This window comes from Oncorhynchus clarkii, chromosome 22 (genome assembly GCF_045791955.1).
Source record: "Oncorhynchus clarkii lewisi isolate Uvic-CL-2024 chromosome 22, UVic_Ocla_1.0, whole genome shotgun sequence".
Lineage (NCBI taxonomy): Eukaryota > Metazoa > Chordata > Actinopteri > Salmoniformes > Salmonidae > Oncorhynchus > Oncorhynchus clarkii.
The window spans coordinates 32,424,496-32,496,584 of NC_092168.1; the positions used below are offsets into that span (position 1 = coordinate 32,424,496).

Consider the following 72,089-nt stretch of genomic DNA (forward strand, 5'->3'; position numbering starts at 1 on the left):
AACACTGGAACATGAGATGTAATCTACACCTCCATTAGGAACACTGGAACATGGTGTAATCTACACCTCCATTAGGAACACTGGAACATGATGTAATCTACACCTCCATTAGGAACATGATGTAATCTACACCTCCATTAGGAACACTGGAACATGATGTAATCTACACCTCCATTAGGAACACTGGAACATGATGTAATCTACACCTCCATTAGGAACATGATGTAATCTACACCTCCATTAGGAACACTGGAACATGATGTAATCTACACCTCCATTAGGAAAACTGGAACATGAGATGTAATCTACACCTCCATTAGGAACACAGGAACATGATGTAATCTACACCTCCATTAGGAACACAGGAACATGATGTAATCTATACCTCCATTGGGAACACAGGAACATGATGTAATCTACACCTCCATTAGGAACACTGGAACATGATGTAATCTACACCTCCATTAGAAACACTGGAAAATGAGATGTAATCTACACCTCCATTAGGAAAACTGGAACATGAGATGTAATCTATACCTCCATTGGGAACACAGGAACATGATGTAATCTACACCTCCATTAGGAACACTGGAACATGATGTAATCTACACCTCCATTGGGAACACTGGAACATGAGATGTAATCTACAACTCCATTAGGAACACAGGAACATGATGTAATCTACACCTCCATTAGGAACACAGGAACATGAGATGTAATCTACAACTCCATTAGGAACACTGGAACATGATGTAATCTATACCTCCATTAGGAACACTGGAACATGATGTAATCTACAACTCCATTAGGAACACTGGAACATGATGTAATCTACACCTCCATTAGGAACACTGGAACATGATGTAATCTACACCTCCATTAGGAACACTGGAACATGATGTAATCTACACCTCCATTAGGAACACTGGAACATGAGATGTAATCTACACCTCCATTAGGAACACTGGAACATGAGATGTAATCTACACCTGCATTAGGAACACTGGAACATGAGATGTAATCTACACCTCCATTAGGAACACTGGAACATGATGTAATCTACACCTCCATTAGGAACACAGGAACATGATGTAATCTACACCTCCATTAGGAACACTGGAAAATTAGATGTAATCTACACCTCCATTAGGAACACTGGAACATGAGATGTAATCTACAACTCCATTAGGAACACTGGAACATGATATGTAATCTACAACTCCATTAGGAACACAGGAGCATGATGTAATCTACACCTCCATTAGGAACACTGGAACATTAGATGTAATCTATACCTCCATTAGGGTCACTGGAACATGAGATGTAATCTACACCTCCATTAGGAACACTGGAACATGATGTAATCTACATCTCCATTAGGAACACTGGAACATGATGTAATCTACATCTCCATTAGGAACACTGGAACATGATGTAATCTACACCTCCATTAGGAACACTGGAACATGAGATATAATCTAAACCTCCGTTAGGATGATAGAAACCCTCATTATTTCCTTTAATGATTTTCTATTATGTAATTCTTTCTATACAGCCTATACTTTCTCCTTCTGAACTTTTAATGCAAGTGTGGCGGGTGTGGCTTTCTGACAATGATCAAGAGCAGCTGCTCACCGATTTGACAGCGCCAGCGCAGTTACACCTCCAACGCCGCCAAAACATCAGCTATGCGGGTGTCGGCTATCGCCACGCAACGCTTGATTTGATTGAATCTAGGCTTTAATCTGTGTCCAGACCACCGGCCCCTTATGTTAAAATTATACAGTTGGCTAGACACATCTTGGTCAACTTGTCATAGTTCAAAACAGTCATTTAAAGAGGTTCTCTATCACATTTATCAAGGGACAATTCAGTCAGTGGGAAATAACCCAGAGAGTATAGGTAGACTGCGTTGGTATGCCATACACACAATTCAATTCATTCAAAAAGGTTACCAAGGTTGGGAAATTGTCAGATCTCATGCTTCTCAAACAAAGCTTTCTCAGATGCAAATCACTGAGCAGCTCCAGTATGACCAGCTCTGAATATGCGATCAGATCCACTGCCTCTCTTCATTGGACTTCTACTACACGCACACATAAACACACACACACACACACACACACACACACACACACACACACACACACACACACACACACACACACACACACACACACACACACACACACACACACACACACACACACACACACACTCTCACAATTTTCAGAGGTCACAGTTAGCACCTTCTCTTCATGCATTCAGTTTAAATTGAAATGCTTCTCTTTCATACAGTAAACAGCAGAGCAGAAACACCTCTCCCTCCAATAGATCTCCAAGCCCCTGAGGAATAGTCTGCCCTGATAGAACCAACAGTCATATTCTGTATTACACCATTGATTTACTTTGCAGGGCTCAACTCTTGTATGCCTGTAGTCTATTGCTCTGTGACACATACACACACTCACTCACACACACAAGCATTTAAAATCAAATCAAATGTTATTTGTCACATACACGTGTTTAGAAGATGTTATTACGGGTGTAGCGAAATGCTAGGCACACTCAGGCACACTCACACACACACATACACACACAGCTGTGTATCGAAGCTGACCAGGTATAAGGCCCATGCTAGGACCAATAATAACACAGCTTTCCCCTCTCGCTAAAATGCCCTGCCTCTGGTCCCCAGATTAGCATGGTGAATTCTCTCTGCAAGAATTGGAACTTGTCCCAAATGGCACCCTATTCCCTATTTAGTGTGAACCAAAATCAGATTTTTTAATTGAGGAAGGGGGATGGAATGAAGTGCATCTTTAAATTACAGTACTTCTATGAATTAACCATTAGAGCAGAGCACTGTGCCGTCTGTTGGAGCTGGGCTATTCATCACCTCCACGAGGAGATCTGAACAGGCAATAGAGACCATGCTGAATAGCCCTATCATGTCTCTTGTTCTATCATGGGGTGGGAAATATGAAGAGATAAAAAAAACACAGTTTTACCTTCACTCTTCATATTCAAATGTTCAACAAATCAATCAAATGTTCAGCACTACACTTTTGGCATTCTGGGAGACATACTGTATGAACATATGAGAGTAAGAGCAAGGAAGGATGGACGGATAGACAGAGACACAGTGCTTGAACATAGTATGATTACTAGCCAGGTCCTCTAATGCTCCCATACACACTCAGCTAAATCAATTGGCTGGAACGGTGTTATTCATTAGTTCCATGACCTTTCAGCCTCTGTCCCCTCAACCAGAGACCAAGGAGGAACTGTCCTGCTGGTGCTTTTGTTTGTGTGTTTGTGTGTGTGTGTGTGTGTGTGTGTGTGTGTGTGTGTGTGTGTGTGTGTGTGTGTGTGTGTGTGTGTGTGTGTGTGTGTGTGTGTGTGTGTGTGTGTGTGTGTGGACATGTTTAACTATACTTATGGGGACCAGAAGTCTTCAGAAGGATAAAGAACAAGGACAATTTGAACAAGTAGGGACATTTTGCCGTTCCCTACAATGAATATTGCTATTTTAGGCTTAGGGGTTAGGTTTAGGTTTATGGTTACAATTAGGGCTAAGGTTAGAATTAAGGTTAGGATTCATGGTTAGTTTTAGGGGTTTGGGGTTGTGTGTGTGTGGGTGTGTGTGGGTGTGTGGTGTGTGTGTGTGTGTGTGTGTGTGTGTGTGTGTGTGTGTGTGTGTGTGTGTGTGTGTGTGTGTGTGTGTGTGTGTGTGTGTGTGTGTGTGTGTGTGTGTGTGTGTGTGTGTGTCTATATATAGCCTGATCCCCACATGATCATGAGCCAGAGGTTTATTTGGGTATTTACACTCAAGTGCACTGCATGCCTCACTGAAGCCTACCGGTCGACAGAACACTTCACATGCAAATGCCTTGTTAGTCACTATATTTGCATCAGGAAATTATCTTTCCTTTAGACTAGGGGTGTCAAACTCATTCCACAAAGGGCCGAGTGTCTGCGGGTTTTCGTTTTTTCCTTTCAGTTAAGACCCAGACAACAAGGTGAAGGCAGTTCCTTACTTATAAGTGACCTTAATTCATCAATCAAGTACAAGGGTGGAGCGAGAACCCGCAGACACTCGGCCCTCCATGGATTGAGTTTGACACATTTGCTTTAGATTAATAAAGTAAAGATAGAGACATGCTAGATAATTTGCTGAGCATACCTCGATCGACAGTAGTACACTATAGATGAGTCTCTTTTATGATCGATACTAGTATGTTATCCATTGGCTGCTGGTCTCTTCATTACTCCCAGTCACAGAACATTGATTTTTCCTTTTCTCCACTGTGTATCATCATGGTAAATATTGACACAGAAGTGGATTATTAAATACACTGTAATGAAGCCATCAGATCCAGACTTTAAACACACAGTATGTTTGTCTGAATAAGATCAAATCCGACATATGATGTCACCACTAAGTAATGTAGAATGAACCTGACAGCTATGAAATTTCAAATGACTGAGGACGTTTAGTCTTGATTTATGGCACAGAGATAATGTCAGCGTTTCCCTTTGACCAGTAGATGGCAGTGTTGTATCATCAATGCTTCATGCTTACAGCTCAATGACTAGAATTTTGGACAGGCTTAGTAAAGTGTAGTGCATTGTGTATTACTGTGTATTACATTTTGTAAATCTAATTGCAAAAATATACTTAAGTATCAAAAGTAAAAGTATAAATCATTTGAAATGGCTTATAATAAGAAAACCAGATGGCACAATTTTCTTGTTTTTTTTATTTACAGTTAGCCAGGGGCACACTACAACACGCAGACATTATTTAGAAACAAAGCATTTGTGTTCAGTCAGTCCACCAGATCAGAGGCAGTAAGGATGACCAGTGGGGATGTTCTCTTGATAAGTGAGGGAATTGGAATGTAAGTGAAGTAAAAGTAGTCAAAAATATAAATAGTAAAGTACAGATACCTAAATGTACTTTTTTACTTTCTACTTAAGTAGTACATTCAACTATTTTTATTTAAGTACTTTACACCACTGTCTAATCGGGAGTAGGGCCTATTGCCTACAATAGAACATCATGCATTCAAGTGTTTGAACTTCTAATGCGGCTGCATGGGATTTGTCATATATAAAGTTGCTTGGTTTCATTGCACCCAATGGCAGTGTAGGGCGATAAGGTAGCACAAGGAGCCGCTTGTGGATTTCACAGCTCTTAACGCAGCTCCACTGCCATAACAACCTCTATGCAGGTGTCGGCCAAAGCTCATCTGATTTAACCGAGCCCTAGAACTTTCAGATGGAATTTTTTCCTCTGTTTGCATGGATGTTGTCATATGTTTGGATCCTGTTGTGTCATTCCCTCAGAATCAGTCAGTTGCCATACCCACTCATTACCGTGGGACCCTAGAAGCTGTATGTGTGCGTGTAACATTTCACGTTTGTCATTAACAAACATGTTTCTATATTTCAACCAATTCTTTGAATTACTTTTGAAAATATGTGGCTCTCAGAGTATGTCAATATAATTATATTAGGTAATATGCAGTCCACAAGAAACAGATAACTGATCATTTAGAACAACACTTCTATATGTTATGATTATGCTACCATAATTGTTCCATTTCCTCAAGTGATCTTAAAGTCACCAATGTGAAAAGTAACACTTTTGGAGACCATAGTGGTTGTTTAGAAATTGTATTTCTGGCCGAGTGTCCGAGGCCGCTCTTCCCCACAGATAAAAAACAACAACATTTGCATTGTTTTTCAGCTTATCATAAAAAAGTATAATTAATAAACACTTGTATAATGAAGAACCCTACATTTTTCCCTTTTTCTTATTTTCACAATTTTTTTCCAAAATGTGTTCTAATTTTTCTTCTCCCCCTTTCTTCAACTTATTTCCCCCTTATTCCCCACTTAACATACTAGGGGCCTGATAAAAACAAATGCCTTATACTATAGAGTTACTTATGGCCCTGTATAGGGACTACTGCACTTGCACTACTTATGGGTCCTGGTCAAAAGTTTGCAAGCAGACTGACGGTAAAAAGGACAAGAGGAGGGTAGGGTATAGTAGCTCATTGATGAGGCTCCCGAGTGGTCTCAGCAGTATAAGGCACTACATCTCAGTGTTATAGGCATCACTACAAACCCTGGTTTGATTCCAGGCTATATCACAACCGGCTGTGATTGGGAGTCCTATAGGGCGGTGCACAACTAGCCCAGCGCCGGGGTTAGGGTTTGGCCGGGGTAGGCTGTCATTGTAAATAAGAATTTGTTCATAACTGGCTTGCCTAGCTAAATAAATGTTACATTTTAAAAAATGATATACACTACACCTGTTCATTGAACATCTCATTCCAAAATCATTGGCATTAATATGGAGTTGGTCCCCCCTTTTTTTACTCAATGTAGCATTGGGCTCATACCATCATATCATTGCCTTGGTTCCAAGATACTGTATCTGCGTATTCAAACACCTCTGTGTAAGGGAAGACTGACGCCACAAACGTGTTGTCACTGAAAAATACTGTCGGCTGCAACTTTGTTAAAACTTGTTAAAACAGTCTAAGTGTATATTTAGCATTTGTGAAAATATTTTGATGTGATATGAAAGTAGAGGGCTTTACGTTTCTAAAACCATACCGCAATTGAAAATCGACTTACGTTTAGATTGGCTGTACTTGGCTGTTTTGGCTGCCAGAGCCAATTTACCTCTAAACAGAACATGTAAGGTCCTTGGAATATAAGGAGTAACGTTAGGCTCTTTTAGTCCATTATTGGGCTAGAGTAGGGGTTAAGGTTAGGGCTGAAGGTAGGGACGTCTCAATGATCTCTGATAGCACTAACCGTTTGACCACACATCCCCAAACAATTTGCAAGACAGCATGTTTCTCAAATGGCTCTGAAAAAAATGACCTTCGCAGCAGCAACACAGCACAGCCTGTACACATACACACTTTCATGTACAAAACTTTGTTTTAATCTAAAGAAGAATAAGGGGGTGGTTTTATGTTAATACCATAGAGAATGATATAAGCCTCTAGTGGCCAAAATACCATTTATCCGATCAAATAACATTTTATTTCACACATGCCCTGAATACAACAGGTGTAGACCATACCGTAAAATGCTTACTTTCAACCCTTAACCAGTTTTAAGAAAATAGGGTTAAGAAAATATTTTCTAAATAAACTAAAGTAAAAAATAAAATAAAATAATTTAAGCATGAGCCATTGAGGGCTTCCACCACGCTTTTGCCATTTTAAATTAGTCAAAGTAGTCAACTAAGTGGGGATTCCTATGGATTGTAGCCTCAATGGCATTGCCCATGCGGTCGCAGACGCTATAATGGCACAGATATACATATGAGTCCTATTTCTATCTCTATGGTTTATACCTTTTACATCACCACTAATTAGGCTGCCCTGGGAAACATGGACAGAAACTATGGTTTCTACTCTGTCACCTGCAGAATGTATCCAATTAAGATCCAGTAATAACGTTTAGTATCTTCAAGAATCGTCATATCTAAGCTAATCATGCAGGGCACGCGTTACATTGTAGTATGCGATGTACATACCGCAAAATACTTTACTGTTTGATTTGTTGTCTTCCAAATAGCACCACACCAGTGAGTCTCTGTGATTTAGCGTCTACGTGTATGTCCGCTCTTTTTGGGTCTTACTGGTATCCGTAGCAATACTTGCGGAAGAGGATAAGGGAGAAAATGGCTACAGAGACAATCGACAACGATGTAGCAGTGGAGCTAAGCCCTAATTCTAGAGAAGAGGTAGCTAAGAAGTTTGTACCCATATATAATAACTCGAACAAAAAAAATCCCATAAAGGAATACAACAGTATTAGTTATTAAGTTAGTTCTAAGTTTAAAAAATATTTGAAATGCTACTTACAGCGGGCCTTTTCTACTGCCGGCTAGACAGGCTAGTAAAGTTAGCTAGCTTGCTGCACTTCTCACATGGAAGAAAGCGGCACATGTAGGAGAGCGCCTTTGCAGCTAACGCTATAGAGTAGAAACGAAGTGTTCACTGCCGTTTCGATGTATCTAGGTACTAGCTAGATAACTTCACTGGCAAACGAACTTTGATGTGTGAATGTCGGATCAAATAAAATCGCTAGCATCAGCTATTTGGATAGCTAAAGTCACGTATCAACGTTAGCTGACCAAGTTAGCTAGCTACGCCACATCAAACATGATAACCGAAATTTGGGACGCTGGATTGCAACAGGCTAGCTAACAATATCTATTTAGTCAATATCTTGCTAAACGTGGTCAGTGTTGATAGACAATGTGGCGCTCGCAAATGTGTATTCTGTACACATTGGCAGAGAAACATGGCAGTGTCTACCTCAAATCAAATTGTATTTGTCACATGCGCCGACTACACAGGTGTAGACTTTACAGTGAAATGCTTACTTACAAGCCCTTAACCAACAATGCAGTTGTAAGAAAATACAAAAAAAAGAGAAGATGAACAAATAATTAAAGAGCAGCAGTAAATACAGCCTATCTGCTGACTGGCGTCTCCATGTAAAACGTTCATAGTCAGATTCCCAGCAGCTTGCTGAAGATGTTTAACCTTAGATCAAAGTTTGTCCTGGAATCTTGGAGAATAAACAAAACGTGTAATTTCATGAAGCATTTAATTTCTGCAGAGGAAGGCATACAGCAGCTAAGTGTAGCCTCGGGTTGTGGCTTTTAGAGCTACCATTTTCTTAACCTCCCTACTGTATCCAGCACCCATGACCTCATAACTAACAACTGCAGCATAATTTGGCTTCCTTCAGGTTTGTTATAACCTGTGCATGTGTTAATAGAACCTCTCCACTTCAGCCTCTGATTTCAGTTTCCTTCCAACAGTGGTAGCCAGTGCCCAGTGGCCTATGACATGATCTCAGTAATCATATTGTTGCCTGCTCCTGTGTATTTCATGTCTCTGCCCTAGGATGTGTTTGTTGTTCACGGAGCAGCTTGCATTATTTGTTTCCATGCCCTTTGCTTTCATACACCATAACATCAAGCTTCAGTTCAGATAGCCATCCTTCCAAGTAGGCTAAACCAGCTATGTTTTTCCTAGCCACCGTGCTTCTACACCTGCATTGCTTGCTGTTTGGGGTTTTAGGCTGGGTTTCTGTACAGCACTTTGAGATATCAGCTGATATACGAAGGGCTATATAAATACATTTGATTTGATTTGTCCTTTGTTCCTCCTCCAGCCTCCCAGGACCAGTGGCATGGATCAGCCCCGGAGGAGCAGGAGTAGGAGTGGCAGCAGGAGCCTGTCCGAGGAAGGAGGGAGAGAGAACAATGTCGCACAGCAGAAGAGCAATGGTGAGTGGAAATGACTATTTCCTCAGAAAAAGGCTTTGCCTGCTGAAGATAATTTGCCCTGCTAGATCCACATCTGTAATGGACCTAGATGTTTAGAAAGTTACATTTATTCTAAAATGTACACTACCGTTAAAAAGTTTGGGGTCACTTGTGAAGACTTGAGGCATCTGGTTCTCAAACTAGACACTCTAATGTACTTGTCCTCTTGCTCAGTTGTGCACCGGGTCCTCCCACTCCTCTTTCTATTCTGGTTAGAGACAGTTTGTGCTGTTCTGTGAAGGGAGTAGTACACAATGTTGAATGAGATCTTCAGTTTCTTGGTAATTTCAATCATGGAATCGCCTTAAATTCTCAGAACAAGTTTCAGAAGAAAGTCCTTTGTTTCTGACCATTTTGAGCCAGTAATCGAACCCACAAATCCTGATGCTCCAGATACTCAACTAGTATAAAGAAGGCCAGTTTGATTGCTTCTTTAATCAGAACAACAGTTTTCAGCTGTGCTAACATAATTGCAAAAAAGGTTTTCTAATGCTCAATTAGCCTTCTTAAATGATAAACTTGGATTAGCTAACACAACGTGCCATTGGAACACAGGAGTGATGATTGCTGATAATGGGCCTCTGTACGCCTATGTAGATACCCCATTAAAATTCAGCCGTTTCCATCTACAATAGTCATTTACAACATTAACAATGTCTACACTGTATTTCTGATCAATTTGATGTTATTTTAATGGACAAAAAGGTGCTTTTCTTTCAAAAACAAGGACATTTCAAAGTGACCCCACATTTTTTAACGGTAGTGTATGTAATTATGTAGTAACCAAAAAAAAGTGTTAAACAAATCAACATAGATTTTATATTCTTCAAAGTAGCCACCCTTTGCCTTGATGACAGCTTTGAATACTCTTGGCATTCTTTCAACCAGCTTCACCTGGAATGCTTTTCCAACAGTCTTGAAGGAGTTCTCACATAAGCTGAGCACTTGTTGGCTGCTTTTCCTTCACTCTGTGGTTCAGCTCATCCCAAACCATCTCAATTGGGTTGAGGTTGGGTGATTGTGGAGGCCAGGTCATCTGATGCAGCACTCCATCACTCTCCTTCTTGGTCAAATAGCCCTTACACAGCCTGGAGGTGTGTTGGGTCTTATTGTCCTGTTGAAAAGCAAATGATAGTCCCACTAAGCGCAAACCCCATGGGATGGCGTATTGCTGCAGAATGCTGTCGTAGCCATGCTGGTTAAGTGTGCCTTGAATTCTAAATAAATCAGTGTTACCAGCAAAGCACCATCACACCACCACCTCCATGCTTCACGATGGGAACCACACAGTGGTTGGGGCGGCATTGTAGCCTAGTGGTTGGACTAGTAACCGGAAGGTTGCAAGTTCAAATCCCCGAGCTGACAAGGTGCAAATCTGTCGTTCTGCTCCTGAACAGGCAGTTAACCCACTGTTCCTAGGCCGTCATTGAAAATAAGAATTTGTTCTTAACTGACTTGCCTAGTTAAATAAAGGTAAAATAAAATAAGAAACACATGCAGAGTTCATCCATTAACCTACTCTGCGTCTCACAAAGCCACGGTGGGTTAGTACCAAAAATCTCACATTTGGATTCATCAGAACAAAGGACAGATTTCTACTGGTCTAATGCTTGTGTTTCTTGGCCCAAGCAAGTCTCTTCTTGTTATTTGTGTCCTTTAGTAGTGGTTTCTTTGCAGCAATTCGACCATGAAGGCCTGATTCACGCAGTCTGCTCTGAACAGTTGATGTTGAGATGTCTGTTTCTTGAACTCTGTGAAGCATTTATTTGGGCTGCAATTTCTGAGGCTTGTAACTCTTATGGCCTTGTCCTCTGCAGCAGAGGTAACTCTGGGTCTTCCTTTCCTGTGGCGGTCCTCATCAGAGACAGTTTCATAGCGCTTGATGGTTTTTGCGACTGCACTTGAAGAAACTTTAAAAGTTCTTGAAATGTTATGCATTGACTGACCTTCATGTCTTAAAGTAAGTATGGATTGTTGTTTCTATTTGCTTATTTGATTTGTTCTTGCCGTAATATGGACTTGGTATTTTACCAAATATCTTCTGTATACCACCCCTACCTTGTCACAACACAACTGATTGGCTCAAACTTTAAGAAGGAAATAAATTGTACAAATAAACTTTTAACAAGGCACACCTGTTATTTGAAATGCATTCCAAGTGACTACCTCATGAAGCTGGTTGAGAGAACGCCGAGTGCAAAACTGTCATCAAGGCAAAGTGTGGCTACTTTGAAGAATATAAAATATATTTTGATTTGTTAAACAGTTTTTTATTACTACATGATTCCATATGTGTTATTTAATAGTTTTGATATCTTCACTGTTATTCTACAATGTAGAAAATAGTACAAAATTAAGAGAAACTCTTGAATGAGTAGGTGTGTCCAAACTTTTGACTGGTACTGTATGTATAGAAGAAGTCATATATTTTCCCCAAGCCTTGTTGGAACTTGGATTTGTCCCAATAACCTCCATTACCACTATCTCCCTTCCGTTGTTTACCTGGTTTCTCATCCTCATCACTGACAGACGGACAGTTCCAGCCTAGCAGCTCTCTGAGTCTGTGTTATTGTCCAGATAATGCTTTCAATCATCCCTTCTGCTGAGCTGTTGCAAATCCTTCCTCCGCTCCGAAAGAGAGGAAGAAAGACGGAGAGAAAGAGGATAGAGCGCAAGAGGATAGAGATGGAGAGTGGGGGAATGGGAATAGGAGGCAGAGAAAAAGGGAGACAGACGGAGAGGGCAACACAAGCCTCCCGACATACACCCAAGGGTATTTGAAAAGTGCCAGAGCGCAGAATGTGCTGCCTGCTGCTGATAGTCCTTTAAGTAGATCCCCTGTAACACCCAGGGTCTTACTCTGGCTGCCTTGAGTTAGACTGTGTGCCAAATCGCACCCTATTCCATATGTAGTGCATTACTTATGAACAGGTTACATAAGGCTCTGGTCAAAAGTGGTGTGCCAAATAGGTGAAGAGGGTGCCATTTGGGGCAGAACCTTAGAGCTGTTGCATTTCCCCCACAGCAGTCTAGGGAGGGAATTATGATGCTGTTGTTGTTATTGCACTATGTAGACCGGATGTTCTCACTGTCTTGGTTGCAAATAGTGTCAGTGAATGTTGTTTACTGTTTATTTCTCAGTATCAACATAAGAACATTTGAATTGGTATTACACAAATCAGAAGTTGCGAAAGCCAATTTTCAACAATGCATCATATCAGTGAGGGGTGGTGAGGCGGTGCTGTTATCTATAAGTGGATATTGCTGTCAGAGACCTTTTGACTCAGTTTTAGCACTGATTGCGGTTGCCTGAAAGGCACACCTCACTGCTTTGGGATTGCAGCTCCTGTATGGATTTAATGGATGCTTCTCAGTGTTTCCCTCAAGCTACTTTGTAGGCTAATTGTTTCACTATAGGTAGTGTGTCCAATCAAAATGTATCTTTTGACCAATGGGTAAAATAATATGTTAATTATGTCGATAATACTCGATCAAAAGTTTCAAACCTCATGTCTCTATCATAATCCGTTCAAAAGTGATTGGAGTTTTTACCCTTGTAGGATGGCCAGAATTGGGTGACTAAATCAATGGAGGCTGGAAAATGACATTGTCAGCTAGGCTGCATTCTGTGCAAGAATTAAGGCTACTGACTACCTGACAGGCTCACTTTCCTGTTGAACTCGTCATCTTCTCAAATCCACAGGAAATAAAAAAATATATATATGTAGAGGTCAGATGGGCTCCTGAGTGGCGCAGTGGTCTAAGGCACTGCATCGTAGTGCTAGACGTGTCTCTACAGACCCTGGTTCGATTCCAGGCTGTATCACAACCGGCTGTGATTGGTAGTCCCATAGGGCGGCGCGCAATTGGTCCAGCGTCGTCCGGGGTAGGCCGTCATTGTAAATAAGAATGTGTACTTAATGGACTTGCCTAGTTGAATAAATAAAAAATAAAGATGGATTTTGATTTTGAGACGTAGTATTTTCATATTTTTTGTATAGGCTTCTCATATTAATACAACATTTCTGTTCTTTTAGATCTCTCATAAAAACAAGTGTATGTCTGTGAAATGTCAACGGAGCACAAACTAATGCCAAGCTTTTTATTTGATCAGATCTTGTCATGCTTATTTTGCTTTTTGAGACCAAACAACTTTGATGACGACGATCACAAAATGTAAAATCCTCAACTTGTTACGAGTAACCTGCGCCGCTATGTCAACCGAGCTTGGGACTTATTATCGGATGTATTATGTTAAGAAATCTGACTTTTTGGATATAATCAATGTTAATGATATATTAGAGAAAGACCCACTGAACAATTCAGAACAAGAGTAATCATATTTGTCTTGGTAAAATGTGAAATTTCATCACCAAAGTGCATTTCCACCCCTACTATACGCATTAGACAGAACTTGAAGTAATGTTCGCAGTATTGAAATGTAAATTATTTAATTGTATTACTATTTAATTTCTGCACTATTGTTTCTTGAACAGGTTAACTGTAACAGCTGCATGATAAGTTAATATTGCCACGGTCTACTCAGCAATCTGCTTACAGTCAGAAATACGTGAACTGAGGACGAGTCACTGGTCCAATAAGGCATCCATCTCAGCAGGCTGCTACAGTGCACTTCATCAATTATTCCTGCTCTTAAGCCTTCAGCACAGTCAGGTCCCTCATATAGAGCATTAACTGAATGTCAATTGACATTTTTAAAGTTCACACTCGCACCATTTCATTCTTGCTGATTGCTTGTGGTCTGAATGTAGATGGTCTATATTTTAAGACTCAAGACACATGTCCATAACCCACTTTCATTAACAGCACGTTCACTATTTTCAACAATAGGCAAGCGTGATGAAGCTAAGACCTATGAGTTTGTCTCCAAGGAATACCAATTTAATTTCAGACAAATAGACTGAGACTCATAATCATACAATGTCATGTGGAACTGAAAAGACACTTTTTAACCTAACTGTGTTTTGTCTTCAGTAGAAGCACCAGAGGGGACAGATAGTCCTGCAGCCGGTCCCAGAGACGAAGGCCACGGAGAGGCCAGCCCTGGATCGGAGGCCCCTCTAGGCAGTCCCGGAGTAGCCAGCTCCAAAGCCACCAGGGGCAGTAGGGTCCCTTCCAATGCCAGTGTCAGCCAGGAGGAGGAGTCTAGTGGCTCTGACAATGAGAGCAGTGATGAAGACAGTGATGAGGGAGTGGCCCGCAGGATGAAGAGCAGTGTGGCACAGATCGTGGTGAGTGACTAGTCCAATACTAGGCTTAATTTGTGTCTGAGAAGCCGGCCCTCTTAGCTGATAGGGTTATACAGATACCAAAGTATGCAGTGTTGGAATGTGTTGGCAGACACTGACCAGATAGGGGATTCTGACATGTTGTGTTTTATGTTCCAGCATGGTCCAGATGACCAGAGTGTAAACAAAGGCAGGAGCCCCACCCCAGATGACCAGTGAGTGACTAACTCCATAGAGCTGCAGAAAACGCTATGTCATCCTTCACTCTTCAGGCCTTCCAAATGTTCAACTTTCCCAATTCAAAAGTTCCATGGATTTTTCAAAAATCCCAGTTGGAAGATTCACCCCCTGCTTATTCCCTCCTGATTCTGGTAATCCTCAAACTGGGAAACAAATCAGGAATTTTGCAACCCTAAGTTTGTTTCTCATTGGTCCATCCAGGGATGATGATCGCCGTAGGTCCCGCTCCAGGTCCCGTTCCAGAAGTCAGGAGAGGGATCGGCGCTATGGTAGAGGAGGTTACAGCAGGTAAGGAAACAACATGGCACAGTCTGCTTCCACTTGAGGTTTCTTTCTTCTGGGATAGCATTTCCTTGCCACTTCTGCTTGTTCTTTGGGGTCTAGACCGGGTTACTGTAAATCACTTTATGACAACTGTTCATGTAAAAAAGGCTTTCTAAATCAAATGTGATTCATCTATATTGTGTTTATAACTAATTTAGAGTAGAACACATTCAGACTTGCCCTAGCTTCATTCTTAAAAAGATCACTGCAGTATTGATGTATTGAGATGCCTTTGCATCACCCACAGGTCAAGGGACGATGATCGAGACAGATATTACGACCGCTATGAGCGCCGGTCAAGTCGGGACAGAGAGGCTGAGTTTAGGAGGAGAGGCCGATCGCCCTCCCCAGCCCAGAAGGACCCTGCTGCAGAGGAACCACCAGTGAAGAAGAAGAAGGATGAACTGGACCCTATCCTGACCCGAACTGGTGGAGCCTATATCCCCCCAGCCAAGCTACGTATGATGCAGGCTCAGATCACTGACAAGAGCAGGTGAGTTCAGCTGATGTCTGCTAGACTGGAAATACTTTATAGCCTACTTCATGATGGGATGGTGTAGTTGACACAAGAACCTGAAACGAGAGTGAAACTTGGCCATATTTATTTGAAAGAATGAAATATGACTATTTCAATAAAATGATGAAATGCTACCAGGCTCAAATGTCATATTGTTTGTTCCGAGCTGTCAAGTAAATCAATGGATGACGACACAATAGATGTTTATTTTTGGTCTGGCGGGAGCTAGGTGTCAGACCCAGGCTCTAAAATTAGCAGCTGACTCTGAGAGAGGTGTGGATATCTGCCTGCGTCTGAAATGACTCCCTACCTATTGCTATATAGGGAATCCCTGCAGGGGACTATATAAGGAAAAGGATTCTATTTCGGACAGAGTCACTCAAGGTGTTTTCACACAGTCACCTACCTCTCATCTCCTGGAAAAGCATCTTGGCCCCTTGAGGCCGAGCGCCCCGAGACGAGGCCGAGCGCCCCGAGACGAGGTGGTGCGTCCCAAATGGCTCCCTATGTTGTGCACTTCTTTTGATCAGAGCCCTACAGTCCCCGGTCAAAAGAAGTGCAACATAAAGAGAATAGGGTGACGTTTGGGACACAGCCAAGGAGGTGACATGGATAATGAAGTAGAGATTGGTTCACTAAGATCATCTGGGACAGAGGAGGGCAATGAAGGGGATTGGAAGGATAGATGGGAGGACTGTCCCGTCCTCCCAGAGCCGAGACAGACACACTGAATACACTTACACACACACACGCAACGCCACACACACACACACTGAGTACACTTACGCACACCACACACACACTGAGTACACTTACGCACACCACACACACCCACTGAGTACACTTACGCACTCACTGAGTACACTTACGCACTCACTGAGTACACTTACGCACTCACTGAGTACACTTACGCACACCACACACACACTGAGTACACTTACGCACACTGAGTACACTTACGCACACTGAGTACACTTACGCACACTGAGTACACTTACGCGCACACTGAGTACACTTACGCACTCACTGAGTACACTTACGCACTCACTGAGTACACTTACGCACTCACTGAGTACACTTACGCACTCACTGAGTACACTTACGCACTCACTGAGTACACTTACGCACACCACACACGCACACACTGAGTACACTTACGCACTCACTGAGTACACTTACGCACACCACACACGCACACACTGAGTACACTTACGCACTCACTGAGTACACTTACGCACTCACTGAGTACACTTACGCACTCACTGAGTACACTTACGCACTCACTGAGTACACTTACGCACTCACTGAGTACACTTACGCACTCACTGAGTACACTTACGCGCTCACTGAGTACACTTACGCACTCACTGAGTACACTTACGCACACTGAGTACACTTACGCACACCACACACGCACACACTGAGTACACTTACGCACTCACTGAGTACACTTACGCACACCACACACACACTGAGTACACTTACGCACACCACACACCCTGAGTACACGTACGCACACCACACATGCACACACTGAGTACACTTACGCACACCACACATGCACACACTGAGTACACTTACGCACACAACACATGCACACACTGAGTACACTTACGCACACCACACACACCCACTGAGTACACTTACGCACTCACTGAGTACACTTACGCACTCACTGAGTACACTTACGCACTCACTGAGTACACTTACGCACTCACTGAGTACACTTAAGCACTCACTGAGTACACTTACGCACACCACACACGCACACACTGAGTACACTTACGCACACCACACACGCACACACTGAGTACACTTACGCACACTGAGTACACTTACGCACACTGAGTACACTTACGCTCACTGAGTACACTTACGCTCACTGAGTACACTTACGCTCACTGAGTACACTTACGCTCACTGAGTACACTTACGCTCACTGAGTACACTTACGCACACTGAGTACACTTACGCACACCACACACGCACACACTGAGTACACTTACGCACTCACTGAGTACACTTACGCACACCACACACACACTGAGTACACTTAAGCACACCACACACACACTGAGTACACTTACGCACACCACACACACACTGAGTACACTTACGCACACCACGTACGCACACCACACACGCACACACTGAGTACACTTACGCACACCACACACACACTGAGTACACTTACGCACACCACACACACACTGAGTACACGTACGCACACCACACACGCGCACACTGAGTACACGTACGCACACCACACACGCACACACGCACACACTGAGTACACTTACGCACACCACACACAGTGCCCCACTCTAGGGGCCTTGAATGAAGCAGCACCATATTCACTATATCCCAGACCAGCTGATCTCAGGATGCAGGAGGAGTTTTAGTTATTTCAAGGAACGTTTCCAGTTACTAACCACATTTCCATCCACAGTTTCCATCCAAGTAAAGTCATACTGTATAAAAAATTTTTAAATCATGACAGCTGTGATGGAAAAAGGACGTTTCGGGAACAATTTCATAAATGCCGATAGATAATTTATTTGTTTGAGAAGGTGGGATCTTTTTGCGTCTAAAATGAATTAGACGAGAAATGGCAGTGTAAACGCCTTTAAGCGTAAATATTTATATAATAACTATCATATCATCGTGACTCAAAGTTTACTTCGATATGGTATGTGGTCCTCCCACTACGACTCGGGAAACCATTCAGTTTATTAGGCTACAGATGAAATAAGTCATGATGAACGGTGAGCTTGATGCTGCTTTCCAATAAATGTTTATTTTTGTGACAAAATCAGTAGAGTTGAAAATGCGATGGAAACACATTGAACTTTAGATTTTTATTCGGTGCGTGAAAACATAAGCGAAAAAGTACATTTTGTGTGAACTATGTCGTCACGCACTGATTTCTATCCGCAACAAGTCAGTTTGGTGGAGAAACACAATTTTTAAAAAGGGCAGAGTTGTGAGTGAACGTGTATTTCAATTATTTTTTTTAATCAAAGGATACCCATCACACCTGTTTGTTCAGATACACAAAAAATACAGTAGGTCTTGCCAATTGTTTCAAAAAGCTTACTTATCCCCACCTCTTTCTAGTCTGGCTTACCAGCGTATGAGCTGGGAGGCTCTGAAGAAGTCCATCAATGGTCTGATAAACAAGGTGAACGTATCCAACATCGCCATGATCATCCAGGAACTGCTGCAGGAGAACATTGTCAGGGGCAGGTAATGGACCAAGGTTTTTAATGGATTTATTTAATATTTATTTATGTAGGCTATTCTGATTGAGATCAAATGTCTTCTACAAGAGGGACCTGTCCAAGATGTTGCAGTCGGAAACATTTCAAGTTTCTTAGTGTGCTTTGAGATATAGATTAACTTCATAAAAGTGACGATCACTAATGTCTGTGTGTCTGCTCTCCAGAGGTCTCCTGGCCAGGTCCACCCTGCAGGCCCAGAGTGCCTCGGCCACCTTCACTCACGTCTATGCTGCTGTGGTAGCCATCATCAACTCCAAGTTTCCTCAGATAGGAGAGCTCATCCTCAAGAGACTCATCCTTAACTTCCGCAAGGGCTACCGGAGGAACGACAAGGTGACTAGCTGGTTATGCACTAGATGTTTGAACTAAAACAACTTAAATGTTGATACATATTGTGGAGAATAAGGAGTTGTAATGTATCTAAGTCACTCTTTGTAGTTGTTTAAATGTATAATAATTATAATATTTGCCATTTAGCAGACGCTTTTGTCCAAAGGTACTTTGTCATGTGTGCATATGTTTGATGTATGAGTAGTCTGGGGAATCAACCCCACTACACTGGGCTTACAAGCACCATGCTCTACCAACTGAACTCCAAATGATTTTGTATCCTTGTTTTTCAGGCACAATGTCTCACGGCATCAAAGTTCGTTGCCCACCTGGTCAATCAGAATGTGGTAAGTCCTCTTTTCTATGCTAGATCACACACACGCGCACAGGCACTTAGTGTTGTAACCCTATTTCCCTTGTTCCCCACCCAGGCACATGAGGTGCTGTGTCTGGAGATGTTGACTCTGCTCCTGGAGAGACCTACAGATGACAGCGTGGAGGTGTCCATCAGCTTCCTCAAGGAGTGTGGCCTCAAACTCACTGAAGTCTCCCCTAGAGGCATCAATGGTACATAGGAATACACAACACTTCCGCTTCGCTCTTAGTTTGAACAGGCTTGGGTGATTGAAGCATCAGTTCAATCACAGCTACAGAATACTTTTAGCAGTCTCACTGCTCATTCAGAAAAATCGAGTGATTTCTTTATTCATTTCTCTAGTGATCTTGTTTTTGGTGCTCTAATGTTGCGTTTTTATTGGTATTAAATTCAAACCACAGAAATATAATTCTATGATTAAAATATTGTCTCTGTCTGTTGTCAGCCATCTTCGAGCGGCTGCGTAACATCCTTCACGAGTCGGAGATAGACAAGCGTGTGCAGTACATGATCGAGGTGATGTTCGCCATTAGGAAGGACGGGTTTAAGGACCACCCTATCGTTCCCGAGGGGCTGGACCTAGTGGAGGAGGACGATCAGTTCACACACATGCTGCCCCTAGAGGATGACTACAACCAAGAAGATATACTGAGTAAGATACTATAGAATAATATATACAATAGAATCAGTTCACACATGTTACCCCTAGAGGACTACAATCAAAAAGATATACGAAGTAAGATACTATAGAATAATATATACAATAGAATATAGAATCAGTTCACACATGTCACCCCAAGAAGACTACATCCAAGAAGATATACTGAATACCCCCTAGCTAGCTGGCCTAATCGGTTAAAGATGCAGTCCGGGATCACTTACAAATTCATGGCATATTGTACGAATTTGAATTTTTTTATACATAGTGTATGTGGACACCTCTTCAAATTGGTGTATTCAGCTATTTCAGCCACACCCGTTGCTGACAGGTGAATAAAATCAAGCACACAGCTATGCAATCTCCATAGACAAACATCGGCAGTAGAATGGCCTTACTGAAGAGCTCAGTGACTTTCAACGTGGCACAGTCATAAGATGCCACCTTTCCTACAAGTCAGTTCGTCAAATTTCTGTACTGCTAAAGCTGCCCCTGTGAACTGTAAGCTCTGTTAATGTGAAGTGGAAATGTCTACGAGCAACAACGGCTCAGCTGCGAAGTGGTAGGCCACACAAGCTCACAGAACGGGACCGCTGAGTGCTGAAACACTTAGCTAATGAAAATTGTCTGTACTCGGTTGCAACACTCCCTACCGAGTCAGCACAAGAACTGTTCGTTGGGAGCTTCATGAAATGGGTTTCCATGGCTGAGCAGCTGTACACAAGCCTAAGATAACCATGCGCAATGCCAAGCATCAGCTGGAGTGGTGTATAGCTCGCCACCATTGGCTCTGGAGCAGTGGAAACGCGTTCTCTGGAGTGATGAATCACGCTTCACCATCTTGCAATCTGACGGACCGATCGGGGTTTGGCAGGAGAACACTGCCTGCCCGGATGCATAGTGCCAACTGTAAAATTTGGTGGAGGAATAATTGTCTGGGGCTGTTTTTCATGGTTCGGAGGTGTGGTACAGAATACAATGACATTCTAGACAATACTGTGCTTCCAACTTTGTGGTAACAGTTTTGGGAAAGCCCTTTCCTGTTTCAGCATGACAATGCCCCCATGCACAAAGCGAGGTCCATACTGAAATGGTTTCTCGAGATCGGTGTGGAAGAACTTGACTGGCCTGCGCAGAGCCCTGACCTCAACCCCATCAAACACCTTGAGGATGAATTGGAACACCGACTGCGAGCCAGACCTAATAGCCCAACATCAGTGCAGTGCCCGTCCTCACTCTTGTCGCTGAAAGGAAAGCAAGTCCCCTCTGCAATGTTGCATCATCTAGTGGAAAGCCTTCCCAGAAGAGTGGAGGCTGTTATATCAGCAAAAGGGGGACCAACTCCATATTAATGCCTATGTTTTTGGAATTAGATGTTCGATGAGCAGGTGTCCACATACTTTGGTCATGTAGTGTATCATACAAATTGCACAAGAACAACAAATTCAGGGACCCATTTTGGCTCGTGAGCACTACTTTCAAATCTTCTATCTGAAATTATACAAAACCTTTGGAGCATCACTTGAACATCCTGGCTCTTTCTCCACTGTCTGAAAATCTGTCCTTGCCTCTACTGACCAGATAAAATCCACACTATTGATTAGCATTGACCATGACTTTTCAAATCAGTGCAAATTAATGCGAGGAGACAAGGAGATAACATATTTTTAAGCAACTGAGATTGAGCCTTAACTGTGTGTTCAGCATGATCGTTCATTGCCAGGGGAGAAAGAAAATTCACCTGCTGTCCTTTAGGTCCCTAAGGGTTGGGGCTTATTATACAGATTTAGCTGGGGGTTTCCTCTCTTATCAGTCTCTCTAGATGTCCCAGTGTTGAATAATGTTCTCTGAGAAGAGAGAAATCACAGTCAGTCTCTATCTTTCTTGAAATCCCTCTTGAAGCTGGATATAGGCAGACTATCACATTCGACCATCTATCCTATTTAAAAAAGGGCCGAAGACTGGTAAAGATCATTTGGTTCCATTTCAACATATTTATTAGTGAAACCAAAGTGCTATAACATAGATAAATTAAATCAAATAGCCTAGTACACACACCAAAACGTTCAAATGTTCAAATCATAAGACTATTGCACAGAAAAACTTGGATGGGTGCATTGCAAATTCAGAACTGCTGGACAGCAACTAAATTCATTAAAGCACTGATCATTGGGAAAGAGATCAGAATGACTGCTTAGGCTTGATTCATAAATTACATAGGTAGCCTTGACTACAATACTAAAACAATCGATATGTTCAAATTAAAAGTCCTGATTAACATGACATCAATAACGCAGTCCCCTGTGCCGACACATTCACAAATCAAAAGGTGGTTTAGTATTCAGTTTAAAAGCTCTGATGAAGGCCAAGAGAACAGGGCTTCGGGCATCTTTCCAATTAAGAAGTCTAGTTTTGTTGGCTACTTGAAGAGAACTAGGGCCTGTCACTCGCAGCCCACCTTTTCCATTGCATTGTTGAAAATTGTGCATTGAATTCTACTAGATGAAAAGCCGAAATGAGTATAACATCCTGGCATTTAAACCATACTCGATTTTAGAAATGTCTCATACTATTATTAAACATTCTATTTTCGCATACTGAGAATGCGTGATTGCGTGGTTTTCCGCTATTCAATGATTTTGGTTGCGCATCCCAATATCTAATAGCTGAAATGACATCTAGGCAATTAAAGTATACTCTATTTTTTCCACATACTCAAATGGTCTACTGTTTAGGACGCATGTATGGATATTTGGACACGGTCTCTGTCTCGCTCGGTCGCTCTTTCAATATCCATCTCTGTCCCTCTTTCTTTCTTGCTCTCTCTCTCTCTCTCTCGATCTCTCCCTCGGTCTCATAATAGAGGGTTACATTTTCATACTGACTTTAAGACTATGCCTCTGTGTCGCTATTTATTTATGTTTGTACAATTCAAAAGAATAAGCATATTTTCTGTAGCTTCAGCACAGACAAACTTGTCCTAATTGAAAATATATACAAGCATCCCTTCAGGGGGCAAGAGGGGAGGAAAGCAATTGTCACATTAAGCCTGATAATGAATTGTATCTTAATATACAGTGCTTCTGTTTTTTATGGGTAATTACTTCTGATTGCGTCTCATTTGCAATAACTTTAATTGCTCCGAAATGTACTAATTGCGAACTAATGGTTGCTATTAAAAACAATTATTCTGTCTATCTTGCAGATGTCTTTAAGATGGATCCAGACTTCTTGGAGAACGAGGAGAAGTACAAAGCAATTAAGAAGGGTGAGTTGATAGTTTGAGGGATCACACTGCCAATTAAATGCCTTAAGGTGAAGCAATAAGGCCGTTCTTATTACAGTATACCATTGAAATGAATGCTGTGTAAAGTGTAATGGATAAGTGGTTGTGGAGCCATTCTGCTACCTAGCTAGTGTTGCAGTTACCATAGAGTATTCATTTTGTATTACCAAAACCAATTGAATTGCATTATACTGTCACAATGACATTGTTAACATACTATGTTAATTAACATATTGGGAGAAATTTCAGTTCGTTGTTTTGGGAGAAAAATGTGTAAGGAAGTTATTGTTTTAACGGTACAGTATACCATTTACCTGTCTTTTCCCCTCAGAAATCCTGGATGAGGGCAGCAGTGACTCTGGAGAAGACGTGGATGGAAGTGACGATGATGAAGATGATGGAGAAAAAGAGGGGGAAGAGGGCGGAGATGGTATATCTGCATGTACTAGGGTCCATGTGACTCTTGATAGTGACCGATTGATTGATGCCATTGATTATGTTTATTAGGCATATCCCTCATGAGCCAATTCTTTCCACAGCTCACAAGTCACATAGAATCGAAATAAGAAACAAACAACAGTAAACAGACAGACACCTGAACACACCTGAAAAGGTATAGATTAGGCTACATGTAACTTTTCACTGATGTTGCAGTAGGTATTCTGTGTCCTAACTGAGAGGGGGAGCACTTGGGGACAGTGTTGGTGGCCTCGGCCTTGGCTGTCCTCGTTGGTCCCAGAGGTTATCTGTCCCAGAAATCTTATCCCCAGCGGCTCAGGACTGCAAAGGAAATGCACCACATACCAAGACCATTAGGAAGGAAGGAAGGAGTGGTCTGACTGCTCTGCTCCCCTTCTAGACAACCTGTCAGAACACTTCTGCACTACATCCATAAAGTACTCCTACTCTATAGACTTGTGTGACCCCACAGTTTCAACAAAATATGATATGCCACGTAGCAGACACTTATTCAAAGTGACTTCTACTACAGTGAGTGCAGTCTTTTTTCAGTTTGTTTATTTGACCTTTATTTTCAAAGGGAGTCTCCATTGAGACAATACAATATAATACACATTTTCAAGAAAAATATTCACATTTCGCTTCAAGGAGGTCCCCAATCAACATTTTGAACTACCCAAGAGCCATGTCTGTGGGCTAGTAGCACCATGCCACAGAACCACATTGTTCATTGCTAATCTGCTCAGCATCCTTCCTTCACTAAAAATTTAAGAAGAGTTTAAATAACTCTCTGTAAAGAGTAAGTGAGACAGACTGACTGACCTCTGTTTGGAGACGGATAGTATGACAAACTCCTGATGGTGCAACAATGAATACAACCCCTCCAACTATTGATTGTTTTCCTTTTATAGAAGCAGAGAAAGTCACCATCTTCGACCAGACGGAAGTCAACTTGGTCGCATTTCGCCGCACCATCTATCTCGCCATCCAGTCAAGGTGGGTACTATACTGTGTGTGTGTGTGTCCGCGCTGCCTGAATGCTGTTTTTTTGTCAAGAAAAGTAAACTAGGGCTGATAATGCCAACAGAATGGGAACGTGCCCAAATCCAGGGAAGTATTCAACAGAAATGGGGCAGTAGTAGACTTTTCCTCTGGGCTCAAATGAAACCCTAACCAAATGGCTGAAAATCCCTCCATGTCCACTGCAGATGAAGAGTGTAGAAGTACCCAGTTTATTTAAAGCTGTATTTTAAGAACGTCCCCCCCTTAGTTTCATGAAAAGTTTGGTTTGCACACATTCATTGACATAAAATGTTTTAAATGGGTGAAAAAATGGTGAGGGGGGGGCATAATCTAGGTTTTATAGACTCTAGATATAGAATTGCTGTTAAGGCTCGCGCACAGCGCACCGAATGTGGATCTTGCGTTTTTGGACGATCGTTCAGTGCGCTGTGTTTCAGGGACCACCCGCTGTAGACGTATGACTGCAGACATTTTTCATGCAATTCTACATGTAAAATTGGTAAATTTTGCAAATTACGTTCAGAGCTGCTAAGTACTCTGGGCCAGCAAAGGCTATTGGTGTGTGTGTAAGCCCATAGGGGGCTGCAGCAGTGGTGAAGTATTCATTAATGCACAGCAGCTGAGGTGAAGTCTAGGATCAGTATGCACCATGCTTTAGTTTCATCATCCTTTTGTGAGGTTTATCACTCTAGTTGCGCTGGGTTCAGGCACGGCACCAAGATGTTTTTGTCTCCCGGGGATAAGGGCAAGCTTGACCAATACGTGGGTGGTGCTAAGAAAATTGTCGATTTTCATGACTTCAGAGTTATACGGAAGTTCTCGTTTTTTAAAATAAAAGCAGATAATGCACACAGCACATTATATTTAAATGTAGTTTTTAATTGAATTTGGCCAAAGAATATTCAACAAAATAGCTGTAAGCCTAATACAAGTGACCACAAGGCAATGACAAAAACGTCTCACGTGAAAGACGTCTTTTCCCCCACACATCATAGGGTTCACGCGCGGCACGAGCACGCAGCCAGGGATCAGATTGTGAACAGAATGGCTGGTTATTAACTTGTACATATTTCTTTGTTTAAATTGCTTAACTGGGGATACGCATATTTGTGACTATATCCCCCCCTAGCCCCGGTGTAGCATCGTGCATGGCTGGGTTATTAGAGTACATCGTACAGGGATGCAAACTAGTCACCTTTCGTGGAGAAATTCGCCATTTTGAATCCAAAATAGGTGACCTGCGTGATTTGTGTAGATCCGATGAGAAACGTTTCAGGGGGAGGGGGCTTTGGATCACTACTGGCTGTAGTAAGCGAGTGATGCGCGTTTGGAGCAATACTGGCTGTATCCAAGGTTCAGCCAATCGTTCACATAACAACCGAATGCAGCGCAGCATATTCTGTTGAATGTTGAACGAGAAAAGAGACAACCAATTGACTAGTTACAGCAGCGCGTCCCCTGAAAGATAATGAAGAGGTAACGTTAGGTGAGAAGCCTGACCACGGAGTTGGGGGTGAGAAGTTGATGAAGCGTACTTCATGAGCTGTAACCGAAAAACAACTGGCATTTGGAAAGTTTGAGGTGAGGGAGAAAGTGTGGTGGAACAAGTATTAGCATTGTTAACTCTTGGCGCACCAATCCCTTTAGCGGGATCATTTTCGTCAACATCCGGTGAATTGCAAAGCGCCAAATTCAAATTAAATCACTAAAAATATTTAATTTTCATGAAATCACAAGTGCAATATACCAAAACACAGTTTAGCTTGTTGTTAATCCACCTGGTGTGTCAGATTTCAAAAAGCTTTACGGTGAAAGCAAACCATGCGATTATGTGAAGACAGCTTTCAGCAGACAAAACATTACAAACAGCTAGCAGCAAAGTAGATTGGTCATGAAAGTCAGAAAAGCAATAAAATGAATCGCTTACCTTTGATCCTTGTATGTTTGCACTCACGAGACTCCCAATTACACAATAAATGTTTGTTTTGTTCCATAAAGATTCTCTTTATATCCAAAAACCTCCATTTGGTTGGCGCGTTTTGTTTAGTAATCCACAGGCTCGTGCAGGTCACGACGGGCAGATGAAAATTCCAAATAGTATCTGTAAAATTCGTAGAAACATGTCAAACGTTTTTTATAATCAATCCTCAGGTTGTTTTTACAATAAATAATCAATCATATTTTAACCGGACTGTAAACTTTTCAATACAAGAGAGAAAGAAAAGGGCGCTCTCCAGTTGCGCGCGCATGAACAAACCTAAGGACATCTGGCTATCCACTGACGCAATGTGATCATTCTCGCTCATTTTTCCGAATAAAAGCCTGAAACTATGTCTAAAGACTGTTCACACCCTGTGGAAGCCATAGGGGAAGGAATATGGTTGATATCCCTTTAAATGGAGGATAGGCTTGCAATGGAACAGAGTAGTTTCAGAAAAACAGCACTTCCTGGTTGGATTTTCCTCAGGTTTCTGCCTGCAATATCAGTTCAATATTTTGACAGTTTTGGAAACTTTAGTGTTTTCTATCCTAATCTGCCAATTATATGCATATTCTAGCTTCTGGGCCTGAGAAATAGGCAGTTTACTTTGGGAACGTTTTTTATCCAAACATCAAAATACTGCCCTGGATGGAATTCTCTGTTAGCTAGCCGGAGAAATGTTGAGCAACATTAGCCAATTTATCTGATCACATTATTGAGTTTGAGAATTAGCTGACTAATAATCTCACACAGCTAACGTTACAACATCAGATGAGCTAACATTCGTAACCAAACCAATTCGCTATAGTATTAACTGGTATAAGACTCCTTGCCGTTCCTCAAGTTTTAACGTGTTAGTTGCTTACTGGACCCTGGCAATCTGTGTGAAATGTTCACTAGCTAACAAACTAACAACTATCTGTTAACTAATGTTTTCACTCTACAGAATGTGGTTAATTTCCAGAATGAGAGAATTAGGTGTAAATGAGGCGTTGCTTGTTAAACAAGTAGATTCGGGGATCAGGTGTACTCTAGCTGGAACTGGAGCTGGGCCCTGTTTAAGCTGGATGCCACTATAGAGGTGAAAGGAACACCACACACTTTCCTTCTTTTTCACTTTTTAAATACAGTGGATGAAAATGAGTATGCTAGGTGTACTCTGCCTGAAAGAGATCAGTTATTGCCAACAAACGGAATCATGTCCTGCTGGCACATTGTAAAACAGATGTCCACAGGCAGAAAGTCTACAATGTAGCAATGTGCAGTGTAACCCAAAGAATATTGCTTTTGTTGTGTTGAAATTGACAGTAACACTTGTGTGTGAGTGAGGGGGGGATTATAACATTTTTTACTCAGTCAACGTTATTTTTGCACACATGTAACCATGTCCACTTGATCGATGTCTACTACAGTGGCCACTATAATAGAGCGAAAATAGAATGCCTGTTTGTTTCATTCTATTTCTTCTTTTAAGATGTGTTTTTCCCAAGTGCAATATTTAGATGTGTGTGTGGTCACAAGCACTCTATTATAAAGGCTGTCATGGCTAACTGCAATTTTAGTGTAATGTTTTTTCTCAAGTGTCATTTGCAGTAAAGTCTAGGCAACAAATAACATTTGATTGCTTTCTTTAAATTTTTTAGCTGTGAGTTAGGTTCACATTAACCACTTTTTATTTTACACACCGAGACTGACCATATAGATCATTTTCTTTGTTTAATTAGTTAACCTGCATTTCCCCCTAGCAGGGATTTATTTTAGCATGTTTCAGTGCAAACAAATAGTGTCACCTTTTTGGGCCCTCACAAGTTTGCGTCCCTGATCGTAACTCCATTGGTCCAGGTAGTCCTTCAGAGTTGCTTCCATTTGCTGCCTAATTAATGAACCCTGGTCATAGAGTTCAACGAGAACAGCTACCATTGTGGACTTTTCTGCCCACATTCTCCTTCTCTAGAGCTGAGAGGTTTGTTTCTGAAAGAATGTCTTCAGGCCACCAATAGGCAGAGTATTTGTATGTATCTTATGTATGTACACAGTGTAGGCCTATTTGTATTACATGTTTGCATAGCATGTTGACGTAGACATTTGGTGTATCGGTCAGTCCTTCTATTGAAGGTTAGTTGTTTAACTTAGCCTAATTGTTTGTGTCACATTTCCCATTATTTTCCATTCTACTCAAGTCGCTGTCCATTGACCGGCATGTCTGTTTTAGTGTGATAGTCTGTAATTAAAAGATTAGCAGGACCCCAGAGAGGAGAAAGAAAACACCCAGACCGTACTCAATCTGAAAGGCTGTGGTCCTCCTCCTTAGCCTTTTCACATTATTGTGCTGACCTGAATCGAACTGGGCCGGCTTGGTTATTTTCCTTTCACATTGGCCTTTACAGCACGGTTCAAGCAACTATGGTGAATGTGAAGCAAGGCCAGCCCCTTACAACTGGGCTTGGATGAGCTGGGTTTGGGTCTGTAGTGGGGTTGGATGTTCGATAGGCTGTTGGTTGACCAAGATTTTTTTTAGCCGAGCAGTGCAAAATATATCATTTTTTATCATGGCACTCGAGACACCGGTCATTTGGGCCTGTCTCAGTGGAATAATCCATTGAGGAGGCCACAGAGTTGCCACTGTCCAAGAATATTGGGATTGTGGCTAAAATGCACAAGTCACGTCTCCAGAATGCGCGCTCCTGCCATTTTGTGCGCATTCATTGTTTCATAACTTCATTGTGTGAATTGTTTGTCCTCTGATTGGTAGTCTATCAATTCTCCATTACATACAGTACCAGTCTAAAGTTCGAACACACCTAGTCAGGGTTTTTCTTTATTTTTTACTATTTCCTACATTGTAGAATAATAGTGAAGACATCAAAACTATGAAATAACACATATAGAATCATGTAGGAACCAAAAATATGTAAAACAAATTAAAATAATATTTTAGATTCTTCAAAGTAGCCACCCTTCGCATTGATGACAGCTTTACACACTCTTGGCATTCTCTCAATCAGCTTCACCTGGAATGCTTTTCCAACCGTCCTGGAGTTCCCACATATGCTGAGAACTTGTTGGCTGCTTTTCCTTCAGTCTGCGGTCCAACTCATCCCAAACCATCTCGATTGGGTTGAGGTCGGGTGATTGTGGAGGCCAGGTCATCTGATACAGCACTCCATCACTCTCCTCCTTGGTAAATAGCCCTTACACAGCCTGGAGGTGTGTTAGGTCATTGTTCTGTTGAAAAACAAATTATTGTCCCACTAAGCGCAAACCAGATGGGATGGTGTATTGCTGGTGTATCGCTGTTGGTTAAATGTGCCTTGAATAAATCACTGACAGTGTCACCAGCAAAGCACCCCCATACCATCACACCACCTCCATGCTTCACGGTGGGAACCACACATGCAGAGATCATCCGCTCACTTACTCTGCGTCTCACAAAGACACGGCGATTAGAACAAAAAAATCTCATATTTGGACTCAGACCAAAGGACAGATTTCTACTGGTCTAATGTCCATTGCTTGTGTTGGCCCAAGCAAATCTCTTCTTATTTGTGTCCTTTTGTAGGGGTTTCTTTGCAGCAATTTGACCATGAAGGTCTGATTCACGCCGTCTCCTCTGACCAGTTGATGTTGAGATGTGTCGGTTACTTGAACTCTGAAGCATTTATTTGGGCTGCAATCTGAGGAGCAGATAACTAATGAACTTATCCTCTGTAGCAGAGGTAACTCTTGAGTCTTCCTTTCCTCTTCATGAGAGCCAGTTTCCTTCATAGCGCTTGATGGTTTTTGTGACTGCACTTGAAGTAACTTTCAAAGTTCTTGAAATGTTTCACATTGACTGACATTCATGTCTTAAAGTATTGATTGACTGTCATTTCTCTTTGCTTATTTGAGCTGTTCTTGCCATAATATGGACTTGGTCTTTTACCAAATAGGGCTATCTTCTGTATACCAACCCTACCTTGTCACAACACAACTGATTGGTTAAAATGCATTGAGGGAAAGAATTTCAACAAATTAACTTTTACCAAGGCACACCTGTTAATTTAAGCTAGCGGAACCCCCCGCAACAGCCAGTGAAAGTGCAGGGTGCCAAATTCAAAACAACAAAAATCTCATAATTAAAATTCCTCAAGCATACAAGTATTTTACACCATTTTAAAGATAAAATTCTCACTAATCCAGCCACAGTGTCTGGTTTCAAAAAGGATTTACAGTGAAAACACCACAAACGATTATGTTAGGTCACCACCAAGCCACAGAAAAACAGCCTTTTTCCAGCCAAAGAGAGGAGTCACAAAAAGCAGAAATAGAGATAAAATTAATCACTAACCTTTGATGATCTTCATCAGATGACACTCATAGGACTTCATGTTACACAATACATGTATGTTTTGTTTGATAAAGTTCATATTTATATAAAAAATCTGAGTTTACATTGGTGCGTTGCGTTCAGTAGTTCTAAAACATGCGGTGATTGTGCAGAGAGCCACATCAAATTACAGAAATACTCATAATAAACATTGATAAATATACGACACAATTCAAACAGTTTTAGAAACTTCAGAGGGGTTTCTATCCAAATCTAGCTTTTACGGCTGACGAACAGGCAGCTTAATTTGGGCCTGTTTTTCATCCAAGCTACCCAATACTGCCCCCTACCCCAAAGAAGTTAATTGAAATGCATTCTAGGTGACTGCGTAATGAAGCTGGTTGAGATAATGCGAAGAGTGTGCAAAGTTCTCATCAAGGCAAAGGGTGGCTACTTTGAAGAATCTAAAATATATTTTGATTTATTTAACCCTTTTTTGGTCACTACATGATTCCATATGTGTTATTTCATAGGTGTGATGCCGTCAAGATCATTCTAAAATGTAACAATAAAAACCCTTGAATGAGTAGGTGTGTCAACTTTTGACTCGTGCTACAGTTGAAGGTTACATACACCTTAGCCAAATGCATTTAAACTCAGTTTTTCACAATTCCTGACATTTAATCATAGGAAAAATTCCCTGTCTTAGGTCAGTTAAGATCACCACTTTATTTAAGAATGTGAATGTCAGAATAATAGTATAGTTATTTATTTCAGCTTGTATTTCTTTCATCACATTCCCAGTGGGTCAGAAGTTTACATACACTCAATTAGTATTTGGTAGCATTTCCTTAAAAATGTTTAACTTGGGTCAAATGTTTTGGGTAGCCTTCCACAAGCTTCCCACAATAAGTTGGGTGTATTTTAGTCCATTCCTCCTGACAGAGCTGGTGTAACTGAGTCAGGTTTGTAGGCCTCCTTGCTCGCACACGCTTTTTCAGTTCTGCCCACTGCCCGAGTTACACTAGGAACGCACAATCCCTCCATCAGTGCACAGTCTGTTCGCAATAGGCTGAGAGAGGCTGGACTGGGGGCTTGTAGGCCTGTTGTAAGGCAGGTCCTCACCAGACATCACCGGCAACAACATCACCTATGGGCACAAACCCACCGTCGCTGGACCAGACAGGACTGGCAAAAAGTGCTCTTCACTGACGAGTCGCGGTTTTGTCTAACCAGGGGTGATGGTCGATTCGCTTTTATCGTCGAAGGAATGAGTGTTACACCGAGGGCTGTACACTGGAGCGGGATCGATTTGGAGGTGGAGTGTCCGTCATGGTCTGGGACAGCATCATCGGACTGAGCTTGTTGTCATTGCAGGCAATCTCAACGCTGTGCGTTACAGGGAAGACATCCTCCCTCATGTGGTACCCTTTCTGCAGGCTCATCCTGACATGACCCTCCAGCATGACAATGCCACCAGCCATACTGCTCGTTCTGTGCGTGATTTCCTGCAAGACAGGAATGTCAGTGTTTTGCCATGGCCAGCGAAGAGCCCGAATCTCAATCCCATTGAGCATGTCTGGCACCTGTTGGATCGGAGGGTAAGGGCTAGGGCCATTCCCCCCAGAGATGTCTGGGAACTTGAAGGTGCCTTGGTGGAAGAGTGGGGTAACATCTCACAGCAAATCTGATGCAGTCCATGAGGAAGAGATGCACCGCAGTACTTAATGCAGCTGGTGTTGCAAGTTTGCTAGCACTAGTTTTGGGCTGACCCAGTTGATAGTTGATAAAATATTATGAAGTTGGTTGTTGGCCATGCCTAGCCAGTCTGTGATTTATAGGATATTTATTTTTATCAGGATCATTTCTACCTGCAAGCTGCAGTGTTTTTATTTATTTTTATTTAACTGTTATATTTTATAAGATAAGTTGACTGAGAACACATTCTCATTTACAGCAATGGCCTGGGGACTAGTTACAAGGGACAGAAGGGGGGATGAATGAGCCAATTGTAAGCTTATTTGTTTGTGTAGTCTATTTTAACATGGTTGGCAATAAGCTACCTTTAGATTTGTATAATTTTCATTTAGATATAATGTAGATTAATCACAGACTTTGACTTTGAGAAGACTGTTATAAATTAAATAAAACTGTTACACGAAAACATGCATATGAAAATCAAAAGTGGGCCGCAAATCATAGGAAATGGTAAGATAAATTGCCAATTACCCGCAACTTCAGAATCATAACTGCAGAATCTGCAAAGGCCAGCAGGAGGAGGAGGATCGTAAAGTGTATTTTTATTTTGGTGAGACCATCTCGATCTCTGGCTCACTCTTGAGTCAGTTTGTTTTAATTATTTAATCGAACAGAGTGCTTAAAGCATCAGACAAGCTCACTACATGTAGTTAATTTTATTCAAACACATAGGGTGTGTCTATATATGGAAAAATACACATTTTACAAATTCAACCAATTGATTGGTCAAAAAAAGACTACTCTCGGTCGAACAAGCAAAAACAAAAGTCTATAGTTTGAGAAGCTGGACACTTATCCAGTGACTGCATACATTTTCATTCATTCTGGTCCCCCCGTGGGAATCGAACCCACCACCCTGGCTTTGCAAGTGCCATGCTATACCATCTGAGCGACACGGTCAGGACAGTTTTTAGTGTTGTGTGAATTTTGGTCCAGACGTTGTGGATCAACACCGTTGACTCAGCAGTGTGTCGGTCTGTGTCAGCAGTTTCGGCGGCTATAGAAGAGAAATGTCTGAATTAAATTAAGTCTGTGGGGTCCACCACCGTTTTACACCATGTCTGAATGAAATGAGAAGTACGTGGTGTCCACCACAGTTTTACACCATGTCTGAATGAAATGAGAAGTCCATGGTGTTCACCACAGTTTTATACCATGTCTGCAGGATGCAGTCCTGCCTGCTTCCTAAATGGAGCTGTTGGGTGGAATTTTCCAAAGTGATCACATTCAAATAAGTAATCTGCCCCATGTTAGTTTATGGATATATAAACTCCACTAAATGGGTACTGAACGTACTTCTAAAATATACATGAGGACATATAGACTTATTTTTTTGTGTGATAATTTTGTAACATTTCATCACAGAGCAAGTTATCTTGCCTCGTGCCCAGACACTATGTCCTCGTCCATATGACTTGATAAAGCTGTTTGACAGTTGATAATGCAAACTTATGCACTCATAGGATAATTATTATAACGTGATGACGAATTACGAATAAATGTTTCTCTTCTTTCAACAGTTTGGATTTTGAGGAGTGTGCCCACAAGTTGATCAAGATGGACTTTCCTGACAGCCAAACAGTAGGTTACAATACTTATTCTCCCAGTACCCTTCCACCAGTGTACTTTCCCCTAGCTGCCAGCCTGCCGTGTCATGCCCATCTAATCTAAAGAGCTTCCAAAGCCTTTTATCTGAACCCTGACCGTCATCTAAATATTTGTTTCTGGTCTCCTGGGTTGTTGGATTCTTCCAAGTCACTCGGTAAGCATTTGTCATCTTAATTTCCTTGTTTTGCAGCTTTACACAGCCCAAATAAAGCCCTCATTTAGGAACTGGGTGTACTCCACAATGATTTAAGTGATAAAATACCCCCAAGCGGCCCTTTTTCAACATGTGGACATTGTAATAACCAACTGCTATATATTTTTCTGTAGAAATTCACTAGTAGGCAGAGGTTTATTGGCATCCTACACACTGTTAACTTCTTCGATATAGGGGGCGCTCTTTTAATTTTTGGATGAAAAACGTTCCCGTTTTAAACAATATATTTTGTCATGAAAAGATGCTCGACTATGCATATAATTGACAGCTTTGGAAAGAAAACACTCTGACGTTTCCAAAACTGCAAAGATATTGTCTGTGAGTGCCACAGAACTGATGTTACAGGCGAAACCCAGATAAAAATCCAATCAGGAAGTGCCGCATTTTTTGAAACCGCCTCATGGCAATGACTCCTTATATGGCTGTGAAGGGGCTAGGAGTCAGCTTGACCATAAGAGACTACATCTACCAGGTGGTCGCTTGGTGTCCTCCGTTGCAATTATTGCGTAATCTCCAGCTGCAGTATTTTTCAGTTTGTTTCTGGTGAGAAGCCAGCTGCCACCACTGATAGATTATCGAATAGATATGTGAAAAACACCTTGAGGATTGATTCTAAACAACGTTTGCCGTGTTTCTGTCAATATTATGGAGCTAATTTGGAAAAAAGTTTGGCGTTGTAAGTGACTGCATTTTCCGGTATTTTTCTTAGCCAAACGTGATGAACAAAACGGAGGTATTTCGTCTACACAAATAATCTTTTTGGAAAAAATGAACATTTGCTATCTAACTAAGAGTCTCGTCATTGAAAACATCCAAAGTTCTTCAAAGGTAAATTATTTTATTTGAATGCTTTTCTTGTTTTTGTGAAAATGTTGCCTGCTGAATGCTAGGCTTAATGCTATGCTAGGCTATCAATACTCTTACACAAATGCTTGTGTAGCTTTGGTTGAAAAGCATATTTTGAAAATCTGAGATGACAGTGTTGTTAACAAAAGGCTAAGCTTGTGTTTCAATATATTTATTTCATTTCATTTGCGATTTTCATGAATAGGAAACGTTGCGTTATGGTAATGACCTTGAGGCTATGATTACGCTCCCGGATACGGGATTGCTCGTCGCTGGAGGTTAAAGCACCTACACCTTTCATGTTTGGAAGCATATCTTCTGAGTTCACCTTTTTAATGCACCTTTTATGTTTCAAAATGGATTAAATATATGTTTTCTCCCCTGTCTATACACAATACCAAAGTGAAAACATGTTTTTAGACATGTTGGCAAATTTGTTGAAAATGAAATGCATAATATAAGTATTCACACCCCTTTACTGGTTCACCAAATAGGGCCGGGAGATATGGCCAAAATGTAATATCCTTATATAGCACATTTTCTGTAAATTCAATGAATAAATAGTTTATATAACATGATTACATGTAAAGGCCTATTTCTTATTACATGTTGAATTACACTCAACAAATAAAAGGTGCTTACTCATATTTGATTATTTATCCTTTAATTTAGGACCTTTGTGCAAATGTTCAATTAAGCATGTTACATAATATAAAATATGAATATATAAAATCTAAAAAGGTAAATAGAAAACACTTTAACTAGTTGAAAACAAAATAAATATACGCCTAAAATACGTAAATGTATGTATATATATTATGTAAATTATATTGTGTATATGTGTATATATATATATATATATATATATATATATATATATATATATATATATACACATACATACATACATACATACATACATACAGTGGGGCAAAAAAGTATTTAGTCAGCCACCAATTGTGCAAGTTCTCCCACTTAAAATGTTCATCATAGGTACACTTCAACAATGACAGACAAAAGGAGAATTACAGGCCTCTCATCTTTTTAAGTGGGAGAACTTGCCCAATTCGTGGCTGACTAAATACTTTTTTGCCCCTGTGTGTGTGTGTGTGTGTGTGTGTGTGTGTGTGTGTGTGTGTGTGTGTGTGTGTGTGTGTGTGTGTGTGTGTGCACATACATACACACACACAGTTGAAGTAGGAAGTTTACATACACCTTAGCCAAATACATTTAATCTCCGTTTTTCACAATTCCTGACATTTAATCCTAGTGAAAACTCCCTATTTTAGGTCAGTTAGGATCACCACATTTTAAGAATGTGAAATGTCAGAATAATAGTAGAGTGATTTATTTCAGCTTTTACTTCTTTCATCACATTCCCAGTGGGTCAGAAGTTTACATACACTCAATTAGTAATTGGTAGGATTGCCTTTAAATTGTTTAACTTGGGTCAAATGTTTCGGGTAGCCTTCCACAAGCTTCCCACAATAGATTGGGTGAATTTTGGCCCATTCCTCCTGACAGAGCTGGTGTAATTGAGTCAGGATTGTAGGCCTCCTTGCTCGCACACACTTTTTCAGTTCTGCCCACACATTTTCTATAGGGTTGAGGTCAGGGCTTTGTGATGGCCACTCCAATACCTTGACTTTGTTGTCCTTAAGCCATTTTGCCACAACTTTGGAAGTATGCTTGGGGTCATTGTCCATTTGGATGACTCATTTGCAAGCAAGCTTTAACTTCCTGACTGATGTCTTGATGTTGCTTTAATATATCCACATAATTCTCTACCTCATGAAGCCATCTATTTTGTGAAGTGCACCAGTCCCTCCTGCAGCAAAGCACCCCCCAACATGATGCTGCCACCCCCGTGCTTCACGGTTGGGATGGTGTTTCTTTGACTTGCAAGCCTCCCCCTTTTCCTCCAAACATAACGATGGTCATTATGGCCAAACAGTTCTGTTTTTGGTTCATCAGACAAGAGGACATTTCTCCAAAAAGTATGATCTGTGTCCCCATGTGCAGTTGCAAAACGTAGTCTGGCCAAATTTAGCTACTGGCCATGAAGGACGGTCAGGGAGGTGACCAAGAACACAATGACCACTCTGACAGAACTACCATGTTCCTCGGCTGAGATGGGAGAACTCTCAGAAGGACAATAGTCTCGATAGCACCAATCAGGACTTTATTGGAGATGGAAGCCAGATGGAAGCCACTCCTGAGAAAAAGGCACATGACAGCCTGTCTGCCTGATGTTTACAAATAGGCATGTGAAAGATTCTGAGCGCGTAAGGCGAAAGATTCTGTGGTCTGAGACAAAAATCAAACTCTTTGGCCAAAGCACTATCTGGAGAAAACCAAGCACAGCTCATCACATGTAACACCATCCCTACCATGAAGCATGGTGGTGCTTCAGAGTGCAAATGACCTTAGACTGGGGGCAAAGATTCACGTTCCAACAGGACAATGATCCCAAGCATACAGCCAAAGCAATGTTGGAATGGCTTCAGAACAAGAATGTGAAAATCCTTGAGTGGCCCCGCCAAAGCCCGGACTTGAATCCCATTGAAAATCTGTGGAAAGACTTGAAGATTGCTGTTCACTGCCGCTCCCCATCTAACTTAACAGAGCTTGAAAAAATCTCAAAGGAAGAATGGGAGAAAAGCTGGTAGACATACCCAGGACGACTCAAAGCTGTAATCACTGCCAAAGGTGGGATACTTACGTAAATTAGATTTCTGTATTACATTTTCAATAAATGTTAGCACTTTCATTATTGGAATTGTGTGTAGAAAAAATATATATTTAATACATCAGGCTGTAATACAACAAAATGTGCAATTAAGTCAAGGAGTATGAATACTTTCTGAAGGCACTGTATGTTACCTTTAATAGCTGTACGATAGGTCGTGTTTCTTCTAGTAGCCTGCCAACACTACATACGTTTGTGGGTTGAAATAATATTATGTGATCACTCTCATTTACCTGTACTCTGGTACACGTTTGGTGTCTTATGCAATTCCATAAGAAATGGATTGAAAATAAAGCTATGATATGTAAGTAAATAGTGTAGCTAAGACAATTTACCCAGCCATCTTTGATATATCTGTCTTTTCCCTGCTGTATTAAGGAATTACTTAGGCTTAGATCACGTGTACATTGTGTCATATAGCCACGGGGTCAGCAGTTGTATAACACATCAAATGGCTGCTTTTGTGAGTGTGCTACTAAGTAGGTCACTTTAAACATAAAAAAAAATCATCAGTGTTCCCATCGTCTAGCTTTTGTTGTGGCAGGACAGTGTCTGACAGAGCTTCATCTGGTAGTGGCTGTATTATATAGCTTGCTATATGGCTATTCTTGGGAGTGGCATTTCTTGATTGATTGACGTACTAGACTATTTGGTTCACGTTTTTGTAACCTATGATATTTAAATTAATTGTTCTCTGAACCTATAGCTGTGTTTTGTTCATGGCTTCTACATCATGACCTTATAATTGATTCCTAAATACATGCCGAGGTGTTCCAGAACACATTATTGTGAGATGAGCACAGGGTAAGGAACTGTCAGTTTCCTCACAGCTGCCATCCAGACCTTAATTGTAACTGTTTACTGGCCACTTGGTCCCAGCTCAGACTGTACAGCCACAGTCATTACCTGGATAATTGAGATAATAGGCTGCTATACTGTAACATTTGTAGAGACAATTAGAGACAATTTACTCTTCCCTTTCCTGTCCCACTTCTCCTTCCTTACATATTTATCTTGCTCACTCTTTCTTGCTCACTTTATCTCTTTTTCACACTCACCTACTATCCTTCCCCCTAGCTCTCTGTTACCATATCAGTCACAGATAATTAGAGATGGAAGAAGATTGAGAAAGGTCTTTGTTAAAGTGAGGAGTGACTGTAATGAGTACTGATGGACTATGATTAAACAACCCTGCAGGTCCTGTTTGTCTGAAATACAAGGTCATTAGAGGGGGGGGGCAGGCAGAGGTTTGGCAGCTCTATATCCTGGATTCAGATTAAGCCTACTCCTGGGAAAGAAGCCCTTTAAATTAGGATTTTCCACTGAGCATGCTTTTTAGTCCAGGACTATGCTTAATCTGGGTCCACTGAATCACTTTTACTCCTCTGTCAATGTTAAGCATACTGTCATGGCCGGGGTGAGTTAATAATTGACAGACCGGCTCGATTCGGTCTTATTTAGGAACATTTGAAATTGTTTTTTTTTACATTGGATAAAAGTAGAAACTAATAGCTAGAAATTGTATCATACACTACAGTTGAGGAACAATAGAAAAGTAATTCTAGGGCCTCCCGGGTGGCGCAGTGGTTAAGGGCGCTGTACTGCAGCGCCAGCTGTGCCATCAGAGTCCCTGGGTTCGCGCCCAGGCTCTGTCGTAACCGGCCGCGATCGGGAGGTCCGTGGGGCGACGCACAATTGGCCTAGCGTCGCCCGGGTTGGTCGGTAGGGGTGTCCTTGTCTCATCGCGCACCAGCGACTCCTGTGGCGGGCTGGGCGCAGTGTACGCTAACCAAGGTGGCCGGGTGCACGGTGTTTCCTCCGGCGCATTGGTGCGGCTGGCTTCCGGGTTGGATGTGCGCTGTGTTAAGAAGCAGTGCGGCTTGTGACGCATGACTTTCAACCTTCGTCTCTCCCGAGCCCGTACGGGAGTTGTAGCGATGAGACAAGATAGTAGCTACTACAAAAATTGGATACCACGAAATTGGGGAGAAAAAGGGGCAAAAAAAAATAATAATACAAAAAAAAAAGTAATTCTGCTTTGAAAGTTGATAAACCTCACTTTTGAGAAAATGGCCTTTGAATATTTTGGTACACCTACTGGAGAGCTCCTCTTTGTCTACACCCATTCAGCATCGTTCATACCCTCTCTTAAGGTTTAGCCCCTCTTTAAGGATTTGCGTGGGAGACCGAGGAGTAGGGTTGATCTGAACGTTCTGTCCTAACAACACCAGTCAAGCACCCAAGCTAACTGACTAACGTTGGCTAGCTTGCTAGCTCCTTCCAGACACAAATGAGAGAACAGCTCTGACCAGCTCTGACCATTTTACACACCCATGCAGAGCTCGTTAGGCTGTTTCTATGTTATCCAGAGCGTTGGTGACTGTGCTGCTGGCAACAATTTTTTGCCAATGTTTACTGACACCGGCCATATTCAACAGGTGTTGAGCATTTGTAAATTTGTCAGTTATTCTGAGGGAATTTACCTGCTACGTCTATCAACAGTTGTCGCAGTGACATAAACATTCTATTGAAATGGTTACTTGCATAGTGGAGTCTTGTTAAGACATGTAGCAAGCTAAACCACAAACCATAATCTTAACTCATAATGTTACTACCCTGCATGAATCTGCAGGTAGCTAACCAACCAGGTTCAATGTTAGCTAGCTAACATTAGGCTATAACTAGCAAAGCAAATGGCTCTGAGATACGAATAATATTACTACACAGATCATACACGTAATGTTAGCTAGCGATCAAGCCAGCCAGACAGCTAATGTTAGCTCGCTAGCTAGCAGTACACTTTAACTTCAAATGAAAACGACTTTCTGACAGAATTAGAAAAGTGTAATATTTGAAAATGTAGCTATATCCCTCTCTCACAGATGCCATGGTTGCCCTTAGTTTGAAGATGTAATCCTGAGACAGGTGTTTTCTCCATCTCCTTAGCTATCATACTCTAATTCCACCAGGCCTTCCACTGATTTCAAAACTTTGTCCTCCAGAAAGTGGAGAGCAACACTTAAGCAGTTCTACCAAGTGATTTTTTTTAAAGCCGCATTAGAAAGGATTACCTAGACATGGTGACAAGCTCAAATAGACAGAAGCATGCTACATGGCAGACCAATCCAAACTCATCTCTCGGCATGTCCAGCCAATCCATTATCTCAGCCAATCATGGCTAGCGGGACGGATGCTGTCTTTCTCCATGGCTAAACCAAATAGGCTCATAATTTAACAATTGTATTCATATTTACAGATAGCATACAAGTTTGTTATTAAGGCACACGTTCCAGAAGGCATTTCTGCCAAAACGTTTTTATTTTATTTTTATTTTTTTTATTTTTATTTTTTTACTTTCCTGTGAAGTTGTGATGCCCGTCATACGCCTAGTTTCCTGAAACGAGTCACATAAGCATCCTCCCATAACTAGATATTAGCCTACATGGCTGAACAGGCCATTGGCCGTTTAACTATACTTTAATCTACACATCATCCATCTACAGTGCATTCAGAAACCCACACCCCTTGACCTTTTCCACATTTTGTTGTGTTACAGCCTGAATTTCAAATGGATTAAATGTAGATGTTGTGTTACTGATCTACACACAGTACCCCATAATGTCAGTGGCTTTCTTTTTAGGCATGTTTACAAATTCATTCAATTAAACGCTGAAATGTCTTGAGTCAAGTTTTCCAGCCTTTTGTTATGGCAAGCCTAAATAAATCCTATACAATAAAGTAATACTGCAAAAAATGTGACAAAGAAGTACTCTTTTTTTTGTCCTGATTTACAAAGCGTTATGTTTGGGGCAAACACAACACCACCAAGTACCACTCTTCATATTTTCAAGCATAGTGGTGGCTGCATCATGTTATGGGTATGCTTATCATCGGCAAGGACTAGGGAGTTTTTTTAGGATAAAGAAATAAAAGGAATAGAGCTAAGCAAAGGGCAAAAATCTAGAGGGAAAACTGTGCTTTCCAACAGACACCGGGAGACAAATTCACCTTTCAGCAGGACAATTACCTAAAACAAAAGGTAGAATATACACTAGAGTTGCTTAACAAGACGCCAACTACACAGAACTTGAGTGATTGTTTTAAAGAATGGGCAAATAACGTACAGTCCAGGTGTGCAAAGCTCTTAGCCTTACCCAGAAAGCTGTAATCGCTGCCAAAGGTGATTCTAACATGAATTGGCTCAAGGTGTTAAATACTTATCTAATCAAGATGTACTACAGTATTAGTGTTTTATATTCAATAATTTTGTGTAGATCGTGAACTAAAAATGACAAATCCATTTTAATCCCACTTTGTAACACAACAGAATTTGGAAAGTCAATGTGTGAATAATTTCTGAAGGCATTGTATCTATTTTACCCAGTGGATTTCTGTTAAGATAATTAGGCTCCTCTGAGGCAAGAAACATTAATAGGAGTTTAGATTTTTCTGATTTCGTATAGTATATCTAATATATTAATGGTGTGGATATCGGAGTGGATAATGTGAACATATTAGGATTATGACACATTCACACAGTTTTATTCATTTATCTAAGGTGTGATATCCCAAATTTGACACCCTAGGCTACATCTTGGGGCTGGATTGGCCTATATGACGCAGTCACACAGCCTATTATTCATTCATTTCTATGAGGTGTGATTGTGTGAACTGTAAAGTAGACTTAATAAAGAAGATGGGCTGTGTGTACGGCTAGCAGCGCTACCACCACTGTCTACTAGTCTGGCAATGTGATTATTGTCCTTGTCAGCAGTGAGAGAGGGAGAACACATCACTGTAAGGGGAGTGAGAGTGAAGAATGAATCAGTTGGTTCCTCTCTCATTATTCACAGCACATCTGCTTGCCTCCATGACTCACCATGCTAGTTTGGTCTGCTAGAAAAATTAAGATTGATAAAGCAGGACAGATCAATCTCAGCCAGTATTTCAGTGATCTTTAATATTAGATCATTATTTTTTTCAAGTTACATTTTACTGGTTCATACCCGTATGGCATGCTTAGCTGCTACCCATAGTAGTAGCTAAGCACACCAATGTTGTTAGTTTACAGTCTTTCAGCTGCAGAGCCTTGGAGATTGTCTAGGGATGGTGTTATAAATTATATGCTGTTGTATTAAAGAGTGTAGGAGGAGTTTCATCTTTAGAATCCAGGTGTGGATACTGAACCCGATGTGGATTGAAATGTTTATTTCCTATTTTTCAAAGTCAATTCTTGACTTAATTTGGGTTAATTCTTTGACAAACCTTTTACTGGAAGTTGTCTCTCTCCTTGGAATTATTTGTTAAGTATTCAGCCTCCAGTTTTGCAGCCGCATGGAGTGAGACCCTCCTGGCAGAGGGAAGCCCATAGAAATATAATTATAAGAACTATATAATATATAATTATAAGAACAGGAATGTCCGTCCCATGGGAGATGCATTAGCACAGCAGCGGTCCTTTGGGGAAGGGGGAAGATGGATGGAAGGAACACAGGAAAGGAGAGGGGGAGATGGAAGGACTTCGTCTGCCCGTGAAGCTATCTATCCAGTGCTAAAAGCATTCAGAGGACATCCTGTTTGTTTGCCTGCTTTCAGGGTTTTACACTAAGTAACGTGACTGTCTATGACACCATATGTGTTGAAGTAGCCCTGGTTGTTCAAGCTAGTCAAGGCAAAGCAAGACTCATATTCGAGACGGCTCTGCAATTATTCTTGTTGAATGCTTTTTATTATTCCATATGGAATTCCAGCTGCTGATGGGTAGCGAGCTAGTAGTTCTGTCAGTGTCAATCACATTCCCTGTGCTCCTCAGCCTGCAGCTTCTAGTCCCTGAGCCAAAGGTTAGAGTTGGGCTCCTCTCTCTCACACACACCAGATGGGAAAGGACAGTACATGCTGTAAGGGAAGAGAATGTCACCCAGCCTGCCTGTATAGCCCCAACCTGCACCCCCCTCCTGAACACAATAGGCACTGACGACCAAAGAGAGATGGCATGACATTATGTCCTGAGAGAGTGTAGGGTGTGGGCCTAATGCTGCTGGGAAACCCCACGCTTCCTTTACTGCCCAGCCCAAAGTAATACCATTGTCATAACAGGGTACTATACCCACCCAGCTCGTAGGTATTGATGTCTTTCCCTGTCCATAGACTGCTTTCATGGTAAGGAAAAAGCATGTAATCATAGAACTACACTACATGACCAAAACTATGTGGACACTGGCTCGTCGAACATCTCTTTCCAAAATCACGGGAATTAATATGGAGTTGGTCCCCCTTTGCTGCTATAGCAGCCTCCACTTGTCTGGGAAGGTTTTCCACTAGATATTGCGGCGGGGACTTGCTGCCATTCAGTCATGAGCGTTAGTGAGGTTGGGCACTGATGTTGTGCGTTTAGCTCTGGCTTGCAGTCGTCATTCCAATTCATCCCAAAGGTGTTTGATGGGGTTGAGGTCAGGGCTCTGTGCAGGCTAGTCTAGTTCTTCCACACCAATCTCGACAAACCATTTCTGTATGGACCTCGCTTTGGGCACGGGGGCATTGTCATGCTGAAACAGGAAAGGCCTTCCCCAAACTGTTCCCAGAAAGTTGGAAGCACAAAATCGTCTAGAATGTCATTGTATGCTGACACGTTAAGATTTCCCTTCACTTGAAATACAGGGCCTAGCCCGAACCATGAAAAACAGCCCCAGACCATTATTTGTCCTCCACGAAACTTTACAGTTGGCACCATGCATTTGGGCAGGTAGCGTTCTCCTGGCATCCGCCAAACCCAGATTTGTACGTCGGACTGCCAGATGGGGAAGCGGGATTCATGCACTCCAGAGAATGCGTTTCCACTGCTCCAGTGTCCAATGGTGGCGAGCTTTACACCACTCCAGCCGTCGCTTGGCATTGCGCCTGGTGATATTAGGCTTGTGTGGCTGCTCGGCCATGGAAACCCATTTCATGAAGCTCCCGACAAACAGTTATTGGGCTGACGTTGCTTCCAGAGGCAGTTTGGAACTCGGGAGGTAGTGTTACAACCGAGGACAGACGATTTCTATGTACTTCAGCACTTGGCGGTCCCGTTCTGTAAGCTGGTGTGGCCTACCACTTTGTGGCTAAGCCATTGTTGTCCTAGACGTTTCCACTTCACAATAACAGCACTTACAGTTGACCGGGCTAACTTTAGCAGGGCAGTCATTTTACAAACTGAGTTGTTGGAAAGGTGGCATCCTATGACGGTGCATCGTTGAAAGTCACTGAGCTCTTCAGTAAGCCCATTCTACTGCCAATGTTTGTCTATGGAGATTGCATGTATGTGCTCGACACCTGCCAGCAACAGGTGTGGCTGAAATAGCCTAATCCACTCATTTGAAGTGGTGTCCACATAGTTTTGAATATATATAGTGTATTTCTATATGGTTCTATATCTATGCATGTAATCCTCACACTTCCTATGGAGCCTAGAGTAGCAGAATAATACCAGAGTAATACTCACCCAGATATACGGACTCAGGTAGTGTCAGCGACATGGGTTTCTGCACCCACAGCCAGGTGGACAGGGGTACACACAGAGATCCTATAATTCACATATATTCTATAGGCTTTGTAATTCTGAGTACACAGGCATTTAGAGATGTCCATGGACTGACAGCCAAATGGATAGGATAAGAACTGAGACCTGGAGATTTCCTTTCCTGCCTGCTAGGATCCCGAGGAACAGGCTCTTCTCTAGAGCTCATGGTCTGCTCAATATTCCAGCTGTGATGGATAGACACATTAGGAAAGCTAATGACTGAATCAGTAACAGTCGCCCGATTCTTCACAACCACTGCACAGCAGACCACAACCCTGTTCTTTTCTCAGAACTCACTGGACACACACAGGAACACTGCCTATGTTTTTAAATGAGATCAAATGAAAAGGACTCTATTAAAACAGGAAGGGAAAATATTATCTTCTGTGAGCGGCCTGTCTCTCTCTGTCTCAAATCAAGGGGATAGTCATTAAAACTAGTTTTTCAACCACTCCGCAAATTTCTTGTTAACAAACTATAGTTTTGGCAAGTCGGTTAGGACATCTACTTTGTGCACGACACAAGTAATTTTTCCAACAATTGTTTACAGACCAGATTATTTCACTTATAATTCACTGTATCATTATTCCAGTGGGTCAGAAGTTTACATCCACTAAGTTGACTGTGCCTTTAAACAGATTGGAAAATTCCAGAAAATTATGTCATGGCTTTAGAAGCTTCTGAGTCAATTGGAGGTGGACCTGTGGATTCATTTCAACCCACTACCTTCAAACTCAGTGCCTCTTTGGGGAAATCAAAAGAAATCAGCCAAGACCTCAGAAAGAATATTGTAGACCTCCACAAGTCTGGTTCATCCTTGGGAGCAATTTCTAAACGCCTGAAGGTACCACGTTCATCTGTACAAACAATAGTACATAAGTATAAACAGCATGGGACCACGCAGCCGACATACCGCTCAGGAAGGAGACGCATTCTGTCTCCAAGAGATGAATGTACTTTGGTGCGAAAAGTGCAAATCAATCCCAGAACAACAGCAAAGGACCTTGTGAAGATGCTGGAGGAAAGTAAATATATCCACAGTAAAACGTGTCCTATATTGACGTAACCTGAAAGGCCGCTCAGCAAGGAAGAAGCCAGACTACGGTTTGCAACTGCACATGGCAACAAAGATCGTACTTTTTGGAGAAATGTCTTCTGGTCTAATGACCATGGTTATTTTTGGAGGAAAAGGGCGAGGTTTGCATGCCGAAGAACACCATCCCGACCGTGAAGCACAGGTGTGGCAGCATCATGTTGTGGGAGTGCTTTGCTGCAGGAGGGTCTGGTGCACTTCACAAAATAGATGAAATCATGAGGATGGAAAATTATGTGGATATATTGAAGCAACATCTCAGGACATCAGTCAGGAAGTTAAAGCTTGGTCTCAAATGGGTCTTCCAAATGGACAATAACCCCAAGCATACTTCCAAAGTTGTGGCAAAATGGCTTAAAGACAACAAAGTCAAGGTATTGGAGAGGCCATCACAAAGCCCTGACCTCAATCCTATAGAGAATTTGTGGGCAGAACTGAAACAGCGTGTGTGAGCAAGGAGGCCTACCAACCTGACTGGGCCATAATTCACCCAACTCATTGTGGGAAGCTTGTGGAAACGTTTGACCCAAGTTTAACAATTTAAAGGCAATGCTACCAAAAACGAATTGAGTGTTTTGTAAACTTCTGACCCACTGGGAATGTGATGAAATAAATCATTCTCTCTACTATAATTCTGACATTTCACATTCTTAAAATAAAGTGGTGATCCTAACTGACCTAAGACAGGGACTGTTTACTAGGATTTAATGTCAGGAATTGTGAAAAACTGTGTTAAGATGTATTTGGCTAAGGTGTATGTAAACTTCCAACTTCAACTGTACCTGAACCACTAGTTTTAAAGTGTTGGTAGAGTTGTATTGCTGCTGTGTTCCACGATGTCTACCAGCTGACATTAGTGCACTATATAGGGAACAGTGTGCCATTTCAGACACAGCCAGAGTGTTGATTTTGTGATTGGATATATCAGTAGAAGATTGTCACTGTTCCAGTTGGTCATTTCTATGCATGGACTTTGCTGGCCCTGTATGGGCTGATACACTATACAGTGGGGCAAAAAAGTATTTAGTCAGCCACCAATTGTGCAAGTTCTCCCACTTAAAAAGATGAGACACCTGTAATTTTCATCATAGGTACACTTCAACTATGGCAGACAAAATGAGAAAGAAAATCACATTGTAGGATTTTTTATGAATTGATTTGCAAATTATGGTGGAAAATAAGTATTTGGTCACCTACAAACATTTCTGGCTCTCACAGACCTGTAACTTCTTTAAGAGGCTCCTCTGTCCTCCACTCGTTACCTCTATTAATGGAACTTGTTATCAGTATAAAAGACACCTGTCCACAACCTCAAATAGTCACACTCCAAACTCCATTATGGCCAAGACCAAAGAGCTGTCAAAGGACACCAGAAACAAAATTGTAGACCTGCACCAGGCTGGGAAGACTATTATTAGGAAATGGAAGACACACTAGACCACTGATAATCTCCCTCGATCTGGGGCAAGATCTCACCCCGTGGGGTCAAAATGAGCACAAGAACGGTGAGCAAAAATCCCAGAACCACACGGGGGACCTAGCGAATGACCTGCAGAGAGCTGGGACCAAGTAAAAACGCCTACCATCAGTAACACGCTACGCCGCCAGGGACTCAAATCCTGCAGTGCCAGACGTGTCCCCCTGCTTAAGCCAGTAAATGTCCATTTCCGTCTGAAGTTTGCTAGAGAGCATTTGGATGATCCAGAAGAAGATTGGGAGAATGTCATATGGTCAGATGAAACCAAAATATAACTTTTTGATAAAAACTCAACTCGTCGTGTTTGGAAGACAAAGAATGCTGAGTTGCATCCAAAGAACACCATACCTACTGTGAAGCATGGGGGTGGAAACATCATTCTTTGGGGCAATTTTTCTGCAAAGGGACCAGGATGACTGATCCGTGTAAAGGAAAGAATGAATGGGGCCATGTATCGTGAGATTTTGAGTGAAAACCTCCTTCCATCAGCAAGGGCATTGAAGATGAAACGTGGCTGGGTCTTTCAGCATGACAATGATCCCAAACACACCGCCCGGGCAACGAAGGAGTGGCTTCGTAAGAAGCATTTCAAGGTCCTGGAGTGGCCTAGCCAGTCTCCAGATCTCAACCCCATAGAAAATCTTTGGAGGGAGTTGAAAGTCCATGTTGCCCAGCAACAGCCCCAAAACATCACTGCTCTAGAGGAGATCTGCATGGCGGAATGGGCCAAAATACCAGCAACAGTGTGTGAAAACCTTGTGAAGACTTACAGAAAACGTTTGACCTCTGTCATTGCCAACAAAGGGTATATAACAAAGTATTGAGATACATTTTGTTATTGACCATATACTTATTTTCCACCATAATTTGCAAATAAATTCATTAAAAATCCTAAAATGTGATTTTCTGGACTTTTTTTTGTCTCATAGTTGAAGTATACCTATGAGGAAAATTACAGGCCTCATCTTTTTAAGTGGGAGAACTTGCACAATTGGTGGCTGACTAAATACTTTCTTGCCCCACTGTATATATTCCAAAGTATGTGGAGGCCCCTTGAAATTTAGTGGATTCGGCTATTTCAATCACACCAGTTGCTGAGCAATGTATAAAATCGAACACACAGCCATGCAATCTCCATAGACAAACATTGGCAGTAGAATAGCATTACTGAAGACCTCAGTGACTTTCAACTTGGCACCGTCATAGATTGCCGGCCTTTCCAACAAGTTAGTAAGTCAAATTTCTGGACTGCTAGAGCTGCCCCGGTCAAGTGCGGTTATTGTGAAGTGGAAACATCAAGTAGCAACAACGGCTCAGCCGCGAAGTGGTAGACCACACAAGCTCACCGAACAGGACCGCTGAAGCATGTAGCTCGTAAAAATTGTCTGTCCTCACTACCAAGTTCCAAACTGCCTCTGGAAGCCATGTCAGCCCAATAACTGTTCGTCGGGAGCTTCATGAAATGGGTTTCCATGGCTGAGCAGCTGCACACAAACCTAGCAGTGGAAACTGTTTTCTGGAGTCATGAATCACACTTCTGGGTTTGGCGGATCTGGGTTTGGCGGATGCCAGGAGAACGCTACCTGCCCGACTGCATAGTGCCAAATGTCACAGTTTGGGCTAGGCTCCTTAGTTAGGATATCTTAACGTGACAGCATAAAATTACATTCTAGACAATTCTGTGCTTCTAAGTTTGTGGCAACAGTTTGGGAAAAGCCCTTTCCTGTTGAAATGATAACCGCAAGACGCATACAATGACAATGCCCCCGTGCACAAACAAGGTCCATATAGAAATGGTTTGTTGAGATTGTTGTGGAACAACTTGACTGGCCTGCACAAAGCCCTGACCTCAACCCCATGAAACACCTTTGGGATTAATTGGAACGCCGACTGCAAGCCAGGCCTAATCGCCCAACATCAGTGCCCGACCTCACTAATGTTCTTGTGACTGAATGGCAGCAAGTCCCTGCAGCAATGTTCCAACATCTAGAGGAAAACATTCCCAGAAGAGTGGAGGCTGTTATAGCAGCAAAGGGGCGACCAACTCCATATTCATGCCTATGATTTTGGAATGGGATGTTCGACGAGCACGGGGGACATGCTTTTGGTAATGTAGTGGATGTGGTTGAGAATGAGGATGCATCCCAAATGGCACCCTATTCCTTATGGAGAGCACTACTTTTGTCTCTGGTCAAAAGTAGTGCGCTATTAGGGAATAGGGTGCCATTTGGGCGGTGCCCTGAGTATCCTCAGGATGGAGAGGGTTCTGAGATGAGATGGGGGACAGACAGCGGTCTCATTGCATTCCCATCGTGTTGTCATGCCAGGCAGAGAATCAGGCACACTGTGTGAACATCACACTTTCCAGTCTCAGTATCGCACAACATAACACAGCCTCCTGCTGCTGTCTACTGAGACAGTTACCAGACATGCCTCTCAATAACGAACCATACAGATTCTAGCCTCAGTCATAACCATCATTATTTTGATAACTGTGCTGAGATGTTAAATGAGTTGTCCAGTCTGTCAGCTAGCTAGGCTATATGCTGAGAACTTTCTCTCACACCTTTTACTTTCTCAATGAATTTAAATGTGTTCACACATGAGTCATTCAGGTTTTAGCCCACATGATAAGTTAAATGCTAGGAAGCACACGTTTTTCCTCACCAATGTAACTCAGTACAGTCAAAGATGTAGTCATTTAATTGTAGTCTCAATCTGGTTACCTATAAGTACAATATAGTTATGTTTCTAGGTTATTACATATTTATTAACTTAATTCCGGAATACTTCTAAACTCCCCACAATGCACTATTTGTCAGCGTCATGAACGATCTACTCTACTCTGACTACCAAGTTCGTATGCTGGCTCGGTAGCTAGCTCAAGCTGGTTTACGATAGCCACACCTCATGCTATTCACAGATTTTGTGTTCTGTGTTCTCCAGTGGGAACCCTTTAGTACGGCAGACTCTGGTGCTTTTGGGGAGTTTTGTAACTTTTTCTACCTTGGCTTAGTGCTAGCTGACGGACATCTGTAATCTATCCAATTTGGATTTCAGCCCGGTGAAGCGCCCGCCTCCCCCTCGTTTTGGTAGCTAACTCGGCATGGACTCATTTAAACGTGTGTTACCTTTGGCTGGGCCCCAGCCGTCCATCTGTAAGTCTCTGCTCTCTCTTTTAATCTGCGGTTATGTTTTAGTTGTGTTGTATTCTAGCTGGTCTCCAGTAGTTGGGCTTTAGCTTGCCGACCTACACCGTGGTGGTTGGCTAGGCTAATAGCTAGTTGGCTAAAGAGCTAATGTGATAACTGCATATACCTAACATTTTTTGATAACTGGTTAGATTGTGTTATATATTTCCAAAACTTTGATTTACTTTGATGTAGCTGTAAGATAGGCATTGATAGCAACTGGCCAACTCAGTGCTAACGTAACATTAGCAGGCTGGTAGGGCTAATGTTAGCAGGCTAGTTGTCTAGCAACCTTGCAAGTAGATTTGTAACAATAAATTCATAAAGTATTTGCTTCTAACTTACCTGAACATTTTATTGAAACCAGCAGTCGTGAGTGCAAACAATTTACTTTAATTTTAAGTTATACATGGAAGTTATATCTGTTGGAATATACATTATAAGGAATAGGCTGGCTTGCCGGGTCCTCCATATTACATCACACCCTGGAAAAACATTTTCTGACATGACTTCGGCATTCTTTGGTATGATTCCAAGGAATCATTCAGATTTTACATGAGCAAATAGTCCAATTTGTATCGATTTTTCCTCCCTCCATATCACAAACATGATTCTCCTATCTCTCCTCACCACCAGTGTAATTTGGTGCCAGCCCCTGCCAGGTCATGGCCTGTCCAGGACGTTAATTTGAAGATTGATCACACCACAGCCTATGGTTGCCCAAGGCTGGCCTCCTCAATGAAAATATAGTCTTTTGAAATCAATAATCTGCTTGGCTGGGATATTGGTTGGAGGATGATAGGACACCGAATGGTTATGTCCAAAATGGCACCCTGTTCCCTATGTAGTGCACTACCTTTCACCTGGGCCACGTCAAAGTAGTATACTATGTAGAGAATAGGGGCCAATTTAGGACCGGCTACTCGCTGGCTGCAGGTGGATGTAACAGATGGGTCTTTTTATATCCCCCATAGGTGCAGTCCTTCCTGGCTTGGCCAAGTCTCAGCATCCCCTCTGTGTCCATGTTCCAGTGATTAAAGCTATTTTTGTGTCTGCCTTCTCCCAACAGAAAGAGCTGTGCAACATGATTCTAGACTGCTGTGCCCAACAAAGGACCTACGAGAAGTTCTTTGGTCTTCTAGCAGGGGTAAGAAGACCAAATAATATATATTTATATATATATTCTTTAATTTAAATATAACCAAAATATATATTTCATCATTTTCCTTTATCCCTGAGACAATTTTCATTAACTTATGTTGCATGCTGAAAGTTGGAATTTCATCACCCTTGAAATTACATTTGTTGATAAGCCTTGTAGTTTACTACAGTGCAGTTCATTCATTTGGCTTTTTACAGGAATTTGTCTCGCATTCAAGAGCACTGCGTTAAGACCAACTATATTCTACTCTCAACTAACATTGTTGACTCTGTTCATTTCTCAGAGGTTTTGTCTGCTGAAGAAGGACTATATGGAGAGTTTTGAGGCCATCTTCATGGAGCAGTATGAAACCATCCATCGCCTAGAGACCAATAAACTGAGAAACGTTGCCAGGATGTTTGCTCATCTCCTTTACACTGACTCTGTCCCGTGGAGTGTATGTATTGTAGCTCTCTAGGGTTGCGTCTCAAATGGCACCCTATTCTCTATATAGTGCACCTCCTTTGACTGTGCCCTATGGGCCCTGGTTGAAATTAGTGCACTACATGGGGATTAGGGGGCCATTTTGGCCACAGTAACTCAACATCTCTAACCTAAAACCTTGTGCTGACTCTGCCGTTACTACGCACATGGGTTCGTGACATAATGCATCCTTTCTTTCATATCAGAATGTATTACAGCATCAATATGGCTTTAAATCTTATTGATCGATTCATCTAACGCTGGGAATTAAGGCAACGTAGTTGGTGATTTGAGTTCCCTTCAACAGCTACTAATCTAGTTACACTGCGTGTCTGTGTGTTTCTCAGGTGCTGGAATGTATTAAAGTCAGTGAGGACACCACCACGTCGTCCAGTCGAATCTTCGTCAAGATCTTGTTCCAGGAGCTCTGTGCCTACATGGGTCTGCCCAGGCTCAATGAACGACTCAAGGATATGTACGTCAATCTAGTCTTCTAATATGTCACTTGAGGATGTTGATACTAGTAATCTGGCTCTGCTATTCTCTGAACGGATAAATTAAGTTGAATTTAAATACATTTAATTGTCACGTTTTGATGCATTGGATTGTCTCATCCGATCTTTTTTGTATCTTCCAGGACGTTGCAGCCCTTCTTCGAGGGTCTCTTCCCTCGTGACAACCCCAGGAACACCCGATTCGCCATAAATTTCTTCACCTCCATTGGCCTGGGTGGACTTACGTAAGTGTCTCCATTCTAATAATATAATCATAATACGTGCCACTTTCATCCAAAGCAACAGCACAATGAGATTGCATATACGTTTTATGTATGTGTTGGTGATTTGTTAACCCACAACCTTCACATTGCTGCTGCCTTTACCTGCTGAGCCACACAGGAACACATTGTAATATAGCAGGTTGGGGTATTGCGTCACCATCCTGCTGTGATCTCCTGCCAACTCAAACTTTATTTGTCACATGTGCCGAATACATCAAGTATAGACGTGAAATGCTTAGTTACAAGCCCTTAACCAACAGTGCAGTTCAAGAAGAAGAAAATATTTAGACTATTTAGATAGTAGACTAAAATAAAAAGCAATAATAAAAGTAACACAATAACAAGGCTATTATAATTTATTCTTTCTCGATCTCTCTCTCTCTTGCTCTCTTTCCCCTTTCTCTCTCCTTCTCTCTCCTTCTCCCTCGCTCTACCCACTCTCCCACCCATAGGGATGAGCTCCGTGAGCATCTGAAGAACGCCCCCAAGATAATCATGACCCAGAACCAGGACGTGGAGTCATCCGACTCCGACTCGTCCTCTTCCTCCTCTGACTCGTCTTCCTCAGACAGTGACAGCAGCGACAGTGACAGCTCTGACTCCTCCACTGACTCCTCGTCCAGCAACTGCTCAGGTACAGAGTAGCTTTACCACCCTGATAGTCCCTTACTATAGCCTGGTCCCAGATCTGTTTGTTATTTCTACTTTGGTCATTGGCGGCACAAACAGCACTTGGGGACCAGGCCACCCTCACTATGCTTTTTTTATTGATACACTTAGGCTAGGTAGTTGAAAAGACATCATTGCAATCAACTTACAACCCAGCTCTCTTTTAACCAGCAGTCTGAATATTTTCTAAGACAAATGAAAAGGGCTGGTCCTTTAATAACTGTCTGCCCTCAACCTTCACCTCAACCTAATTCTAATGCCTGTGTTGTGTCCGGGGAGGTGGTGGGGCCTGTATAATTAATCATTATGTTTCTATGGTTGTACCCTTCTTTACTTGTCCCTGCTGTGAGGGTGGCCAAGCCTGCTCTGTGTGTGTTTGTGTGTCTGTGTGTCTCTGTGTGTCAGCCTGCGTCATGAGTCATTGCATGCCTCACCTTGAGGAATGTCAGTGTTGTACTTAGCCATCTAACTCAGCATGCAAATGTATTGAATTGGCCAGCTCTATTGACATGAAACTTGTCTGTTTTGAATCACATCACTATTACCCTAGAAAAGGCCTGTCCCTCATGTCACATTATATGGTAATAATATTTGCCATTTAGTGTTGGTTTTTATCCAAAGCAACTTATGGGAGTGTTTAGGCTACATCGTGTTAATCGTGGCATCAGGGACATTAAGATGGCTTTTTGTGTCAGTCCCATGCTGATGAAATGCAACTACTGCCAACCAAGGACCAGTCTGTATTCACTTTTTCAATTTAAGAAAACATTTATATTTCAGGGATACATTTTAAATATCCAATTTAACAAGAGAGCAGCGATTGTCCTGGTGAAACAGCTGTCCTCTACATAATCACTGCTTTCAAATCAATAGCGACAAAATGACCTCTGTTCACTGAAATGTCCAATAGCACTGAAATGTCTAATACCTCTGAGCTTCAGTTGGTTCTCAGTAAATTGTCCTGAACATCAAGCCTGTGTGAGGTCAGAGGTGTTTCTCGGCTGTGATGTTGATATGGCTATTTACCATTCAGCCTGTGTGTATATGTATCTCTATGCAAAACATGCACGCAAAGACAGTCTGTCAATCCCGGCAGTGGTCCACACACACACACACACACACATACAAACCCACGCCTGCAGTCAGTTTTGTACTCTGGCGGTTTAGTGACTGTTTGACTTGTGTGGTGTTGGGTGCCCCCGGCCTGCTCTCTGTAGGGCAGAGTGACATGTTAACATGGCAGAGTAGGGCACTACAGGCACTGGCCAAAAGCACAGTCTGTCATCACCACACATCATCTGCACACAGGCTGCATCCCAAATGGTACCCTATTCCCTAGAAGGCTCTGGTTAAAAGTAGTGCACTATATAGTAAATAGTGTGCCATTTAGGACACACCTAAGCCCCCCTCAAACTCCCATCACATGGCATAGCTCGGACCACTCATATGGAATGGCAAAACTGACAGATTTTTTTTTTTTTATATACACAGCATAGAGAATGTGCCCCTCTATGGGCTGGCAAACTGGCATGTTGTGTGCATGCTTCTGGATGTATTTAGGCTCTTTACTCATGTTTAATAGATTTTGATTCAAAGTCTGGATATATTTAGTTTCTAAGACAAATTGACTGTTTTGCAGATTCTGATTCAAGGCGTAAAAAGACTAAGGGCCAGAGCAAAAAGAAGAGCGACAAAGACAAGAAGAAAGACAAGAAGACCAAGGACAAGGCTTCTTCCAAAAAGATCTCGCTTCAGAAGTCACCTCTGGAGGAACGGCCCAATAGGAGTCTAAGACACGAGAACCGTCGCCGTGATGACAGCAGTAGCGATGAAGAGGTGGCGGAGCGCGGCGGGGGGAGACCCCGGCCTGAGGACCGCCACAAAGCCTCTCGCCACCGTGGTCGAGTAGAAGACGCTCCGCCACCCACACACGAGAGACCCGACCGTTCTGACCGTGGAGGGCACAATGACAAGGAGCTGCCTCGTGGCAGGCCTGGCAGAAACCGAGACTATGAGGACGGGGACAGACAGCCCGAGGCCCGCAGGCACAACAAGGACGGTGGGGGGGGAAACGATGGGAAACACCAAGCCCCCCAGGCCGACCGAGTCAGACACCGTAGCCCTGAGAAAGAGAAGGAACCAGTGAGCAGTGGAGGCAGGGACAGAGAAAAAGAGAGGTCAAAGTCACGGGAGAGGAGCAGCCGCAAGGAGAAGGACATGGATTCCTCCAGGGACTCGAACAGGAACGGGGTGGAGCGGCAGGCAGAGCGGGCGGACAAGGAGAACAGGGAGAACCGCCATCACTCTGACAGATACAGAGAACCCAGGCGAAACGAGGAACGGAGCAGGAATAGCTCCCCGCGCAGACGGAGATAGCCGGACCAATGAGAAAAGTAGTAGGCTTCCTTTCCAATGTCCATACTTACATCATTTGAAGTTGTGTGCTACTGCAGACATTGAAACAGAGCCATAGTAGTTATGATAGTCATGCTGTTCATGTGCCAGCTCCATCTCATTCTCTGTCATTGTCTGTCTCTCTCAATGTATGCATCTTATGCATAGCCTTTACAATTTTATATTGCCCAATGAAATCTTTCTTAGGAATGGTTCAGCGGTTGTATAGGAACAATAACAGTGCAGAGATCTGCTTGCAAAAGTAGTTTTTCTATTATTGTTTCTTTCTCTGGGTGTTATCAATGTAAGACTGGTAAAGTCAAGAAAGCTTGTGAGTTTGTATTTGATGCATCAACCTATTTTGTATTAGTGGCAACCTATTTTTGTGTTGATAAAAAATAAGACAAAACATAAAAAATCATTCAACTGTTCAATTGTACTTGATTTATTACTGAATATTATATAGTATATTGAACATGTTTGCCCTAGGCAACACCAGAGCAACGGATGGCAGAGTGTACTTAAAATCAGCGGGTGCTGTCTAAGCCTAATCTTATTGCCTCTGACTACAGAACATCGGCCGCCAACTTCAGTTCATTAAATTGTTGAATCGCCACCATTTTTGGACACCCAGCAGGTGATCGCTAACACACATCAACCCACAAAGGATCAGTTCTGAGCAATTCCAACATTGTTTATGTTAAACACTCTTGTAAGAATGCATGCAATAACCTGTCATCACATAGTTTCAGTACATAAAACATGCACACAGTATGAATACATGCTTCTTACATAATTTACATAGATCTTCACATTGTGATCTCCAGATGGATCCAACCTTATTTGACCTTCAACATTTTCCCCAAGGGCGTACATACCAAAATGCATTACACAGGGTTGCAGGAAAACGGTCAATATTGGGATGGAAGACACTCCAAATAGTATGTTACATTTCGTATAGTATGTATTTATTTGTGGATGTCCATCCATTTTGTATGATATTTTAGGAATTTAGAAAAACGCATTCATTTTTAAGAATTCCAATTTGTTATTGATAACGTTAGTTAGGTTAGGGGTTATGGGAAGGGTTAGCTAACATGCTAAGTAGTTGCAAAGTAGCTTAGAAAGTGGTAAGTTGTTGCAAATTCGCTAAAATTGTTTGAGTTTTGAATATGCAAACTTTCAGTTAATAGAGGTTCCCGTTATACACCTACCCATCCACCTCGACCAACCACCCTACTTTCATTTTTGTTTAAAGTACACATGTCTTATGTAACCACACCAAACGTGACATATGATGCTAGTTTTGAGTGTCCCAATTTTATGTTTACTATGTTACATCTAGTCTAGGAGACCAGGTTGGGAACTCTGGCAAATCGTGGTGTATTCATTACGCCGATTCTGTTGCAAAACTTTTAGTAAATGGAAGCCGGTCTCCCGAGTGGCGAAGTGGTCTAAGGCACTGCATCGCAGTGGGAGCTGTGCCACTAGAGATCCTGGTTGACCGGGAGAACAATGGGGCGCCGCACAATTGGCCCAGGGTTGTCCGGGTTAGGGGAGGGTTTAGCTGGTAGGGATGTTCTTGTCCCATCGCGCACTAGCGACTCCTGTGACGGGCCGGGCGCAATGCACGCTGGCATGGTCGCCAGGTGCACAGTGTTTCCTCCGACTCATTGGTGCGGTTGGCTTCCGGGTAAGCAGGCATTGTGTCAAGAAGCAGTGTGGCTTGGCTGGGTTGTGTTTCGGAGGACGCACAGCTCTCGACCTTCGCCTCTCCCATACGGGAGTTGAAGCAATGGGACAAAACTGTAACTACAAATCGAATACCACGAAATTGGGTAGAAAGGTTGTTTTTTTTTTAAGTTGAAAAAAGCTGATTCAAGCTTTGCTTTATGATGCAACAGAACATTTGAAGCACAATATAAATAATAAAATCAGCATACAGAGCATTCGGAAAGTATTCAGTGGTCTAAGGCACTGCATTGATTTTTTCCACATTTTGTTACGTTAAAGCCTTATTCTAAAATTGATTAAATAAAACATGTTACTTATCAATCTACACAACAACCCATAATGACAAAGCGAAAGTGATTATTTTTTATTTTTTTGCAAATGTATTAAAAATAAAAAAACACCTATTTACACAAGTATTAAGACCCTTTGTTATGAGACTCGAAATTGAGCTCAGGTGCATCCTGTTTCTGTTGATCATCCTTGATGTTTCTACAACTTGATTGGAGTCCACCTGTGGTAAATTCAATTGATTGGACATGATTTGGAAAGGCACAGTTAACAGTGCATGTCAGAGCAAAAACCAAGCTATGAGGTTGAAGGAACTGTCCTTAGAGTGCCTAGACAGGATTGTGTCAAAGCACATATCTGGGGAAGGGTACCAAAAAATGTCTGCTGCATTGAAGGTTCCCAAGAACACAATGGCCTCCATCGTTCTTAAATGGAATAAGTTTGGAACCACCAAGATTCTTCCTATACCTGGCAGCCTGGCCAAACTATGCAATCGGGGGAGAAGGGCCTTGGTCAGGGAGGTGACAACAGTTAGAAGGACAACTATCTCTGCAGCACTCCACCAATCAGGCCAGACAGAAGCCACTCCTCTGTAAAAGGCACATGACAGCCCGCAATGCGCTTTCCAAAAAGTACCTTAAGGACTCTGACGATGAGAAACAAGATTCTCTGGTCTGATGAAACCAAGATTGAACTCTTTTGCCTGAATGCCAAGTGTTTGTCTGGAGGAAACCTGGCACCATCTGTTTTTTTAGTGGCAGGGATTGGTAGACTAGTCAGGATTGAGGGACAGATGAACGGAGCAGAGAGAGCTCCTTGATGAAACCTGCTCCAGACCACTCAGGACCTCAGACTAGGGCAAAGGTTCACCTTCCAACAGGACAACGACCCTAAGCACACAGCCAGGATAAGGTAGGAATGGGTTTGGGACATGTCTCTGAATGTCCTTGAGGTGCCCAGCCATAGCCCAGACTTGAACCCGATCAAACATCTCTGGAGAGACCTGAAAATTACTATGGTGCTCTCCATCCAACCTGCAGAGAAGACTGGGACAAAGTCCCCAAATACAGGTGTGGCAAAGTACTGAGTTAAGGGTCTGCATGTGATATTTTAGGGGGGTTTGTATTTTTTCCTGCTCAGTGTTTTCCTTTTCAACTATTGGATTCCAAGAGAAGAGTACTGGTTCATTTCAACTGTCATACAAATGGTTGAGAATTCTTAGAGAACAATGAAGGGAGGAATATAATGCCTGGTAGATTCTCAACGGGTCATCTAGAAGGAGTCCTTGGCACTTTCTCAGTTAATCTTTCCTCGATTTCCTTGCATCCATCCTCCTCGCTGTCTCAGAATGCATTGGATAAGAAGGTCTGATGGGAGAGACCTTCTCCTCCAGTAAGGTTTTGAAGGGAGCAAGGAGATGGGAGTCGAGGAATGGTGGAAATACCAATTGAGCAGTCTCATCCCAGGGCAACTGGTAATGGAAAAGCTTGGCTCTACCTCAACTCAGAGAAACAGAACACTCTCTTAACCCTTCAGAATATGTAAGTATTTACAGTGTGTCCTAAAGGATATATGTGATAACCTATATGCAATAGTTATATGATATATAACCTTTACTGCCAGTCTCACAGCACAGAGATATAATGAATTGGCGAGCAGCTGTAAATTGGTAATGAACTTATTCAGAAGGGGGTACATGGAGAGAGAGGCACAGAGGTAGTAGTGCTACTTCCAAATATTGATAACTTATGTGTCTGGAGAATTTCAGTACCTCACACCTCTTTGGTTCTGTCCTAAATGGCAATCTATTCACTATATAGTGCACCAATTTTGACCAGGGCCCATAGGGCTCTGCTCAAAAGTAGTGCACTACATCGGGAATAGCGTGCCATTTGGGACACATCCCTTGACTCACGGGACTCTTCTCTGTGGAGCTCCACAGATCACCCTTCCACTCCAGGCAGTAGCAGCCAGTTAGCAGACAGCCAGGATTCAGGTTTTAGGTAGCAAGAAGCCATGTTGCAGGAAGCCAGTTTGCACATATAATGCAGCCATGAAGCAAGCAGCCAGGAAACAGGCAGGCAGCCATTACACTGATAATGAGACTATACATCAAGCATAACATTAGTGTGATGATTGCCCCTTGGCCATACATAGGACAGATTTACATTCCCTGCCTCTCCTGTGCTAAAAAGGTGCCTGACTGAAGAATGCCTCTACAGTATTCTACAGTAGGTAAGACTAGGGATGTGTGGATGAATGTAGCCCAATTAACTATTTTACTGGAGCAGTGTGCAATTTCATGTACATTTGCTGTTGTCGCGCTGAATAATGTTTCTCTCTGTACTGTAGGTAGGGAAGGGATCGATTTGAGGATGGATGCATGCAACTATCATACTAGAACAGTTAGTAAGAGTGCAATTTAATGTGCTTTTAGTCTTGAATATTTTTTCCATCCTTTAACATGCTGAGTAGGTGGTGTTCCATTAATGATGTCTCTAACCTATATTGTAGGCCGCCTACTAGGGATGCATTTGTGGATGTAAGTGGTCTATTTCACCGGAACAGTTACTAAGTGTGTGCATTTTCATGTGGCTTTACTCATGAATGCTTTTTAATCCAGAGAAAGAAGAGGTGTATAATCTCCCTAGCCAACTGACCACAGGAAGTTTAGGAGAGGAGAGGAGGAGGACTTCTGTGTGTGGGTGGTGTTCTGAACCCTGCATTTAACTTCTAAAATAGTAGGTTTACAGGATGACCAACGCTATGGCATACAATTAAGTGTCATCTCCCAAAAGATTGTTTATGTTGATTTTATCCTCTGAGTATTAAAATATAGTTTAGCCTACAACTGCATTTACACATGGTTATTATAGTAAGCCCCAGCAGGTAATGTCGAACTTTATTCATTTTCTAAATAAAAAGCAGCGAGACTCAAGCAGCAAGAATCATGGAAGACTTTGAGAGCAGTGTAATGTAGGGCATAGCCTTGTGCACAGGCTCAGGTAGTGCTGCTATTGCCCCTAAAGGCCCAGGGATGAGCATGCGTGGCTGTTTTCTGGGCTGCAGAGCTAGAACACTGAAGTGTATTACAGTTCTCCTAGCAGCAGTGTATTATGTTGGCAGCATGAGAGAGTATAAAAAAATTGAAAAAAAGAGTACCCCTGCAAAGACATGCTACATTTTGGGAATATATGTTTTTTTACTACTAGTGCAGTACAACTGCTTTTCACAGAATTGTAAACACATAAATGGATAATTTCACATATTTTATATTGTATTATTTATACCAGCATTTATTTTGATTGTTTACACAAATACTGATATGTTGAAAGCTATTGGTAGTAGGCTATATTACAAAAAAAAGAGGGTTATACTGCATTTACATGTTAGTCATTTAGCAGACACTCTTATCTAAGTGCTCCCGAATGGCGCAGCGGTCTAAGGCACTGCATCTCAGTGTAAAAGGTGTCACTACAGTCTCTGGTTCAAATCCAGGCTGTATCACATCAGGCCGTGATTGGTAGTCCCATAGGGCGGCTCACAATTGGCCCAGTGTCGTCTGGGTTTGGCTGGGGTAGGCCATCATTGTAAATAAGAATTTGTTTTTAATGAACTTATCTAGTTAAATAAAGGTTCAATCCATTGTAATTTACAGTGCATACTTTTTTTTCACACGTAAAATGTATACTTAGAGAAATACACTCGCAATAAAATACAAATATATGTTATGGGTCCCTTGTGCTGGGCGAAGGGTTTAATACAGAGTACTAGTGACTCCATACTCCACCCACTCCTTTCACTGCAGTGCAATACACTGTACATGGGTACTCCTTTCACTGCAGTGCAATACACTGCACATGGGATACTTATTGGCTTGTAGAGAACTTTTTTACTTCTCTCAACTAAAGTGGAGTGGGAAATACTCAGTAGGGTCTCTACTATACAAATATGTGTAGTTTTAGAGGGGGAGTCTGTAGTACACATCCATCAACACAGCTTTAAATGACCTGGTACTATCCATGTTCCTGAAATCAAGACACACTCATCAACAATAAACACAAAAGCCAAACTCTTTTATTGAAATGAAAACAAATGTATTCACAAGTTAAGTGTAATATTAACCAGGGTATTAGGATTTAAGATTAACAATATTATTTGCCAGCTATATTGTCATGATTATCAATCAAGGTCAGCAATGTTTTTTTCTGTAGAGTTTAAAATGTATTACAAGGCTAACAATATTACTACAAGGCTAACAGTACACAGTTTATCAAGCTTTTAGGACAACACTGGAGAACATTATTTACAAGTTATAGCCCCCTATGTGTTTCTTTTCTGTCAAGGTTACCAGTACATGTTGTTAAAGACCTATTAACCATGGTTTCAAACCCCAAAACAGAGGCAAGATTGTAAGATAATACATAATACATAGAGGTGTTGATTATCTATCAAGGTCAGCAAAGGCATTTTCTGTCGAGTTTAAAATGTATGACATAATTTTCTCTGATAACTGATATAAAACATACTCTTGCATGCAATTGTGACAAAGTGTATTCACATTGCCCTCTAATAACACTGCTTTAGAGAATAAGTACACAAACACCACAACTACCGCCGTCTGACTGTTTTCTAAAATGGGAGCACCGATGAAAGAATGCATAGTTGGGTGTCAAATCCACCACAAATCCATGCATTACCAGATACTGTAGTGTATCCTTTAATTATTTTTCATACTGGCTTAAGGAATCCATATTTTTTTAGATTTAATGTAATGCAATTACTGCTACTAACTATAAGTTGCACATCTATGGCTATAACTGTCCAATGTGACTAAGTTCACAGGCACTATCACATGCTGAAAACGCCACAAATGGTGCACCGTTCCAGGCACATTTGGCATAACTTGTTTGCTTTCACAAAACAGACTCTGTCATTTCTGACTTGCAAAAGACGCAGGGGACATTAGCAGAAATGTTTCCTTCAGATGGGACTTCAAAATATTATTGTACTCGTCAATTCGGTCATTGAACCACTTGTTGACATTGTTTAATATTTTATAATCATTTTCAGTACATTTGTTGGAATTAGAAGTTTAGACACAGAAGAGTCATTCTTTGTGCATTTGTCAGAGTACAGATTACTTTTATCTTTCTGAAGAACATTTAGTACTTTTTCAATGTGTTTCTTTTCATATGATACCAAATAGAACAGCAATTCTTGGACCTACTCTAACTTGATTTTGATACTTGAGTGCAGTCAATATACTAGAGCTTGCCATGTAGTGTGTACAATTTCACAAATGGGTAATTATCTGAAAATGTTATAATACTAGATTATTCAAAGAAGTGTATGATATAACCTACCGTTCAAAATGTTGGGGTCACTTAGAAATGTCCTTGTTTTTTAAATACTTTTTTTGTAACATCAATTGATCAGAAATACAGTGTAGACATTGTTAATGTTATTAATGACTATTGTAGCTGGAAATGTCTGATTTTTTTATGGCATGTCTACATAGGTGTACAGAGGCCCATTATCAGCAACCATCACTCCTGTGTTCCAATGGCACGTTGTGTTGGCTAATCCAAGTTTATCATTTTAAAAGGCTAATTGATCATTAGAAAACCTGTTTTTGCAATTATGCTAGCACAACTGAAAACTGTTGTTCTGATTAAAGAAGCAATGAAACTGGCCTTCTTTATACTAGTTGAGTATCTGGAGCATCAGCACTTGTGGGTTCGATTACAGGTTCAAAATGGTCAGAAACAAAGGACTTTCTTCTGAAACTTGTTCTGAGAATTGAAGGCGATTCCACGATTGAAATTGCCAAGATACTGAAGATCTCGTACAACGCTGTGTACTACTCCCTTCACAGAACAGCACAAACGGTCTCTAACCAGAATAGAAAGAGGAGTGGGAGGACCCGGTGCACAACTGAGCAAGAGGACAAGTACATTAGAGTGTCTAGTTTGAGAAACAGACACCTCACAAGCCCTCAACTGGCAGCTTTTGTACCCGCAAAATTGTACCCGCAAAACACCAGTCTCAACGTCAACAGTGAAGAGGCGACTCTGGGATGCTGGCCCCTCGGAACACAAGAGTGATGGTTGCTGATAACGGGCCTCTGTGCGCCTATGTAGATATTACATAAAAATCTGACATTTCCAGCTACAATAGTAATTTACAACATTAACAATGTCTACACTGTAATTATGATTAATTTTATGTTATTTTAATGGACAAAAAATGTGCTTTTCTTTCAAAAACAAGGACATTTCTAAATGACCACAAACTTTTGAACGGTAGTGTATATGCAGGATAGATTCAAGCTCTAACCAGTTCCCTGCTGACCTGCTTACCTTCACAAATAATGTATTTGGAGCAGGATGACATTAAAGCTTGACTACTAAAATTTATTAGCAGTATTACATGTTTTACAAATCTTGTTACCTTGGGATGCTTGCAGTGAAAGTAATTCCTTGATGCCTCTTTCTGAAATATGACTTGGTTCAACTCGTCTTTTTTTACCCTGGCTATACATGGCTTTCTTGAACTGACTGCTGACTGACTGGATGTGGAAGAGGAGATCATTGGCTAAGAAAGTTGAAGTTGGCATTTCCTTCACAAAATATTATTTAATGTCACACATATCGCTGTTATGAAGCCTCTGTTGATGCAATTATTTGTGTAGTCTGTCCTGTTTTCACTGCATCCAACTGTGAAATGAAGTTGTTGAATTGCTGATTTGGACTGTTTGCTTTAAGTCATCTTTTGTGACATTCTTTGAAAGTGGATGTTTTCTTCAGAAATTTCAGAACAGGAAAGGCTTTACTCTCAAGATGATTAGGGAGATAGTTACATGTTGGAATAACATCAATACCTGAATCTGACTTACAGGACTATACTTGCTCACTGATATACTATGTATATAAAAGTATGTGGACACCACTTCAAATTAGTGGATTTGACTATTTCAGCCACACCTGTTGCTGACAGGTGAATAAAATCGAACACAAAACCATGCAATCTCCATAGACAAACATTGGCATTAGAATGGCCTTACTGAAGAGCTCAGTGACTTTAAACGTGGCACCTTCATAGGATGCCACCTTTCCAACAAGTCAGTTTGTCAAATTTCTGCCCTGCTAGAGCTGCCCCGGTCAACTGTAAGTGGTCTTACTGTAAATTGGGTACGTCTAGGAGCAACAACGACTCAGCTGCGAAGTGGTAGGCCACACAACCTCACAGAATGGGACTGTCCTTGGTTACAACACTCACTACCGATTTCCAAACTGTCTCTGGAAGCAACATCAGCACAATAACTGTTCGTCGGGAGCTTCATGAAATCGGTTTCCATGGCCGAGCAGCCTCACACAAGCCTAAAATCACCATGTGTAATGCCAAGCTTCAGCTGGAGTGGTGTAAAGCTTGCTGCCATTGGACTATGGAGCAGTGGAAACGCGTTCACTGGAGTGATGAATCACGCTTCACCATCTGGCAGTCTGACAGATGAATCTGGGTTTGGAGGATGCCAGAAGAACGCTACCTGCCCCAATGCATAGTACCAACTGTAAAGTTTGGTGGAGAATGAATAATGGTCTGGGGCTGTTTTTCATGGTTCGGGCTAGGCCCCTTAGTTCCAGTGAAGGGAAATCTTAACTCTACAGCATACAATGACATTCTAGACGATTCTGTGCTTCCAACTTTGTGTCAACAGTTTGGGGAAGACCCTTTCCTGTTTCAGTATGACATGCCCCTGTGCACAAAGCAAGGTCCATTATACAGAAATCGTTTGTCGAGATCGGTGTGAAAGAACTTGACTGGCCTGCACAGAGCCCTGACCTCAACTCCATCAAACACCTTTGGGATGAATTGGAACGCCGACTGCGAGCCAGGACTAATTGCCCAACATCAGTGCCCGACCTCACTAATGCTCTTGTGGCTGAATGAGTCCCCGCAGCAATGTTCCAACATCTAGTGAAGAGCCTTCCCAGAAGAGTGGAGGCTGTTATAGCAGCAAAGGGGGCACCAACTCCATATTAATTACCATAATTTTGTAATGAAATGTCCGTCAAGCAGTTTTATCAGAGATTCTGTAAAGGCCCTCCCTCATGACATAATTCATAAAAATATAGCTGTTGCTGTGTCCTCAAGGTTTGTAGTTTCTATAGAGACAATCTCCATAGAGATAATCTTAAGAGAGTCAAAAATAAACTGTGCCCAGTAGTGTACTTTTTTGGTGGTTACCCCTGAATGACAGATAAATGATTACTCAATCTGTAGGTCAACTTCTCTTTGCCAAGTGCTGGAAGATCAATAAAGCGAGATAGGGATACAGGGTTTCGTATTACAGTGGTGACCTTGCATGAGAATCATAAAGTATAAAAATATCTGTAGTGCTGGTCCGAATTCTTTGTCTACTAAGTACTGCTGATTCTACAACTGCATTGCTTGTTGTTTGGGGGTTTAGGCCGGGTTTCTGTATAAGCACTTTGTGACCTCTGCTGATGTAAAAAGGGCTTTATAAATAAATGTGATTGATTGTTTGCTGCACATTTACTGCATGTGTGTGGTGCTTCTCCCTTTGTAATATTTGCTTGAAAATAATGTTGAGTGCCTTTTATGTGTGGAAGTTGAATGCTAAACATTGAAGTTTCTAATCACTTGTATTTTCTCACAAATTACAATTTGGAGAGATGGGCTATGATCCATGAATCAGTCCAAAACCCAAGTTCAGGAGGCCAACTTTCGGATTTATTGTGTCCTAGGTCGGTTTAGGAAAATTGATGGAAGGCTATGCATAATTAGGGTGATATAAACCTATAGCAACATGATTTTACTAGGATGATATCTCAATTATATTATATTTGTCTGGCGACGTGATTGACCAGATCTTTTGGCACATGTCAAGGCGGTCCTTGGGCTGATTTAAATGTGTAAAGGTGCCCCCATTACCATCACCATTAGGTTAATCTAGGCCAGTCCATCATGGTTTACATTGTGTCTGAATTTGTTTACATTTTATTTCACACTGGAAGCAAACAGGGTAAGCAAAACAACTCATGTTCAAGACAACAACAGTACATGGATGTATTGTTTTGGAATTAATATAAAATGCAAGACTAAATAAATATCTATAACACCGTCCCCCTCCGAAACTAACCATATTTGGTTAGTAGAGACCATACTGAGTATTTCCCACCCCCACTGAGACAGGTAGAACATTTTTCTCTCTGCAAGCCAATTAGCATCCCATGTACAGTCTATTACAGTGTATTGCATTGGATGCTATGGAAGGGCTGGAGAACTAAGTGCTGCTGGGTATGTACGACACAGTGCCCCTCCAAAACTAAACATATTTGGTTAGTGGAGACCCTACTGAGTATTTTCCACCCCACTTTAGCTGATACAAGTACAAAAGTTATCTCTATAGCCCAATATTCACAACATACCAGTACATACCTTGTGTTGGTTCATTATTGGTATTTTTTTTCTATATTTTTATTTGTTTTCATAAATTTGTTATTGTATTTTCTTGTTGGCATAATAAAAGTGGCCATAGTCAAATTCAATATCATTTGAATTAGTATCCATATTGCAATGTTTTGAAATGCAGGCTTTTATTTTGAAAGTTTCCTTATTATCATATGAAAGTAACGTCGTTGTTTGTGCTGCTGGCAGAATACTACTCAGCTCCTCGCTGTCAAATATTTGGAGCGCTAGTCAGTGGAGAAGGCATTTGGAATAACCGGCCGGCAAGCTGAAAGAACAGAACGGAGACCGTTTTACTTTCCTGACTTCCAAGCCTAACCACAGGTAAGTCAATAAACTGCAAGACGTGATTAATTATGAAATGAATTCGATCGGATTTCCTTGTATTTTACAGCGAAAATGTGCAAGGTAAATAGATGGAGTCAATGGGAAGTTTCATATTTCTATTTCCACTAATACTGCAGCCAGTCCATTTTATTTCTTCACTTTTCACTAAAATAATATACAAGGGGCATTTTCCTTTAATTTACGCTGAGATTAGTCTAGTTTTGGAAGCTATTTTCTTAAATAAAAGTTATCTGGAAGTTTTAGATCGCAATAAAATCGTGTCTTTATTCTTTGTCATTAGATTTTGAAAGTGCGCTTGTCAGCTCTGTGATATGCGACCAAGTTATGTCAACTGAGCATCGTAGTGCATAGTTTATATTCTGCGGACCTGTAATGCACGTGTTATTAATACATCAGTAGAGGTTATTTCTTACATTTGTCTCGGCTCTTGCACATCTGCCACCTGTTAGGAAATACATCGATGGCTTCGTGTCAAGTATATCATTTCCTTGGTGGCTAAATAGGACATGCATTTATTCCAAAAAAGAAGGAAATCAAATAAAAATATATCTCTCCATCTAATTATTAGGTTTTAGGTTCTACAGCTACAGTGATCGTTTGGCGCAGGTCAGTCCACCTTGATTGTAGGCAATGCGTGAGATAGAAGACTGTCTGCGAAGACTGATAGGCTAACGGTTTCGCTTTGTGTAGCCTGGTGATAATGCTGTCAATCAATGGGCTGCATTCCTTTATCCAAATCCATTTTTCCGACGTAAGGTCATGTGTTTTGTTGTCTGTTAGGCTATATGTTGTGTTTCAATGGAAGAACTGTTTTGCCTACAGTGCCCAGAATGCTGTTTGAAAATGTTAGAATAAGTGGATGAGACTGCAGCAATCACCAATAGCTGTATTCACTTTTTTTTTAACCTTGTTTGACATTGACAGATAATTTTCTATACACGATTTATTGCAGGATAGAATGGGAAAAAAGTGATTTAGTTCTGTCCTTGAGCTGTTCTTGTCTATTCATGTTCTGTATCATGTCATGTTTCATGTTTTGTGTGGACCCCAGGAAGAGTAGCTTCTTCTTTTGCAACAGCTAATGGGGATCCTAATAAAATACCAAAATAACATACCAAATACCAAGTCACAACCATTTTTTCTATATGTTTTATGCAGTATCTGTGGGTGCGTGTATGTGTGTGTGTGTTTTTATGTGTGCTCGTGCATGCCTGTGTGTGTGGTGTGTATTTTGCATTGACAGACTGATTAGGGCCTGATCTATCTGTGGCCTGGTGACCTGGCATGTTCTGAGCGTGTTGTTCTGCCACCTGCCTGCCCAGCTACCAACCATCACTCTTGGCAGGCAGGTTGAGGAGGAACACACAACACATTGTCATGGTTGCTTATTGACAACACCAATGGAGTACAGAGAGATTTTATTGAGTGGGTGGGGCAATGAAAGGTGTGTGTGTGTGTGCCTGTGTGTGTGGGGGGACAGAGAGAGGGAATGGTTCTATTCATTGTAACAAAATGGACGGGCTTTATTCAGTTGCAAACTATCATGCCAATCTCATGGACTGACACTCCTTTTATCTATAACTCCTATTATCCCCAACACAATTCCTCAATTCCAAATCAAGTGGTGCAGGGCTGTCGTTGGGATGAAACACAAACTCAGGATTGGGGCTTTAATCGCCATCTATAATAAAGTCAACAGCTATTATTTCTGCACACTTTGCTACTGTGCTAACTCTTAGGATAGGATAGGCATATGTGATCCCTGTCCCTGCCCCTGTCCCTATCCCTGTCCCTGTTGTTTGACTGCTGCGGCTGTGCAGTGAGATGAGATGGCTTTGACTGGCAGACTTGGGTGAAAATTATATTTTAAATCTTTCAAATGCTTTTTAGCGATTTCTTTTAGTGCACTATATAGGGAATAGGGTGCAGACTGTAATTAGTCCCATTCTGTCTGGTATGATTTATAGAGCCTCCATCTCAGTGTGAAGGTGATCTATAGGATACTGAAAAACAGTACCCTATTCCCTATATCAGGCCTGGGCAATTCCAGTCCTCGAGGGTAACACTTTTCCCCCATCCCTAACAAACACACCTGATTTAAACTAACTGCATTTTTAACTGAAGATCATGATTAGTTGATTGTTGGAGTCAGGTGTGTTAGCTGGGGCTGGGGCAAAAGTGTGACACCAGTTAGGGCCCGAGGACTGGAATTGCCCAGGCCTGCCCTATATAGTGCACTACTTTTTACGAGAGCCTTATGGGACACAGCTCTGTATATCCTCCTCAGCCCTGCACCTGTTCTCTCCTGTAGCTGTGGTTGTAATCATTCTCAGTGTATTGGAAGCAATGCGATTGACACTGTTGACAATGATATGATGAGCCTTGTCTAGGAGCACAACACCACTGTTTCACACCCACTTTCTAGGTATGATATGTATGAGTGATGCTGACTGTAATCAACTTTTCAATGCATTTGGTACATTACTTCCATGTGCTAACTGTAAGATGTTTTCTGGTCAAGGTTACATCATTATACAAACTGTTAACGAAGAGGAATGAATTGTTGGTTGGTTTGAATATAAAATAGGTTTACACACACAACTCTCTCTCTCTCTCTATCTCTCTTTTTTCTTTCTATCTGTGAATGCAGCAAATGTATTCACATTTCATATTTAGGCCTATTTTTACTCCTGGTGAAGCTGAGCCCAGGGGCTGCCTCTTGTAAAGTGGTCAGGAATGGGGCAGAAACTAATACATTGCCACCACACCTCTACAGCACGTCTCTACAGGGTTTAACAAATGATAACCAGGAGACTGTCTGCATCCGAAATGGCACCCCATTCCCTATTTAATATA

At 41.7% G+C, this 72,089-nt stretch overlaps 2 protein-coding genes across 3 annotated transcripts in view; both read left to right on the forward strand.

The window, feature by feature from the left end:
• Positions 1-7,669: 7,669 nt before the first annotated feature.
• LOC139380797 (pre-mRNA-splicing factor CWC22 homolog) lies at positions 7,670-57,799 on the forward strand. 2 transcript variants are annotated; one of them, XM_071123829.1, is made up of 21 exons: positions 7,670-7,780; positions 9,226-9,340; positions 14,375-14,631; positions 14,788-14,843; positions 15,070-15,156; positions 15,440-15,685; positions 18,827-18,955; positions 19,155-19,323; positions 19,614-19,667; positions 19,752-19,887; positions 20,142-20,348; positions 23,560-23,622; positions 23,972-24,070; positions 25,011-25,095; positions 34,688-34,748; positions 52,973-53,050; positions 53,349-53,501; positions 53,875-54,002; positions 54,165-54,266; positions 54,758-54,939; positions 56,614-57,799. In XM_071123829.1, the coding sequence occupies exons 1-21, from the start codon at positions 7,718-7,720 to the stop codon at positions 57,348-57,350; spliced, it is 3,207 nt and encodes a 1,068-aa protein (XP_070979930.1). In that variant the 5' UTR covers positions 7,670-7,717; the 3' UTR covers positions 57,351-57,799. The 2 variants fall into 2 exon arrangements, with proteins under 2 accessions (XP_070979930.1, XP_070979931.1); XM_071123830.1 differs by having other exon boundaries at positions 7,679-7,780; positions 14,378-14,631.
• An 11,307-nt stretch (positions 57,800-69,106) lies between these two features.
• The window catches only part of LOC139380798 (zinc finger protein 385B-like), a 168,798-nt gene continuing 165,815 nt past the window's right edge, over positions 69,107-72,089 (forward strand). The window contains exon 1 of the mRNA XM_071123831.1: positions 69,107-69,209. The gene's annotated coding sequence lies outside the window, so the exon portion shown is untranslated. The remainder of the gene's footprint in view (positions 69,210-72,089) is intronic.

Excerpts from the sequence above, each read along its gene's own strand:
- LOC139380797 (XM_071123829.1), top strand. The coding sequence starts at position 7,718 with ATGGCTACAGAGACAATCGACAACGATGTAGCAGTGGAGCTAAGCCCT. Across the intron at positions 20,349-23,559 it reads CAACCAAGAAGATATACTGA|ATGTCTTTAAGATGGATCCA; the intron begins GTAAGATACTAT and ends TCTATCTTGCAG. Across the intron at positions 54,940-56,613 it reads CTCGTCCAGCAACTGCTCAG|ATTCTGATTCAAGGCGTAAA; the intron begins GTACAGAGTAGC and ends ACTGTTTTGCAG.